We start from the raw sequence: 72,089 nt of genomic DNA on the forward strand, positions 1-72,089 counted from the left end.
CTGTAAAAGAAACAATGGTAAAGCATTGTGGTGTATATGTGCCACAAACTCTGTAACTAGTATTTGCAGATGATAAAATGGAGTGCTTTCCTCCATGCTGTTTAGTACCCACTTACTGAATAGCTTTTGTTTTGTTTTGTTTTGTTTTGTTTGGTTGTTTTGTTTTCCGGCTTACACAGTATTTGTTTCTCTTCAAAGACATTCTTTGTATTCACAGGACTATATTCATTACCTACAAATAAAAATCTAACAATCCTTTCACAGGTTAAAAGAAATAATCAGGTTAGATCAAGGAGTCTAAGTGTTATTTATATGATTTGGCTTTCCTTCTAAATGTTGTGGTTTTTTTTTTTACTACTCAGCAATTTTTTTGTTTCCACAGAGCAACTGAAACTCTGTGCTGCATTTCCTCCGACCACCTCTACTGCGAGACTCCTCTCAGTGTATCTGATGAAGCTACTGTGTAATACTATAAACTGATATGAGTTATTAACCAACCAATTAACCATACAAAGCTATTCAGCCTTCCATCTTTTCTCCAACACTATCTGCTTCCATCTGTTTCTCCTTCCATGCTTTCTGTAGATATTTTTGCTGGTGCAAATTACCATAAAGATAATTTTTAAAAATTAGTGAGAAAAGAAGGGAGAGAGAAAGAAGGGATTTTTAGAAAAATCCTATACTGAGTACACCAATGGGAAAAAAAAAAAAAAAAAAAAAAAAAGGTAGCTTGCCTGTTGCTTGCCTGAGAGGCTTTTATCCAACTCATTTTCTCACTGCAGGGAGAAAGGGAAATTGGCAAGCCCTTTTCTGGCAAGTTGATGCAGCCTGACTGCCCTGAATCTCAGTTCTTCTTCTTCCTCCTCCAGGCTGCCTGCCAGATTGTCTCTGCCTTTTCTGAGGAGGCTGGGAATACAGAAAGCTAGGGGAGGTTTGGGATTGGGAGCTCCCATTCACCTTTACCTGCCAGCTTAAGAAAAAAATTACAAAGTTTATTAAAATTAGCAAGAGAAAAAAAGATCTGGCAGAATAAAAGCTAATTGTTTTTAAAGTGTCTGAGGCTCTTCTATGACTTCAAAAAACAGTATGCAGATTTACCTGCAGTATAGAAAGTACCTGCCTTCTGTGCTTTAGGTTAAAAATACTCCAAAATGTTGGCGTCTTGGGACTACAGTATGCTTTCCTTAAGTAAAAAGGAGGAAATACTTGCAAAGGTAAATAAAAAGGCATTTAATAATATTTTGGTATAAATTCAAATGATAAATTAAAAAATCAGTATCCTGACTTTACTGCCAGGTCCCATGTTTTTCACAGAGAAGCAATGAATAACAACATGTTCTGGTTTGGAGAGAAGAATAAAAGAACAATGCTTTTTTGAACTGTTCCCTAAAGTCATATCTTAATACTTCCTCATGCTTTGTCTATCATGTCAGGGTTATGAGCATGTATTTGTTTGAACTTTTATTTATTCTAGTAATAAAGATAGCTACCTCACATATGGTTTGTTTTCCCATTTGCCAATACAACTCCCCAAAGTAATTTCTGTGTGGCTGTTCTGAATGACTTAATGAATTTAACAAATGTACAAAAAACAAATGGAAACTTTAGGAAATGGTTGCTGGCTAACCAAGCCTCACTTACTCTTCTGATTTCCAACAAATGAGATGTGGAAAGTTCCTAGAGGCAGACCAGATTACGTAAAAGAATACAGAGTCTGACACAGCAAATGTGGAAGGTTAGTAGTTTTTTCAAGTGAGATTGGATGGAAGAAAGTGGTGGTAGTCAGAGGCTTAAGTCACTGCTGGGATGAATGAAGAAACCAGTCATTTAGCACTCAGATGAAATCTGGAAAGTAGCAGTTCCACCTGGCTCATCCCTGTGTGCTGTCCCCTATTTGATTTTTCAGGTCGTGAGAAGATTCCCTAGACCAGACTTCTGATATTAGCTGTGCAAATGGACAGTGAATTTAAGCACCAGTAAAACATGCACTATATTATAATTTAAAATACCTTTTTCTTGCCATTGTCTTCAGACTGTGAAGCTTCATTAGTGTGCTTGAATACATGTACGCTTTGTATCACGCTTGCTCCTTAATTTGATGCCTGTTACTATTCAAACTGTAATCCTCTAGAACTGAATGACAGAGACTGGCTGGTGAGATAGCTGTTGCTCTGAGCTCCTTATGATTATTCTTATTTGCTTGACCTCATAGCCCATATGCAATGATGCTTGGCATGGCACCAGAGTCTTTGTGCATACTGACCTAAGGGAACCTTTCCAGTTTCAGCGCTGGCTGTACACGATCTGCTCTGTCCAGCTTTCACTTCCCAGTGAGGTTATATTGGCCCACTGTGGAAACAGCTGTTTCAGCTGCTATCTGTCACTCCTTTCCCCTGAGGTTTCTATCAAGTCCACTAAAAAAAAAAAAATGGAATAACTTAGCTTACGTCTTCCTTGCTTGATTCCTGAGGTTAATCCCCATGTTCTGATGCTCCCAAGATCCCATGTCCATTTGTCATTCATAAAAACTCTTATGCAGAATTTCTCTTTTGAAGCTCTTTTAAGCAGAGTTCAACTACAACTGACAAATGTCAATACGTTGCCAACCTTATAGTAAGTATACCAGGAATCAGATTTAAAAGAACTTTTAAGGTCTTAACCTATGCAACTTTATATGATTTGTGACCAGCTCCTAGGGAACTGATAACAAACCCAATTACTGTCGCTCACCAAACATGAGCTGAGCTATCCTTCATATCTGTTATATGCTCTCAGCTTGCAACAGATGTGAAGTAACATGGTTTATCTGAACTCTTTTACTATGGGCTAAGCTGTATTTTGTATTTTGAATGAATAGCGTGTATATACACCCTTAGTTCTGTTCATGCCGTATTTTGATTGCAAGTGTGATCATCTAACAGAATAATTATTTGCCACCATGTTAATGAATGGAAAGGGGAGGGAACTCCTGAGTAAGACTTCCCTTGCTCTGAGAAAGAGAAAGCCCTCAGTCAACTCTGCTACATGAGACTCTTGGGGACTGCTGGGCAGCACTTGCCCATCTCTCTGCTCACCGTGTTTCAAGTCTCTTTAGGATGACTGAAAATCCCTGGAGGGAGAGGGAGACTTCCCTGTAAAGGCACTGAGCCTTTTTGTGTACAATAGGGAAGCGAGTACAAGGAGTGCATCAGAGAAGAGTCCTGACACATTTCTTGTCAGCCTGCAGCTCCACCACAAATGTTGCTGAGTGTACTGGAGCTCAGATTTATGGCTCTATCCTGAAATTTATTTTTTTCTGCCAACAATGGCATGATGAGTGATGGAAGAATATTATTTTTATTCCCATGTAAGAATTATTTCTTTCTGTGCATGCACTTTATATTATTATTATTATTATTGGGCTTTCATGAGACATACTATATTATTGCAGAGGATATAACACATAAAATGTATGTTCATTTATATATAAATATAATATATATATAAACAAATCATGATTACATAAAATATAATCTAGAATGAGGATGTTAAGCTCTCCTGTCTGGTCACTGCAGTCTTGGCTTATATAAGCCATACTATTTCATATAGAGTTTGCTCAAGGCCAATGCAGAAAGAAATTCTTCTCCATTCATCTGCTGTCTAGACAGGCATACTTTTAAAGCTGTACAAGCTGTTGCTGGGTTTCCCTGATAATGACTGCATCAACTTTGTTCCAAAAGAACTGCAGTGAACTTCAGTGACATTTATTGCAAGCACAACACCATTCCAAACATCTTCTGAAATTTAAATGAAACACATCACTGATCATCTGTAAGATGATTAAAAAAATGCTAGGCAAACATTTATCTTTAAGCAAGATCTAGCATATGATGAAAATAACATTACCAAAAAGAGGCAAAATAAAGCTTGCATGAAGCTTAAAAAAAGTGTTTTGCTGAGTTGTGAACTTCACACCAGCAAACCCAGCATGTTTCCTTCTGATCTACAGATTTTTCTACGTAACACTCACTTTGAAACTAATATAATGCATATTCAGGTAACATCCACTGTTTAAAGAAAAACCCAACTATTTCTTATCCAAAGCTTAAGTGACAATTTGAAGACATGTAAATCTGTGTGTACTTATGAGAAGTCAGGTAAAAGCAATGAGATTCTAACCCATGCTCACCCCTATTGGCACCTACCATAGAGGTACAGGATTTTAAACACCACGGTTTTAATCTATTCATACAAAAATACCAAATTAAACCTCAGGTATGCACAGCTATGCAAAAAGAAATCATCTTTATTTTGGTTTATCTGACTTTTTTAACCCTACCTGAAGAAAAAAAAAAATAATTGTTAGCAGCAGTCCTGAAAACACTTAGACAAATAAAAATATTTTTAGTAATTAACATATATGAGAAGTCCACAGTAAAGTTAAGAAATGTAATTTACTTTCTTGATCTTAAGTATTTTGTTTGATCAGTCTCTTATTATTTATTTTGCCCCACCTAAACAAACAAACAAACAAACAAACATCCGTTACACAATTTAAGCCCGATATATAACTCCTATTTATTTTTATAGAAAGGGTTTGGCATTCTTTGTTTCTCTATCATCAAGAGTGAATGCCCTCTAAGTTTTCTGAATAAGTATACCACACATCCAACTCCCAGTGACAATAAGATTGTCAATAAAGTTTTTCCTTATGTATGTCCATTTGACTGTAAACTGAATCCAATAAACATTGTGGTTTTCCTTTAGCTTTAGTGGGCAAGAATTTAAACAGGTATTCCAAGAGTTACTGTGGTAATTGTTTTAGGTACCACCGGTTTCTAAGAATAACTTCTTAACTTTTTTTTTTTTTTCATGAAAAGGAATCTCCCTATGTGCAGTCAATGTAATAGTAGTGATATTTTTGTAATGCTCAGCTTTACACAGAATCACTACAGGCAGATTTGAATTAGCAGATACATTTTTGAATGAGATACCAATCTGACTCATCATTCATAATAGCATACAACCAGGAAATTCATAGATTCAGTTACTCAGTGTGATTCGACTCAGCAGCTCATGGAATTTGCCTAGCAAATTTCATAAACACACTTTTCACACACAGCATTTTTGATACACTCCGTGTAGACTACTTTTTTTTTTTTTTTTTAACCTATATGATGTTCTATTTCAACCTCTTGTATGCCAGTGGAGCTACACAGAAAGTAAACTTCATAATGGAAATGATTCCAGAGGGAGAAATCTTAAGAGCTTCACAGCATTCTAAGCCTTTGATTAGCATGAATGTTAGCCCTTCCTTAGGGTGGTTTAAATGAACTGTTTATTTATACAATTCACTGTTCACTGGGATATCTTCACAAGATCCTCTATGAATGTGGTCATGTGCTGTAATTTGCTACTTATCAGCCTGCTCCCAACAGTGATACTAAAATTCTGCTTCAGCTTGACAAAAAGTTCGCACCATCATCTACAGAGATGTGGATAAACCTGAGAAGGGCTACCCCATGATTATACTGCACAACTAGAGCACAGGTTGAATTTGATTTAAGGAGGGAAGTCCAAAATCTTCATCAAAAAATTACAAAACCTCTCTGCTTTGCGCAGAGGATATATATGTTCAAGGCGCTAAATTACCACAGAGCAATGGCCAAAGCAAGACACTTTGCAGATGTGAGTGTTCTACTGGAGGTAGCTCTCTATGCTTTAATTACCTCAGGCTTCAAACCGTAACAAAAAGAACCAGGAGGTTTCTCCTCCAGAAGAGTTATGTCACATTTGAAATGACTCATTCTGGCTGCAGCAAGTAACACGCTCTACCCCTCAACTGCTAGCACTATAAAGCATTACAAGACAAGAAGACAACTTTCACAAGAATTTTTAAACCAGAAATAGCATGAATCCAAACAGATCTGCAAAAATATATATATATATACAAATACGGTTCAAGTTCCATCTGCCTTTATACCAATAGTAATCCATGCACACTGGGGAGCTGGGAGGGGTAGCTGCAGGTTGTCTTTAATTTAAATGTACAGCACCACCTACTGTTAGCATGTATCATTTATACATGGGTACTGCTTTCATGTATTCTATATCATTTCATTTTTTTAGCTGATCTTTCGTGGAAGCTTGTTTTGTCTATAGATACCCTGGTAGTACCACTAAGGCTAGGATGATATATCTGAATGAAGCCGAAATATTTTTTGCCAAACAAAATTTGTTTTGATTTAGACAGGATAGGAATGAAGGCAGTGAATGAACTCATGTAATATGTCTATGAAATATTTAATTTGATCTTGAAAATGATCAGAAATACTGATGTTTTCCTGATGGATAAAATAAATAAATAAATAAATAAATGAAAGAAAAGAGAAAACAGTCCCAAGCTTAGATGAGAACTCACTAAAAGGAGTTTTTTCAACATGAATTTTATAGAGAGTAACAGGGTATTTCTAGTGAAATTTGTCTAATGTTCTCTTAAAAATAATATTTGTAAATATTTTTTCTTACAATTAATACCCGTGATATCTTACTATAGCACAATGTCTGACACTTCCAAATTATACCACTCCATTAAAATTGTCATTTAAAATATATTATTTTCTGATGCAAATTAAATTAATATTCATAAACATTCTTTAATGTTAAATACCTACTATGTAACGGGAATAAAAGTTCACTGATACATTTTAAGTTAGTGTTCTTGAAGTGTTGGGCTGTTATTTGAGTTGTGAGCTCTACACAGCAGGAACATCTTTTTATTACGTTTGCTTGGTGACTTCCGTCATGGGACCCTGTCCTGGCCTCAGCTGCCTGCCAGGAAACAAAAGTAAAACCAATAATTTTCAAAAAGTGTTCAGCCCTAGCAACCCAACTTCCCTAAAACTTCTGAATCAATTCTCCAGGTCAGTTCATAAACCCAGACAAGTAAACCTAAACAAATCACAACCTTCCCCCTACCATAATGAAGTGTACTGAGAAACCTCTTCGCTTTCCAACCTGTCAGAGAAACAATCCAACAGCCAGGTTATGCACTGATAAAATGATGCTGGCCAAGTAACTTCTCTGGATTAACATCAGATTTTATTATTTTTTGTTCTTCAAGCTTCTTTCTAGAACTTCAGGTAGCTAAGAAAAGTTCATTCTCTTTGTCAGGTTCTCACAGGAAGGAATTAAACTGAATGAAGCCATGATGTAGTATCTGATAAACCAAATCAAGTCCTGAAAATTTCCACTGAAAGGCATATTTATTTTACTGATTATTGATGTATTTTAGTTGAATCTTTTTTAGTGCCCTCCCATTTTCCTAGTCACTTAAGATTACTACCATCATGACTATCAGGAAATATAATAAAACCCCACTGGAGCTGCAAGAACTGTTTTCTTAGCGTGTGTGCTCACTGTGAGAAAGAATTGGCAGGATATGAGCTGACCTGTGCCAACCCCATTATTAATTCTTCAGGTAGTGTTGGTAGCTTCAGGCTACTGAAAAATAATTTACTTAGAAAAGTGGTAGGGACTTTTATAAAACTTTACAAGGTGAACAGCCATTTTTAGCTCTAAATACAGACAGTGGCTTCCAGGGATTAAAGAGCAAAAATCTCGAAGCAGCAATTTATTACCTAGTGCTTTGCTAGAGTATATCTTGTGGAATTATATTTATTACTATGCAAGCTTTAAATTTGATTGTTAGGAAACTGCTAATATTTCTTGCCTGCTTTACTAAGTATCCAGATGTTGCCCTCCCCGTGAATTGAGGGCTGCACTAGCAAACTTATCAAACTTTGCCACCCAAATGGAATTGCACAACCTGTGGAGACACTGTGAAGTGATGGCACTGATGCACCTTTGACAATTAACAGGAGGAAAATAACAAAAACAAACAAAACCCCCTTCTAACAAAGAAATAAAGCAAACCAACTATCTAGGCAGTGGAAGAAAATGTGACTTTTTAGGCAATTGGTTCTCCCACAAGAATTTGTGACAGCAATGAAAACAGTTTGGTAGGAATTTTATAAAAGACACTTGAAAGAAGGAAAGATGAGACATTCCAATAGCCATATGCTTGGAAGTGTAAAGCAAAGGTTTTTAAAGTACTGAGTCCTGGAGTATTACAGCAGTGATCACTGTTTTTCGCAAGCCATAGAATACTTTTACATTTGAATCTCTAAATATTTGAATATCTTAGAAATAATATAACTGTGAATTAGTTGCACATAAATATGCACCGAAACTGATAACAACAATTAGCTACCAGAATTAATCAGAGGGAATCCAGGTAAAGTTCAGTGAATATTTTTGACTACATAACATAATGGAAAGCGTATTTAAATGATATCAGATATTGTTTTAGATGCTCAGAATGAAGTCTTTCAGCTTTTCAACTCAAAAAGTTTTTTTTGTTGTTTTTTTTTTAAGATAACTTCACAGTGGAACATAGCATTTGCTTTCCTATTGACACAAAATTCATATTTCATACTAATGTTAACCCCAAGTAACTTTTTCCTGGAATTTCTATAGTGCAGATAACAAATCAAATTATATTTTTCAAGCATCAAAGAGCCATGACATAGACAAAAAACTGGAGGGGGGTGGGAGGGAGCAGCAGCAACGTATTTTCTAAGATTTTTGGCTTATTTTCCAGTGAAAATTATATTTAAAAAAATTTGGAAGCCCCTCTAAAACTTGGATGGCAATCCAAAAGGAAACTCCAAACTTTCCAGGAATAATTTTCACTTTCACTTGAAAACAAACAAGAAAAACAAACCACTTTCTTTGTATAAAAAAGAACCTTTTTAAAAGACATAGGTCAGGATTCAGCCTCCCTGGTTAACTCCCTCTACTTGTATAATTGGTTCTTCTCCCACTACTGTGTTGCTAATTAAATCTCAGTAGTAACAAACTCCTCAGCATGGATTCTTAGTGTAGCTGGTTTCATTTACCAGATTCTTTTTGTGCTTGTTTGTCATTTCCAACTCTGGAGGTTTCCCCAGTTTTGATCTTTTGTTTCTTTTACTATCTGATAGAAGAGAGAAAAAATATCTGCACATTCTATACTTAATACTGCAGATTCTTATAACCAGCTCTGCCTCATATAAAAACACACTCTTTTTAGCACAGAAGATTAACCCCGTAGCCACCTTCATGCTAAAGACAATTTCAGTATCTACATCCCAATGAAGGAAAAGTATTATAAGAAAAGGTTTGTGCACTAGGGCAACAGCAATAGAACTTCTTTTAGATTATAAGATCTTAAAACATCTTATAGAATCCTAACATATCCTGAGTTGGAAGGGACCCAAGAGGATCACAGAGTCCCACTCCTGGCTCCACACAGGACCACACAAAATCAGACTCTCTGTCTGAGAACACTGTCCAAATGCTTCTTGAACTCCAGCAGGCTCAGTGCTATGATCACAGACACAGACACAGATTTCTAGGTTGGAAGAGACCTCAAGATCATTGAGTCCAACCTCCGACCTAACACTAAGTACTCCACTAAACCATATCACCACCCTGGGGAGCCTGTTCAAGTGCCCAACCACCCTCTTGGTGAAGAACCTTTTCCTGATACCCAACTTGAACCTCCCCGATGTAGTTTCATGCCATTCCCTCAGGTTCTGTTGCTGTCCCCAGAAAGCAGAGCTCAGCGCCGGCCCCTCTGCTCCCCTTGTGAGGAAGCTGCAGGCCGCCATGAGGCCTCCCCTCAGCCTGCTCTGCTCTGGGCTGAACAAACCAAGGGACCTCAGCCACTCCTTGTACATCTTCCCATCCAGACCCTTCACCATCTTTGTAGCCCTCCTCTGGACACTCTCTAATAGTTTTATGATCTTCTTAGATTGGTGCCCCAAACTGCACACAGTGCTCAAGGTGAGGCTGCACCAGTGCAGAGCAGACTGGGACAATCCCTTCCTTCTTCTGGCTGGCAGTGCTGTGCCTGATGCACCCCAGGACACAGCTGGCCCTTTGGGCTGCCAGGGCACACTGCTGGCTCACATCCAACTTGCCGTTAACCACAACCCCCAGATCCCTTTATACAGGGCTGCTCTCCAGCCTCTCGTCCCCCAGTCTGTACTATGTATAGCCAGGGTTGCCCCTCCCCGGGTGCAGGATCTGCCACTTGCTCTTGTTAACCTTCATATGGTTGGTGATTGCCCAGCCCTCTAAACTGTTGAGAGCTCTCTGCAAGGCCCCTCTACCCTCGGGGGAGTCAACAGCTCCTCCTAATTGAGTGCCATCAGCAAACTGACTTAGTACACCTTCAAATCGTGCATCCAAGTCATTTCTGAAAACACTGAAGAGAACTGGCCCTAAAATGGATCCCTGGGGAATCCCCCCTAGTGACTGGCTGCCAGCCAGTCTGCCATCATTTCTTCTAGCAAATGTGATGCCCATCTACAAGAAGGGTCGGAGGGTAGACCCGGGGAACTATAGGCCTGTTAGTTTGACGTCAGTGCCAGGGAAGCTCATGGAGCAGATTATCTTGAGGGTCATCACGCGGCACTTGCAGGGCAACCAGGCGATCAGGCCCAGTCAGCATGGGTTTATGAAGGGCAGGTCCTGCTTGACAAACCTGATCTCCTTCTATGACAAAGTGACACGCTTAGTGGATGAGGGAAAGGCTGTGGATGTGGTCTACCTTGACTTCAGTAAGGCTTTTGACACCGTTTCCCACAACATTCTCCTCAAAAAACTGGCTGCTCGTGGCTTGGACTGGCGTATGCTTCGTTGGGTTAAAAACTGGCTGGATAGCCAGACCCAAAGAGTTGTGGTGAATGGAGTCAAATCCAGTTGGAGGCCGGTCACTAGTGGAGTCCCCCAGGGCTCAGTACTGGGGCCAGTTCTCTTCAATATCTTTATCGATGATCTGGATGAGGGAATCGAGTGCACCCTCAGTAAGTTTGCAGACGACACCAAGTTAGGTGCGTGTGTCGATCTGCTCGAGGGTAGGAAAGCTCTGCAGGAGGATCTGGATAGGCTGGAGCGATGGGCTGAGGTCAACTGTATGCAGTTCAACAAGGCCAAGTGCCGGGTCCTGCACCTGGGGCGTAACAACCCCAAGCAGCGCTACAGGCTGGTAGATGAGTGGTTGGAAAGCTGCCTGGCCGAGAAGGACCTGGGAGTACTGGTTGATAGTCAGTTGAATATGAGCCAGCAGTGTGCTCAGGTGGCCAAGAAGGCCAACAGCATCCTGGCTTGCATAAGAAGCAGCGTGGCCAGCAGGTCTAGGGAAGTGATTGTCCTCCTGTACTTGGCTCTGGTGAGGCAGCACCTCGAGTACTGTGTTCAGTTTTGGGCCCCTCGCTACAAGAAGGACATGGAGGTGCTCGAGAGGGTCCAGAGAAGGGCAATGAAGCTGGTGAGGGGTCTGGAGAACAAGTCTTATGAGGAGCGGCTGAGGGAGCTGGGGTTGTTCAGCCTGGAGAAGAGGAGGCTCAGGGGAGACCTTATCACTCTCCACAGTTACCTTAAAGGAGGCTGTAGAGAGGCGGGGGTTGGTCTATTCTCCCACGCGCCCAGTGACAGGACAAGGGGGAATGGGCTAAAGTTGCACCAGGGGAGGTTTAGGTTGGATATTAGGAGGAACTTCTTTACTGAAAGGGTTGTTAGGCATTGGAATGGGCTGCCCAGGGAAGTGGTTGAGTCACCATCCCTGGAGGTCTTTAAGAGACGTTTAGATTTAGAGCTTAGTGATATGGTTTAGTGGAGGACTTGTTAGTATTAGGTAAGAGGTTGGACTGGGTGATCTTGGAGGTCTCTTCCAACCTAGACAATTCTGTGATTCTGTGATTCTCCGTTTTAGATTTCTACAAATTTGCATCTACAGAAAGACAACTGTCATAAAGATAATGCAGCAGAATATGGAGATGTGTCACCATCAGCTTTTTACCAGCCAACAGTATCTGGGATTGTAGGGCTGTATATGGAAAAGTGTTGCCAGCTTGCCAAGGGAGATGGAAGTGACGCTTCCTCTCTGCTCAGCACTGGTAAGACCAGACCTGAAGTGCTGGGTCCAGTTCTGGGGGTCCCAGTACAGGGACATGAACATACTGGAGATAGTCCAGCCAGCATGCACAAGATAATAAACGAAATGGAGCATCTTTCATCTCAGGAAAGGATGAGAGAGAGAGGACTGTTCACTCTGGAGAAGAAAAGGCTCAGGGGAGAACTTATCAATGCATATAAATACCTGACTGGAAGGAATGAGTAAGAGGGAACCAGGCTCTTCTCAGTGAGGCCGTGGGACAGGACAAGGAGTGATGGGTACAAACTAAAAAGCACAAAATTCCATCTGAACACAAGAAAATACTTTATTGTTATTATTATTATTTATTTTTTATTATTTTGAGGGTGGTCAGACACTGGAACAGGTTGCCCAGAGAGTTGTAGAGTCTTCTGTGGAGATATTCAAAACACGACTGGACCAGATTCTGGGCAACCTGCTCTATCCAACCATGCTTGAGCAGAGCAGCTAGACTAGATATTCTCAAGAGGTTCCTTCTTACCTAATTGATTCTGTGGTTCTGAGAAGTATAAGCCACTCCAGAACTAAGGCAAGTCCTCCATGAAAATTATCTGAAGCACTTGTTTATGAAGTATGTACGAGAAACAGTGCCAGAGGATTAAAATAGATGCTTCCAGAACTATGAAACCTATGAAAGCTGTACATTTTAATAAATACTAAGTATTCCTCAAGAAATCCTTCAGATCCTATGTATTACTGAAAAGCAAAAGAAAGCCTATCTTCTGAAACATACACAATAATGAAAAACTAAATTGCAAGACAATTTTTAAGCAATTTTTTTTTAAATACTCAAGCAATTCACAGTAGTCAGGAATCTCATTGTAGAAATTTCTGAAGCATTATCACCACAATTGTAAGAGACAACAGCATGGAACAAATGTCTGAGTTATTATCTAGAAAGAAATAAAAGCAGCAGAAACCTGATTATGTCAGGTGTATAGCTAAATGTCTTGCATACATTTCTGGATAGATTCGTTATCTCTAATCACATCTTTGTTGGTGTTCTGGGAAATGTGATTCCTGGTCTTTTTCAAAAGACACATTCTTCCCTCATCATTCTGAGCATGTATACACCCACCATGAATAAATATAAATTGTACTACAAATGAAGCTTCAAAAACAGGACCTTCATAACATCAAGAGGAACAAGTGACGGTGACTTGTTGGCAAATAAATTTCAAAACATACAACTAGATTGCAAGAGTTCTTGTAAACTTGTCAATATTACTTTTTTTGTTGTTGCTGTTTAACTCAGCAATTCTACCAGTCTTTGAACATTAACAACTGCTCAGAACAACTGCACTTTATCAATCACTTTTTGCTAGACAAGCAAACTTCTGAAAATAATCATTCTTGGTGGTTGCTTATTGGTTCCATCCAACTTAAATTCTGAGAAAGGGTATATACATGAAACAAACATTCCCATACAACAATTAACTTTTATTCTCTTGTTTCTTTTTCTTTCCTTTTTTTTTTCTTTTTTACTTTCTTCTATTCTTTGAAATTCTTTAAAATTTTCAGACATCATCTCTGTGTATAGTTCAGCAAAAAGAAGCCTAAATTATTGTAGATTAATCTAGATGCTGCTGTAATGTTGCAACAATATTCTCGTTTTGTAGACTACCCCACACACAAATTCTTTCAAAAAAAAATATATATATATTTTTTAGTTTAACAAATTGCTGGTGAAGCCAAGTAGCCATATTCTACGTAACTTGTTTGCAATTTCTATTTGGAATTTAGGCTATTTGAAGCAGGGTCTTTTGTCTTTTTTTCATATTTGTACATAGCAAATATCTATACATACATAATTCAAAACCTAAAGTTGTGCAACCATCTAAACCATAACTTTCAAGAAACATGAAATATTTTTTTCATGCAAATAAATTGCATTTCAGAGAGTTCTGTTTAAAATTCCTTTTTAATATGAACCTTTAGAGAATGTTTAAAGATGTATTTTCAAAGATTTTTCTGTCCTCTGTTGACTTTTAAACAAACTAAATATTTAATCGAGATACCAAGGGAGAAAGCCACCTGGGCCATGTAGGCCATTACATTTCATGAAATGTTAAGCACCAATACATAAGTAGGAAATAAAAATAAGTTTTATTTCTGCCATGGTATATAAACACTTTTTTTTTTTTTTTTTTTACATATGGAAGGGTTTCTAAACTAAACTTACTTTTCAAAAACCTGAATGCCAAGACAGTGGAAAATTAAGAAGCACTGTGTCACTGATCCAGTTTGTATATCTGTAAACTATCCTACGCATTAAAGACCAATTTATTCTTATCAGGTCAGCCTCAAAACTAGCTATAAAATGATGCAATCTGTTTAGACTGAATGATTCTTAGAAAGCAATAGAGGGTTGAGGTGTTTTTGAAAGTAGATAATGTCTAATAAAGTGTAAGCCGTAAGGAAATACTTCCATTGAACCTACTTGTCAATCAAATATAGTAAAAAAAAAAAAAATCTTGACACTCCTGGTAGCCACTAAAAATCCTCCCTAAGCTTTAGTATATGAGGGATGAAATAACTCTAGATGGGCTTTGTCCTCTCTTACAAAATATTGAAGGAGCCTGTATATACAATCAGAATGTTTGCATACCTCAAAGTAAGACTCGTACGTAGAGGAAGACACAACGAATACTAAGAAAACCTATCCAACACCAACCTTTCCAGTCTCCAGAATAATGAACGCTCTGTCTGACTGACATAAACTGTTACATCATTAATAATTTAATTAGTCCACTTTCTTTTTGGACAACTGTATCTTGGGCTGCATCAAAAGAAGCATAGCCAACAGGTCGAGGGAGGTGATTCTCCCCCCCCCCTGCTCTGCTCTCGTGAGACCCCACCTGGAACCCTGCGCTCAGCTCTGGGGCCCCCAGCGCAAGGACATGGACATACTAGAATGTGTCCAGAGGAGGACCACAAAGATAATCAGAGGGCTGGAGAACCTCTCTGATGAAGACAGGCTGAGGGAGTTGGGGTTGATCAGCCTGGAGAAGAGAAAGCTCCAGGGAGACCTTATAGCAGCCTTCCGGCCTACAGGAAAGCTGGGGAGGCACTCTTTGTTAGGGAGTGGAGTGACAGGACAAGGGAGAATGGCTTTAAACAAAAAGAGGGTAGGTTTACATTAGATATAAGGAAGAAATTCTTCACTATGAGGATGGTGAGGCACTAGAACACATTGCCCAGAGAAGCTGTGGATGCCCCATTCCTTGAAGTGTTCAAGGCCAGGCTGGATGGGGCTTTGGGCAATCTGGTCTGGTGGAAGGTGTTCCTGCCCATGGAAAGGGGTTGGAAAGATATGGTCTTTAAGGTCTCTTCCAACCCAAACTATTCTATGATTCTATGATTCCATAGGCTGAAGTTCTGAAAAATGTTATAGACACCTGCCTTGTTTTTCCTCTTGCTATCATCTTTTTATTTCTTTCCAGAATATTAAATCACTGGAATTTGTATACTGCAACTCTATTTTCCACTGGTAAATATTCCAAGACCTATAGGTGCTTTGCATGCGTAATAAAGAGATATTGATCTATATAATTAGGCTAAAATTGTTGTCATCCAGATATAATGTGCACAGGTTCTTCCCCAACTCTGTTATGAAGTGAAACATAAACTTCAAATCATTTAATATTGCAACATTTACAACTGCACTTTGAAATCAATAATACTGGCAAACTCATTTGTTAATCAATATTCTCACTACTATTTCAGCAATATTCCAGTACTATCTAGGTACAGAGTATAAAATCTCAACTACTGCTGTTTCAAAACATATTTAAGAGAAACACAAACACCTCTTTGTTATGCTCTGAAATTAATCTAAACACAGTTTTATTTTAATCTACTTTAGCATAAATTGTTGTTCTAACATGTGCCTCATCTAACAACACTGATATTAAGTTTTGCCATCAATCTACTGTTTTCAGCAGAACATATTTACATCGTATCTACATATTGATTTAACAAAACTATATCATGAAAACATCAAGAGCCAAACATTTAAAATTTCTTTTTCTTTTAAACAAAGAAAAAAAAGTTATTTCATATAGCATTTATAGAGTTACATTGTTAACGTTGTCTCAGTAAGACTGAGATGACACAATTTGACGAAAATCAAAACTAACATACCTGAGGGAAAAAAAATACATGGGTGCATCTACTTGAAATAAGGGAAGGCAGAAATCACAAAGAAAGAGAAACTTTTATAAAAGAGATGTTCATGGAAAAAGAAAAGTACGCCAAATATTGGATAGTTCATGAAACAAATTACAAAGATCTTTACACAAACGTTTGCTAATTTTTCAAAGACTGCTGAGGAGGAGTTGGGGGAGGGTTGTTTAAAAGTTGACTCAATAGAGAGCATTAAAACAAAACTGAAGTAAGCATTTCATAAAATATTCACACTAGACCTTGGCAGCTTTACTCATGACCCAGTATGATACCCTGACCAGGTGTACCTATGTCTATATATACCTTCATATAAAATCATGTTTTTTCAAGTGTCTGCCACAGTGATTTTTCTTTAACTGGAATGTTGCATTCAGAGAAAATTCTCAGCTTTATTCTTAGTCCAAGTTCTGTCAACATATAAGATTTAGTTTAGAAATTTGTACTACAAGAAACGGTTCTCCTTCATCTCTTTCGTCATACAGCTTTTTAATTAGATCCCAAGTTAATAAACATACTTAATCTCTCGCTCAGCATTCCTGAGGCTGATAATGGCCATGTTATACTGAGATTAAAGTGTCTCAAAAGTTTTTAAGTCTTCAGGCTGGAAAGCCTTTGGCAATGCCTTAGAAACATGGACTGCTTCCTGATTCTATTTCCCTTTTTTCATTATTTGATTTTCTTCAGTTTATAAAATATGCAAACTAAATACGTTCCCTCAGTACATGAACAATGAAAACAACACAGTCGGTAATAGCAGTTTTTGAATGCTGACACAAAGCCAATTTACAGGACTTGGCTAACAAAAACAGACATTTCAAAGAACAATTACTTCAAACTTCTTTTCTTACCTCCTCTGACACGACACTGTGAAATACTATATGGTGCTGATAAGCATCCCAGAAGGACAGAAGAATCAAGCTTAACCAACTAAGGAGGAATGAACTGCAGACAGAACAACCTTATATTTAAGTTTTCCTTACTTCTGATTTCCACTGAAAACTGTCTGCTGATTTCCCATACAAAAACACTAAGTAGTGTTAAGAAAAAGAGAGGCTCCCAGATGAGTTACATTCAATGGCTTTAACTTAGATCAGTTTACATTATTTTATAAACTTCTAAAAAAAATCTGTAGACATAAAGTAAACAACTTTACGTGGGCATCACACAACCAGAAAAGCTTAAGAAGCTGTTTGGGAACAATTAAAAAAAAACTGCTCATATTTTTGTCATGGAGGTTGATGGGCAGCAGTAGAAAAAAGCCTGATTGCACTTATTTGAGGAGCATCGTAGAAGCTGTCAGCATATGCTGGTGGTCTGTAGCAATATACTTCTTGATACTGAATTACAGATGACAGGAAGGGTGGATGATGGACCTCAGGGTGAAGGTGAGAGGCTTGCTCTTCTTTATGAAAGAAGGGAGCCAGTGAATGGATGAACAGGGAAGAATAATGTTATGCCTTTTAAATGCTTATAAAATTCTATGGTGTCAGCACTGTCAATGGATAGACATGAAGCAACATTTTGTCTAGGCTGAAGATAAACTTGTAGAAGTGACTGATGTATAAACTTATGTCCTAGTGTGTTAGGCTTAGCCTATTTTCTCCAGTAAACAAGAATTACAGTCAGGTTCTCAGTTTTCATTTTACTGTTTTCTTTTGTAATTATCATTTTTTTTGATAAAAAAAAAAAAAAACTCTCTCAAGCAATAATAGCTTTAAGGATCAATCCTCTAAATTCCTGCCATCTCTGACATTTTTTGTAGAGATGTCTCAGTTTTCTGCTCTACTATCTTGACAAGCTTTTCAGCAATCTCTTCCTTGGATCACTCAACAGGATGATTCCAGAATGGTCATTCCCTGAAGATCAGATTTTAGAAGAAGAGGAACTGCTACAGTAGCTGTGACACTGCAACAGATCTTAGAAAGATCTGTAGCAGGAGAACAGAAAAACACAGAGATCTTCCCCCAAAACCTATCCAAGTAAGTGGCTGGTTTACCTGCCTAGACATTCTAAAATTAGGAAAATGGAACATTTGCTCAGTGAACAGGTACTAGGGAAGACCTCAACACAACTAGGGATCAGCCAGATCTCCTAAGCTCCACAAGGTAAGGGGATGCAGGATTGCAGGAAACAGGATTCACTAAATTGAAGTCAGCTTAATCGATAAAAGCAGTAAAACTTCAAGTGGCAAACAGAACAAATTAGAAGAGAAAACCGTCCATGAGTGAAATTTTATACATAACTGTCCTTCGTTGTCTTTTAAACTTTATCATTATGAACCATTCAAAAGAGAGAGAAAGACTGCTAGCTAACAGACATATTGGAAGTTGAAAACTGAGAGGCAGATTTTCCTGCCTTTTCTTTAGGTGTCATTTTGCCATATAGTAATTAAATATATTCACCATAGAAAAGTTAATTCACATTAGAATATAGACACGAGGTAGATTTTCCAGCCTGTTTTATAAAAGACTTCTAATTAATTTAAAAATATAAAAATAGCAGCTAGTTACACCTGGCTTTTTACAACCTGGCTTATCTTATACGGTGGATGTTAAATAGGAGTACAATACATACTACAAATATATCAGAGCCACTCAATGAATTGTTATGTCACAATGCCAGAAATTATCTTGTTGAAGCTACACTTAAAAGCAAAGTACATAATTTGGCTGTGGAACATATGACTGGCAAATATTAGATTACACCAGTGAATCATCATAAAGGATGCGTTTTCTCATTGACTCCTTATAAAACTGTATATGAAAGTTTTACAGAGACGAAGATCTCTGAGACAATATGTAGAACTGTATACAAAAATATTCCTTAAATCTATCCAAGTGAGATCTTAAAATAACACGGCATAATAATCTGTTGGTGCTTAGTAAACTACCTGATTTATATGATAGAATTAGTTTTGTGTTTTGATTTCAGAAAAAAAAAATCTTACTTTTAAAATCCTATATACAATGATGCCAGTCCTTTGCTATTGCCACATCTGATTCTTGTATAGAACAAATATTTAAACCTTCATACATCTAAACCTAGGTTACACGCATTTAGTTACCCAGAGAAGATATTTGACAGCTTCTTCCTATCTCTGATATACCTGGTCATTCTAGTTAGAGATTATTTGTGCCTATGTACGAGTATTTGTCTCTCCTGGAGGCTACAGCTGCAGTTATGTCCAAGGACAGAAATGTAAACACGTAAAGTTAGGTATGAAAAACAACAATTAATTGTACATAATATGTATTTAGGGCAATAGCAATAATTTATAATATTGATAATTCTTGATAACCTTATTCACAGAAAAATCTGCATAGGTTCCCACATTTCAAGCTTTAAGAAAGTGGAAAGCCAGGCTACTGTTCACAAAACTTCAATTGGATGAAAAGTTACAGAGCCAATCACTTCTCTTCTGTGACACTATGTATATTTTCACATGAAGAATATTATTCAGTATGAATTACTGACCTTGGAAAATTCTTTGTAAATTTATATTACCATCAGTATTATCTTCTAAACATAAGTAAGAGTTAATTTCTATGAAAGCTTTAGCAGTCATTCAGCACAGCACTCACTATGCCAGTCAAGTTTTTATGTCAATAAATTCTTTCAGATATCGTATATTCACATTCAAGGAATAACTAGAAGTGGTATATAACCTTTGTGTGTGAATATAAACCTGGAACCTTTCCAAAAAAAATCAAGAATGGTAACTATTGTAACTACAAACTTAAAAAGTACAGTAGGTAGGGATAATCAGTCTAGAAGTAAGCAAACACACAGCATCCATTAAAATTCTTTCTGAAAATATTTGTGTGAGGACAGACAAGCAAGATGCTTGTAGTCTGAGATCATGGGAATTATATGAGAAGAAACATACTGAAATTGCTTCTTCAAAAGCGATTTGTTTTCACAGAGGCTACTTCCATTACCATTGTTTCTTTCAGGCTCTGCTTTGTTTCAAATTAGCCTGACTTGATCTGCTAGCTTTAGAATTTAATGTACAGCATTATCTACTAGTGTCATAGCAACCATCATGTTAGAAAAAAAAACATACATAGTATTTAAAAATTATTCTGTGAAAACAAAGACAGTTTCAGAAGTGTACTTTTAATATATTTGACACAGGAAGCATAATATCCTTATATCATAAAAAAGCAATGTAACAAGTGTTTATAATGAAGTAAATAGTACTTACAGTCACCACCACCACCACCACCCCCCTTTTTTTTTTTTTTTAAGGAAATAATGTGTTTGCATAAATATGAAAGTAAGGGTTGAGAACTGATAGATAACATTGTATTTGATTTTGAAGCTTGCATTACAAGTAAACAATTGTTGTGCACTACTTATGACAGAGTGGCTGACTTTTTTATGTTACACTGCTTTATGCCTTGTCATGACATATCACATTCCATGTCTGACAAATAAGATAAAATATTATGCCAGCACAGCAGCCATAGAGCATCTTAACCTGAGGGCATCAATTGCAATGTAAATCCATTGAAATGATAAGCACAATTACAATGAAAACATCTAGAATGCACCAAAAAGTAATGACATATTATTTCCTTGGCTACTTCTGTAATAACAAAAAATATTGGTAAACATAATTACTATTATATTTTTATTTTAATGGCTTTATATTTCCCCTTGTAATCCAAATATTATTCAATCATGTTTGTAATTATAACCAAATTATGACATGAGATGTCACTGACCGTCTCGTACCGTGGAGCCTAAAGATGAGCACAATACTCCAGCTCTGGTCTTATAAATGCCAGAAGGGACGAGTTGCTTCCGTTAACTTTCTGAATACTCTCGTGGTAAAAGAGCCCAAGATGCACCTGCACTCCTTCATTGCAAAGGCACGCTGCCTTTTGTTTTCTTTTTCTTTTTTTTTTCCCCTTAAACTATATTGTGTGTTTGTGGTGGAGAAAGCCCAACTAAACAGCCTGCATCACCTCTAATCTGTGATCTGTTTAGATGAAACATGATAATGCTTACGGTAGTATAATTCCTGCAGGACTACCTTCCTCTCCCAGAGCAGCTCCTGCTCCAACACACAGGGGTGTTAGCGTTTCTGTTCTATACTGCTCACACTCTGATGCTGTCTAGTTTCAGACCATTTGTAACACTTGCTACGAAAGCACCAGAACGAGGTCAACAATAAATGGTGCACAAATTTCATGGGGTATTTACAACAAAACAGCAAAAATGAAGTTCTCTGAGATTCTGCCCTGCTACTCATCACTGTAACGCACTTCTCCCAGAACATACATAGGGTATCCACTTAGTAAAATGGCCTGTGCACAATGGGCATTGATGACTTATCCAAATGAAAGCATAGGTTTGGCTCATAAATCCACTGCAACAGCCATCAACTGAGAGAGTCATGAATGACAGAGACATTTTGGGGCTGTACTTGTGTCACTAGTATGGGTTGCTATAGGAAAGCATCTGGTAAGTTAGCGATCATGTGATGATTGACATATTCACAGGAGTGGGAATGAGAAAGTATGACACAAGGGCTTCTCTCAGGACATCACAGAACAGTCTACAGAGAAAGATCAGGCAGAGAAAAGCTAATGGTATTGAAAAAGAATCAGAAAAGAGTCTGCTGCACCGGGAGTTGCTAAAGGAAGGACCTAGCTGATGTATATAACTGTTTTACCAAATGTTATTGAGGGAAAACAGAAGAGAAGATCCACACTCTAAAAACAAAGCTCTACCAAAGCAGGGAACGTTGAATTTTCTAAGATGTAGGGAGAACTTTTTCATAGCACCTGAACTACAAAAACACCATTCTGTAGATGTTTGCTCACAAAATCTCCTTCATACTCTCCAGTGCTGCTTCACCTGCCTGCTCTTCTATCATGTTCCCTACATAACCACCTTCGTCTTCACTTCTCCCAATTTGCTTATCAGTTTCTAAGATAAACAAATGTAAAAACAAACAAACAAAAACCTATGGTGATATAATAATTGCAGTATCTGCTATCACTCTGCTATCTCACTTTACATCTGCCTTACCTATTTAAAGTTTATTTTTTTCTTTTAGAAGGGAAGGGACCCCATCTAGCAAAAAAAAAAAAAAATACTTTTAGAATTTTAATTTTATTTTGGAAAATGGGTATGCTTACATGTAGATTAATTTTTTTTTTAATTCACTGGACAAAAGCATATTTTGTTTGCAAAATTGGCTATATGATATATGGTTTATGGGGTGAATTTGATTAATTACTATAGTTTATGTACTTATAATTCAACCAGGAAAAGTAAATTCTTTTGTTTCAATAGCTTTTTTCTCAGTAGTTTTGAAAGTATGTATTTCCAAGTAAGCAGAAAGCACAAATTGGTTATTATGTTTATAGATTTAAAAATAAAATATTATTTTTGTCAATTTGTATGCCCTAAAGTGACAGCTCAGCATCCTTTGATCCATGCACCCTTGCTCTGAAATACGGTTTCCATTCTGAAGTGACATATTCACTATCTGAGAAGATTACAGAACACCTATTTAAGTATTCCCCACTGATTCCTTACAAAATCTTATTCTAGGATTTTCCAGTATTCATGTGTCATAAAAGACACCTGACAATCTAGCCACTGAGAATGAGAGTAGTTAGGAAAGATTTTCCATGCACATCTGCATGATTATTTAGAAATCCTACATTGAGAAGAATTTTTTAAATAATCTTACAAAGTTTAAATTAGAAAGGGTATTTAAAAGGAATATGCTATTATTGAAGTTTCCGGAATGACCACTGCTAGTTATTTTTGTTTCTCTGAATATTCACAAGCATTCACAGTATATTTAAAATTTAAATTGTCTTGTTGAAATGATCACAAATTATACTGCAAGTTGCATCTCTATTATGCCTGACAAATAATCTTTATTGTGATCAAGAAGGCAATTCATGTTTTTAGAAGAGCAGGTTCTGCAGAAACTGAATCTTTCTTGCACTTCAACAGTAAAAAGGAAAACAAACCTAAAGAAATGCAAAAATTCCTAACTTGTGCATGGCCTGATCCTGCCAGCCACTGGCCAGTACACCAGTAATTTTCATAGTTTGTAGGTTATGACCTTGGGATGATTTTCACACAACTTTCACAGAAAGATACTTATGTGATAAAAAAGTGGGTTTGTTGTTACATACATTGCTTCTAGGCAGTATAAAGTCTAAGTAACGTGAGTGCAGCTTTGCTAATTGTTGGAAATGTCTTAATTCAATTGCATGGAAAATTAACAGCTGAAAACCAAAGATACATCTTGTAGTCACTCAGAAATTATGTCCTCCACTCTGCTAAATTGGCAAAGAAAATTCATCAGTCACTTTACCTAGCATACTCACCTAGTCTGAGGAAGGAAAACATCACATGATTTTAACTGTTGTCAAATTGCACCAAATTTCAGAAGACAAATATTATGATTTGCAGATAAAGTAGAGGGATTGACACTACTGAGAACAGGAGAACATTGAAAGACCAGTGAATATTGTACCGTTGCACAACTACTTTTGTATGCTATAGGCATGCTGTAGAATCATGTCTTAGAATTTGTGATCACTGCCCATTTCATGCAAAATGTGAGATTCTCTCTGGCAGATGTGGATATGCAATATCTCATGTGGACTGTAGGGCAGAGATGACATATTTTTATGAACTGTCTGAAATTCCTACCAGTTCAAAATGTAAGCCTTTTCAAATAATAATAATCGCTGAATGCTTACAGATGCAAAATTTAAACAATTTTCTTCATTGTTTGCCAAAAGGATAGCCATAAATTGAGTACTAATACCTAAATAGGAGGGCCATCACAGTTCAACATCAATATTTTTTAGTAGAGGCACAATGAAGATTACCTCATGGCTCTGTACACTGAGGCCTCTTGTTAATAACAGCTGAAGTCAGTCACTGTGTCTACAGTAGGCCCGTTTCTTCTTTTTCTTTACACTCTTTTCACACCATTCCAGGCAGGCCACACACATCTTGACAGTGATGGCTGAAGAGGTTTTTAGTTAGAGCTATGAATATGCCAGGGTTGACCTTTCTTTAGCTCAAAAAACATCCTGAAGAAGGCAAAGTTTGCTTTTACAGAAATCATCTTGATAGTCAATCATCACACTATGAACAGAACCATATATTTGGGTGAATAATTGCCAAATTGCCAACCGAACTTCAGGGCTTCAGGTTCCTCTCCAGGAACTCAGTCTCACTGAGTGATGTTCAGTGCATGACAGTGTGAGATACTCTACATTAACAAAACTTCATGCTATTGAACTGAGATAATTTCAGATGTGGGCATACAAAATACACGGCTGAACTTCCTCTGTGACAGATTCTAAGACATTGTTTTAAAAAAGTTTTTAAAATTTTAAACTACCCTAGCTAGAACTTCTGAAATTTATGTTTGTATTTACGGAACTCAGAAGAGAGTTCTGCTTATTCTTTCCTGAATGCCTTCTCGTCCAACTTCCATGAATGTGGGCTAACATTAGAGCCTTCTGTCAACAATAACACATTTCTGCTCTAGAAGTCAGAAGCCAAGACGAGTTGTGAATGCTTCAGATAACTAATTATTTAATCATTCAGGGTCTCCTAGGGAGAAATTCTGGCTAATGTCAAGATCTGTCTTTTAAATACCTTTTCTGATGTGCCTTGAATACAATTATAACACAACTATACCCAACCCGATTAGTTCCAGGCGCATGCAGTGCTATAGCGGTGCCATAGTACACAGACCATGTGCCAAAAGCAGCAATAAAATCACACCACAATGTCACCTACAATAACAGTATACTGGGTGGCATTAGAAGTGCACAAAAGGCAAAACTCTGAACAATGCCAAACCTCTCTGTGTACTCGTTGTAAGGCCTTATACGTTACAGTTTTACTTCAAAAGTCCCAGAGGCACAAGGACTGCATCACAGATTCACTTGTGAGGTAAAAATATGTCATATGCCTTGATATTAAAAACATCATCCTAATACTTGAATGAAAGTGGACACATGAATTTATTCTCTCATATTGCACCTTTATTTGTAGTTTCTTTTTTTTTATACACATATCCTCCAGCTCATTGTTCAACTTACACTGTATCAGCTCTCCTATACTTGATCCTGACTTTCTCCAATATTTCAATCCATTTTCTGCTGCTTACGATTTTTTTAAGCTTCATACATGAAGGATGAAACTTCCCATGCTAGATATTTACCTCATCTTAGTAAAATACTGAAGTATTAATAAAGTAGCAACTAAAGGAACTATTGCCCTAATTACAAGAATGAAATGCAACTTACACTCTTTTGTTGTTTTTGTTTTGCTTTTCTCAAGTGATTCACTGAAGCTCAAGTAGCCTGAAATGTAGTGCACAGTTGTCAGTCTGTCGGGGATGCACCCTTTGCCATTCCTGTGGAAAACAGCACCCAAGCGGAGCACCTCTGCATTACAGCCTTGCCAAGGCTCTGTCTCTGCAGCCTGCCTGTGTAGAGCAGGATTCACTTCACCTTCCTTCTCAGCACACAAGTTAGAGATGCCTCTGAGAAGCTGTTGCTGCAGCAGCCAGCAGGCAGGTAAGGCGGCAGAGGCACGTGCCGCGAGTCTCCCCCATCCCTCCCTCTCTCTGCAGTGTGTTCCTGCCTTTCTAATACCAGTACAGGTGCCGCACAGGCTGAGGCAACTCAGCCAGACACAAGCTTTTTTAGCTGTGTGTATTTACAGTAAATGCAGGAATGTCTGTATAAGCAAAAACTGTATGAACCTATTCAGACAGAGTGGGAGTACAAAAGAGGGTCTCTGACTTAGAGCTGCCATGGGATTACACTCTCTCTTCCCATGTTTATTGTGTTTCCTCCATTTGAAAACCAATCTGAGCAGGATGAAGAGGGAAGCAAAAATGAATAGAGTAGGACCTAAGAGTTAATGAACTCAGACCATAATTATTAGTACTAAACACAAAAAGAGCAGACTGTAAACTAAAAGTAAACATCTGTGAGCATCATCATTCACCACACTTCTATACCAGTATCTGTGAACCCCTAAGAACCCCTCAGTTCTGACACTGAGCTGTTTTCAGATGTGTACTTATCTATAGAACAGCAAAAATGACTATTTCTAGAATAATAAGAAAAAAAATCACAAAATTAAGGATTATAAGATTTTAGAAGACTGGAATTAAAATTCCTTGTCAACTGTTGATTTGCTACTTTTCTTAGGATTTAGCAGTCATTTCTCAGCAGACATTTTTATGTCTCTCTCCATACATAGAATGGGCTTCCTTCAAGGAACAAAGCAACAAGGAACAGCACACACAGATATTTATGAACAGTCAGAAGACTCTGAATGAAACACAGAACAGAAAATGCCCTACAGCTATGGGCAACTGCACTTTGTACTGGAAAAATAGGTGCTGTCTGTTCTTTCAAAATTTCTGCATGACAGTATGCAACCTTTTTTTCCCCTGCCAATATTTTATGTAGCAGGTCATCATTTACATTTTGCATTTCTTTAAATAACCAAAATAAGAATTTATTGACAGAGCTTGCCAAGTATCCATGGCTATCACTGAGGTGACTCAAAGCTATTAAATGGTATTCAAAATGCTAAATTACCTGAAAAAAAAAAAAAAAAAAGAAGAGAGAGAGAGAGATGCTTTTGGCATTTTAGATTAAAGCTCAAAATCACAGGATGTTTTGAATGATTTTCACCTTGTCTTGTGCCTCATTTCACTGTCTGTCAAATCAAGATAATAACTCTTCCCTCTCCTGAAGAGGAATTTTCAAGATGAATAAAGGTTTGTGAAGAAAAGCCCAACCTGTAATTCCATAGGCAGTTCAATATAGAGATGATATAAGGTAAAATATGGCGTGGCAGTAGAGAATGAATGATGGCATAAAACCAAATTGAGTTCCAAATACATCTTAGAACGTGCTGTGTTCTTTCTGCTGAGTCAGTCATGATTCCAGTAGAAAAAACAGTACTGTAGATTCTTCTGCACATGTATTCCTATGACAGAAACCACATAACCTGAAACAATTTCTGATACACTAAAACTTCTGAATATTTGAATTATGTATGCTAATACTTGATAACCTATGCATGTATGAGCTTGTTACATTTTGTAAATGATACACCTTTGTGTTGGACTTTCCTTCCTTCTTTCCTTCCTTCCTTCCTTCCTTCCTTCCTTCCAAATGATCTGTTCCCTGTCCCAAAAAGTTTCATTGTTTTTTTTGGAGCCTGAATCCATTTTTATCAATAATATTCTGGTAGGATGCTCTCAAAAATAAAGGTAACAACCTGGTTGCAAAAGACTTTTTGAGGTTAAAATAGTTGTATTGCATATATATGCCACAGCATTACTGAAATCAGGTAATTTACAGATGCTTTTTTTTTTCCATGCGCATCATTAAGATCCCTTATCAACATGTTACCTGTTTTCAACTCTCTGGCCTATGGTTTGATATTATTTCTTTCTACATTTCTTCTCACCCTACAGATTTTTTTATTTTTTATTTATTTTATCAGCTGCAGAACATTTCCATATGTTAATTCAAAGCCTATATTTTAAACTCCTGATTTACTTTTCATGTTTTTAATCTGGTCCAGAAGTGGCTTGTAATTTTACAGGTGGGTTATGTTACAAATCATATATCTTAAAATGCTCCAAAACCATTGTAGTTTCATTAATAGTTTAAAATTCTCATTGCATTGTCAACCAGATTCATGAGTTTGAAAAAAAGGAGAGTTAAATCTTGTCTGTCCTGTCTGACTGAACACAAACCCTGATGTGAGTGGGAATTGAATAAGCAGCAGAATTGTGTGTTCTCTGCTGCTTAAAAAATACTTAGTATTGGATGCTACCTGCAGCTGGGCACAGGAGCAGATGTTTTAATTCTGGAGCACTTTTTTGCACATTCTATTTTCATTCAGGCAAGAAGGAAAAGTCAACAGCTCAATACTTAGTAACAGCAATGGAAAGGATCATGTTAGTTTATAGTATCAACACCAGCAGTCACTAGACAGTCTCTAATTCTATGTTCTCTACATTTATTAGTCTTAGAAAACAAATAAAACATCAATCTCTAGCTCTTATCCAGAAAAGATTTAACACATCCATAACTTTTAGCATGCGCATACTGCTACTGCATTCAATCTGAGTGCTGAACACATGTCTCCAAAAGCATCTGCATGAACAGACGCTTACATAATTTGACAGAGTTCTTGCATGCAAAACATCACATAAATTGTGTGAATTTCTTCAGGGAATCTGCTGAGATCATTAGCAGAGTTAACATAGCTATGTGATTTGCAAATGTCAAAAAAGCTTTAAAAATTAACTTTCTTTTGCATTTCCTATGTTTACTTTATGTTCATCTATTAGGTATTCTAAGACAAGGGCAGGGAGGAAATACTGCATTTAGAAAACACAGCGAAACCAGGAAGTGTTATCATTTTCACTGATATCACATGAAAAGAAAATTGTTTGTTTCATGCTGGGCTTCAGGAGAAAGAAACAAATAAATATGCATGTGTAAGCAAAAGTGTTTATGCTACCAACAACTGCAACAGACCTTCAAAAAGGTTTCATTTTTAAGTTCCTTGTCTTGGTCTACTTTTATTTTCTCCAAATATACACTTATGCAGTGAAATGCAGTATAGATCATTCCTGAAACAATATTTTAAAGTTTAAAGCCAAATACTTTAGTAAGGTTATTCCTTTCCCTTCTTATGGAACAGTGCCTCTTCATCTTCCCTCCCTGAACACTGAGAACCATTCTAAAATGGCTTGGGTTTTAAATTTCAAGTGTAGTATGTAATTTGCTCCTTCTATAAGATTACTGCATTGAATTGTCTAGTAAGAATGTTGTTCTTGGCACAATAAGCAAGCCAAACACAGCGATTGACCTGATAATCTGGTGAAAATGGGAGAACTTCTGAAGGAAGGTTTTGAAGGAAAAACCAAGAAAGTCTATTTCTTTTTCTTATTTTTTATTTTGTAATCCTCTCACTTGAATTGCAACAGGATTAGAAGAAAATCAGGCTGGAAGAAGCATGTCAGGCTTGCAGACTCAGAGCTGGCTTTACCACTTCCTTTGTAGCATCATCATGTGAGGCTGTCCAGAAAGAGCATCAAATGTCAGTGCATCAGGGTATGCTCACAACACCAGCTCAGGTGTAAACAACAGCAGAAGGCACAAGAAGGCAGCAAATCAGTTCTGAACTAGAGAGGATTTAGGAAGCAATTCATGCTGCCAGTCATCCCCAGCTGCAATCCCACACTTGGTGAGCCTCCCTCCCGGTAGCTCCCATGCACTCCAGCATTGGGACGCAGCCGTGGAGCCACTGGCAGCCGTTTGGGTTCTGCAACCATCCCACCCCTTCCACACCCTGCGGGTCCAAATGGCAGGGAAAAACAGGTCTGTGACAGAGTGTTCACCCATTAAAAGCATTTATTTTGATTTATGTAACGTAGCACTGAAACGAAGTTCCAGTAAACACAGAGCTGGGCTTTTGAGGGAACCATGTCACAGGAAGGCCCAGTGGGCGGGCTGCCAGTGTTATGGATCCAGCCTTTGAAAATGCTCTCTCTTCTCAACTCTGAACACTATGATTTCGGTCAGTCTCTAAACAAAGCGCACCTGCCTGCTTAAAATCCACACCAACAAAAAGATATTAACACTAAAGACTGTTTGTGTGAGGAGTATGAAAGGAGAAAGCACGTTTTGAGTGGGAGAAGGCGATTAGTTAGATGGCTCAGTCAGTCAACTTCAGCGAAGATCTGGAATTAAAACCAGAGACATGAAAAAAAAAAAAAAGGCTGAAAGATAAAGGATATGTTTGTCTGGAACAATAAATCATAGAATGGTTGGAAGGGACCTTAAAGATCATCTAGTTCCAACCCCCTCCCATGGGTAGGGACACCTCCCACCAGACCAGGTTCCCCAAAGCCCCATCCAGACTGGCCTTGAACACTTCCAGGGATGGGGCATCCACAGCTTCTCTGGGCAACCTGTGCCAGTGCCTCACCACCCTCTGAGTGAAGCATTTCCTCCTAACCTCTAATCTAAATCTTCCCTCTTTTAGTTTAAAACCATTCCCCCTTGTCCTGTCACTATCTGACTGAGCAAAAAGTCGCTCTCCATCTTTTTCATAAGCCCACTTTCAGTACTGAAAAGCTGCAATAAGGTCACACTGGAGCCTTCTCTTCTGTAGGCTGAACAGCCCCAGGTCTCTCAGCCTTTCTTCATAAGAGAGGTGTTCCAGCCCTCTGAACAAATAAATAGTTATTTAGAAACACATCTGAATCACCAAAAATCTTCTTAACCTTATTTTCCCATCATTTAACTACATGTAATTCACTAAACAAAATTTGTGCCTGAATCTCCGAGATTGATCTTCTCCTGGAAATGCCAGCTATTTCTTCTGAGGAAGACAGAACCCCTGCGTAATATCCTCTAATTCCTATTACAGTAGATTTTTGTAGCTGATGAATGGGTAGCAGTAAGGAAGCTAACTTGGGTTGCAGAGTTAATGATCAACTCACTTATATTCTTTTCAGGATGAGTTTTTCTCTTCAGTAGAGTTGCACTGCCATAAAACCATTGCATTATATGGAAGGTTACACTCCTTTATTCATTCTGTGCGCAGCTCATGTTTGCCTATTCTGCTCTCAGAAACCTTGAAGACTATTTTTAAGCAAAAGACAAGGAATGAATCTGAAATACATCACTTTTAATATTCCAGTAAGCCATTTCTGTTTGAACTTTTCTATTTAGCTCTAAAGTATTAAAATACCTTTGCACATCATCATCAATTAATCTCCAGTATAAACAGTTCAGAGGTTTTACACATGTCCACACACATGCTTCATAGTACAATAACTGTTATGCAGTTTTTGAAAAATGAATTACCTAGACCTATACTTGGGAGAAAGAAATTTGGAGTTTGTGTGCCTTTACTATCAATTGCTGAAAGAAGAGCTACAGTTTTTGTTGTTGTTGTTGTTTGTTTGTTTGTTTGTTTATGAAGAAATGAATGGTCTCTGATTACACCTCTTCTCACATGAGTTCTCAAAAGTAAACTCCTAAGTCTTACAACCTGTTTATAGGTAATAGCTAATTTACCATAATGGACATCAACTGAATGTGAAATATTGGCTCCTTTCATTGCCCTTTATCCTCTGCTATCCTCTGAGCAACACCATTTCCCTTATTAAAAAAAAAAAAAATTAATTTACAGAAGGCTGCATTTTTAATGGATATTTATATTTTGTTGGTAGATTTAGAGGATGAACTGAAAAGTTGGTCTTTGATAATTTGGCAGCAGGTTTCTTTTTCTTTTCTTTTTTTTTTTTTTGGCAACAGTCTATTCAATACACTATTTTACAATTCAGCTAACTTATTAATTAGATTTTATAAGATTTCCCCAAATACTTTAAAGGGCAGCTTCTAAAGGAAAGTTTTAAAGATTAAATTTTATAGTTAGGGTGAATCCTACCAAAATGTTTTAGAATTTACGACTGAGAAAGTAGAAAAATAGAGAAAGAAATTTTGACTCTAAGGCTTCTTAAATCAGTGGGAGCATAAAGCCAATATGGCTACCAAATATGGCTACCAAAAATGAATATGGCTACCAAAAAGAATCAGTTTCTGGCCTATACAAAATTAACTGGTGGTCTAGCTTTTCTAGATCAGACATACAAAATCAGAGTAATATTCCTTCTAGTACAAACAGAACAAAATGATACAGTAACTACAATATATGCAATAAATAAATAAGAAAACAACCAGAAAAGGGTTCTGAACAAATCAGACATGTAAAAACAGATCCCTAAGCTATGTCTACAGGCGTGCACAAGATGTGTTGCCTCCTATGAGTACCAACCATAGTGCAGAGGTGTCACTGTAATCCCCTTTAGGAGGTCACTTTTGCTTGAGCAGATTTTCACACATTATTTGTTGACTAATTCACATGATACCACAGCTAGGACTAATGAACTATTAGACCACGCATTAATATGGTAGCCCCTGCTAATGATGTCCAGTGAATCCTTGCTGTTTTCCTTTAAAAAAAAAAAAGAAAAACAACAACAAAAAACAACTTTCCTTATGTGCATATATGTGACTCGTGCTGAGTCAAACCTTAATGAGATAACCATGAGTTCCTGAGGTTAAACAAACCACCCTGTTGTATCAGATGCTGAGGGTTCTAAGACTGTGCTCCTCTGGTGTGCAGCAGATATATCAGCATTAAAGATAGTTTAGAGAAATGCTCACATTGGAAGTGGATGCCATCTGTGATATGAAAATAAGAATTACAACAGTTCTATTGCTTGGCTTTTTTATTAAAAAAAAAGAAAAGAAAAGAAAAAAAAAAGAGCACAGATATTGAGAGGCTTCTGATGGCAATATCCTCTTTAAACTAAAGTTGCTGCAAGGGTGGAACTTTAATCCATCCCCCTCCTCCCAGTTTGATGCTGGCGTCAGCAACAGATGCCCAGAGAAAGGTCATGAGTCAGAGGGAAAGCAACTGAAGAGCAACACAAAGGAATTACAGGCACTCCAGACAGTAAGTTAGCTTCACTGAAAAGGAAGGAGAGGGACAGGTGATGCTGTAGTGGAGCTCTGCTCCTGGCTACCTGACCAGAAAGACCAAGCAGATGAGACGCTGTAGAGAAACACAGAAGTAGCCTCATGTTCACAAACCCTGGTCCTCATGAGGAATTTTAACCACCCCAGTATCACCTGGAGGGACAACACAGCAGGGCATAGGCAATCCAGGAGATCCCTGAAATGCAGTGATGATAACTTCCTTCTCCAAGTGATAGAGGAGCCAACGAGGAGAGGTGCTGTGCTGGACCTCATTCTCAACAACAACGAGGGGCTGGTGGGGAATGCAAAGCTCAAGGGCAGCCTTGGCTGCAGTGACCATGAAATGGTGAAGTTCAGGATCCTGAGGGCAGTGAGAAGGGCACACAGAAAGCTCGTTATCCTGAAATTTGGGAGAGCAGACCTTGGCCTCTTCAGGGATCTGCCTTGTAGAGTATCATGGGACAAAGCCCTGGGAGGAAGAGGGGCCCAAGAAAGATGGCTAATATTCAAGGATCACCTTCTCCAAGCTCGGGGTGATGCATCCCAACAAAGATGAAGTTGGGCAAAAACATTAGGAGGCCTCCATGGAAGAATAAGGAGCTCCTGGACAAATTCAAGCAGAAAAAAGGAAGTCTACAGAGGGTGGAAACAAGGACAGGTAGACTGGGAGACAGAGAGAGAAACCATCTGAGCAGCCCGGGATCAGGTTAGGAAAGCTAAAGCCCTGGTAGAATTGCATTCGTCCAGGGACAGCAAGGGCAACAAAAAAGGCTTCTCTAGGTAGATCCATGATAAAAGGAAAAGTAAAAGGAAGCTATGCTAAGACACATGGAAAATAAGGTGCTGTTGTGACCAGTGCTGTTTAACATCTTTGTTGGTAACATGAACAGTGAAACTGAGGACATCCTCAGCAATTCTGTGGATGACACCGAGCTGTATGGTGCAGTCAACACACTGGAGGGAAGGGATGCCATCTGGAGAGACCTGGACAGGCTTGAGAGGTGGGCCTGTGTGAACCTGATAAGGTTCAACAAGACCAAGTGCAAGGTCCTGCACCCGGGTCAGGGCAATTCCAAGCACACACACAGGCTGGGTGGAGAATGGATTGAGAGCAGCCCTGAGGAGAAGGACCTGGGGGCAGTGGTTGATGAGAAGCTCAGCATGAGCCAGCACTGTGCGCTTGCAGCCCAGAAAGCCAACTGTACCCAGGGCTGCACCAAAAGCAGCATGGCCAGCAGGGTGAGGGAGGTGATTCTCCACCTCTGCTCTGCTCTTGTGAAGCCCCACCTGGAGACCTGTGCTCAGCTCTCCCCAGCCCAAGAAGGACATGGACCTTTTGCAGCGAGTCCAGAGGAGGGCCACGAAAATAATCAGAGGGCTGGAGAACCTCTCTGATGAAGACAGGCTGAGGGAGTTGGGGTTGATCAGCCTGGAGAAGAGAAAGCTCCAGGGAGACCTTATAGCAGCCTTCCGGCCTACAGGAAAGCTGGGGAGGCACTCTTTGTTAGGGAGTGGAGTGACAGGACAAGGGAGAATGGCTTTAAACAAAAAGAGGGTAGGTTTACATTAGATATAAGGAAGAAATTCTTCACTATGAGGATGGTGAGGCACTAGAACACATTGCCCAGAGAAGCGGTAGATGCCCCATCCCTGGAGGTGTCAAGGCCAGTCTGGATGGGGCTTTGGGGAACCTGGTCTGGTGGAAGGTGTCCCTGCCCATGGTAGGGGGGTTGGAATGAGATGGGCTTTAAGGTCCTTTCCAGCCTAAACCATTCTGTGACATATCAGCTGCAAGTAAACAAGCCTGCGTTCTGTAGCATGAGCAAGGCACCTTTAGAGAGACCTCTATAACATGCATGTCTTTTTAACTTCTAAATGTTAAATGTCATTTCCGGTGCAGGGTACCACCTTAGTGTCAGCAGTGGGGTGTATTGTGTCCCTGGCCAACAATCTCTAAACAGCAGAAAGATGTCTGCTGGAGATGGCCTCAGAGTGCTTCACTGCTAACATACAGTGAGCGATGTGGCACTACGCATCTATCATTTGTCTTCTCTATGTGTGGTAGGCCCACGGGTAGCAGTTCCTATAGGTTATATTCAACTTACAGCAGCTTGTCTAGCATCAACCTGAAAAATTAGGTTCCTCAACCTGAAACAGTGAGAATGTGTCTTCATCTGGAACATGAGTAATGACAGCAGCTGCAGCACAGGTCACAGCAGGAGCAAGAACAGCAAAGGGTAATATGTTGTCACAACTATCATATGAGTGATAAAAAGATTACTGGTGTGCCTAGGGCTCAGCTTTGTTTTAATGCATGGTGTGTTCACAACCTAGAGAAATGTTTATATTTTGCACATGCTGGAAGGGTTTATGGGAGACTAAGTACAGAAGTGTCTGAGATGCGTTCCTCTGACAGCATTGCCCCACTACAGTGCTATTCAGCATGGATTCAGGCAGTCTGCTTTAGGAACAGCCAGCTCTGGATGCTAGCTGCAGAGGCCAGGGGAACATAACACTTCATTAGACAGGACCGTCAGAGCAACAGCATAGTCTAACTGCCTTTTATAACATTTGGAAAAGACAAAGTCTCTCCAAAAAAAGAATTTTTAGAAGGAAACTGCATAATTTGACTGCTAACAGTAGTAAATTAGAAACAATTTGCTTTGACATATACAGCTAGTTTTATATCTGATGTCATACATTCAAAATGAAGTTAAATAACAAAAGAGTCCTCACACATCGAGGCTATTCCCACCTCTAATTCCATAATGGAAAAGCCTTTCATGTGCCTTGGCCATCTATAGGAAAATTTTCCTCTGCTGTTCCTTTCTACTGGCAATACAAAATGCTTTGTGTTGTTCCCTCTGATAAAGAACAGAAACACTGTGTTTATCATGTAAGCAGTTTTGAAAGAGCTGCCATAATCCAAGGGGGCCTCTAGCTTACAAAGGCTTTTTTTGTTCAGTACAGCACTCTCACCCTGGGCAGTTCACAAGCAGTGGCCCATTAGGGCTGCATAATGTACACAGATCTTCAGGCACAAGAAGCAAGAGCAGTCTAAGGTACTGAGTTCTTAGCTTTGTTCTTCTGGTCTTCAGTGCCAAATCAAGTCTGATGCAACTACTGGCTTTTCTGACAAAAATCTGAGTCAGAAGTGACATAATGCTACAATATCATATTTAGATATAGCACTTTCAGATCAACATTACACTTCCCTGGTGCTTCATTTCATCTGAAAATAGTCAAGTTATAGACAGCAATGCCAAGAATACTAAGGACACAAGAAAACAGTGAAGTCACAGAATTTGTGAATGTGTATGGAGTAAGTCATGCTTTAACTTCATATTACATACATTACATACATACCTTATATATTACCGATCATGAGATTTTTCACTTATATCTTCAGATATTTTTTTTAATTAAAAAAGAAATGCAGAGTTTCTAGCAAAAACATTTTATGAAGTATTCAGCCATAGTACAGCAGAACACTTATCTACAGAATACCTCATCCTGATCATGAAATAAATAGAAACTATACAAAAGTGATTATATAATGCAAAATGACAAACCAACACGTCAACATTGGTTTTTCACCAACTACCACTATCTCTAATGTTAGCTTTTAGTATTGTCTATTGAAAGAATATTTTATTATTTTTCATCCACTCAGTCAGCTGCCAATACACTGCAGTTTCCTGAGTTATGACAAGTCATTTGTCACCCCACAGGGCAAAATGTTATTTGAAATAAATGACAATACTCAGATGAATTCGAAAAGAAATCATTTTCCCATTTTGGAAATGGAAAGCTGGAAAGCTGTTCAGTCTTAAAATAAATAAATAAATAAATAAATAAAAGGTCCTTAGGTTCTTCATAATTTTCCAACACAAAACGGCAAAAAAGAAAGATCTCTAAAAGCAATCTTTGAAGAAGCACACTGAAGAAATCAGCACGCTTCCCTGAGGGAAGATGCATGAGTCTGTAATACCCCCACAGGCCTTGGCCAACCTAACTACATAGCCTCTCTTGAACACTCCCACCTCTGTCCAAACTCAAGGCCTGTGAATGTAGTTTCCTACCAAAACAGGTGTTGGGAGGTAAACAAAAAAACACAAGTTGTTTGGGGAGGTTTCTGCAGTGTGTGCCTGTTGCCAAGCAGTCAGAATATATCCCACATAACGAATACACAGATATACTCATTAGGCAATAAGAGAAAGGATTGCTGTCTCTCTCCCCCCTTTTTGGTGAAATCTTGGGAGATTTTATCATACACCTATTTTCATTCAAAATAGTGCTGATAGGAAAGTGGATCCATTTACAAATAAATCATTTCAATTTAACACGCATCCTACAGGAAAATCAGTGCTATGTGCAATTCCCTTTACTCTTCTCCCTAATGACTGAAGTGAAAAACAAGCATCTCATACATTTCAAAATTCTCTGTAATGTAAACTCTGAAATATTTCAAGGCTTTGTTCAATTGTTTTTGGCAACTTTAATTAATGTTTTTTCTTAAATCTTCTTCAAGCAACGTCTTGTCCTCTGTGTTTTGAAGGTTCAACAGCTGAGACTGACAGCCAATGTTTTCCAAGAGGGTACTCCACAAGGGACTATCCAGTTTCAAAATGGCTGCTACCTCACATCTTCTTAACATGACTCTAATTTGGACTGCTGGCAGTATAAGAAACCTGAGTCTTTTCTATCTTTTTTTTTTTTTTCCTTCAGTGGAAATAAGAGGCAGAGATTTTTTAGTAGCTGTCAGTTTATTTCAGTGCTATTGAGAACAATGAGATGCAGCAACCATTTTGGACAGGAACTGTTGCACATTTCTTGAAATAAAAGATTCAGATAATTCCTCTAAAGACAGATAAATTTAAGGTTGCAAACATCTATCAGCCCAATACAATATAATTCAGAATAGTTGTTTTCAGCAGTTCTCCTGTGCACCCAACTCTTCTGAATACTTTTATCCCCCTGAATAGTCTAACACTTAGAAATAGAGCCAAGTATGCATGCATATAACTTGTTTAACATATATGATGTCAATAAGGAAAAGGAATATGCAGTGTGTTTATGAGAGATGATGTGGATGTAGAAGAAAAATGAGGTACTGGCAGGAAAGAGGAAAAGAGATAGTAAAGGACACACTGCAGCTACTCTAGCACTATTGTGGCAAAACAAAAGAACTGTGAATAATAGGTTAGCTGTGATGACTATAATCTGTCCAACCTCTGCTATTTCGTGTTGTAAAACAGAAAAACAGTTAATGGTGGATCTGTCCATAAAGTTGACACATAAGTTAATCATTTAGGATCAATGGACTAGGTTTCCGCTGCCTGCAAGTAAGCTACACTGTAGCTCAGTAGGTCACTGTAGCTCAATAGGTTTGCTGAGGACAGGAGATCTGGAATTACTGAACACTTGAACAGCTCAAGTTATTTCTATTAGCAAGATTCATCTACAGTATCACTTCTGTCTTTCTGCAGAAACCTCCACAGTTACTTTTTTGGTGAGAGACTTTTTAAAAATCCAAAGTTACTTCCATATGAATTTCTTAAGAATGTTGAAATACATCTCAAGAGAAAAACAAACAAACAAACAAACAAACAAATAATTTTATGTATTCCTATGCCATCTAAAAGATCCTACCTAGACTGGAGTTAAATTTTAAGCAATGTACAACCATACAACAAGACGCAACCAGTAAAATGAAAATTTCTTAATTTAAACTAACAAGAAAAAATGAAGAAAAGTGGTATTATTCCCATTTTGCAAAGTGAGCAAAGACTCCAAGTACTGGTTGACACCAGTAGATACCAAACGCCTGGTTTTCCCAGTTAACACAGTAGTCTGTGACAGCAGGAAACAGAGGTAAAATAGAAATCAAAATCTTCTGATTCCCAGTATACTGCCTTAACCAAAAAATAAGATTCCTCCCCTCAGAAATGGATTTTTGGTTTCATTATATAAAAGAAATGACTCCCCAAGGCTATACCTTTATTGCATAAAATATAAAAAATACAAATCAAATTATTTCATGTATTATAAATACTTTTTCACTGCTTATGCCCTTTAACATCCTGTTTCCATAATGATTAACTTTCATTAATTTTAACAAATGCAAATATAATCACATGAAATGCATAATATTGGAAAATGTATAGAAATATTTTATATTACCCATTATTTATTCATAGATTCTCTTGAAATTAGAACAGATGTTTTAATTAAGAATGAATATGAAATAAATTAAATTATAATTTTAATACAAGTTTCTAGTGATAGAAGCTGAGCTATATTTATCTGTCCAGCACTACTCCCTAGTTGTTTCTCAAGATTGTCATATATAGATCTTTCTGCTTTGCGGTCATTCTCTTCCAGGAAAAGGTCTTACAATAATATTTTTTTTCTAGCTGGAAAAAAAAAAAAATTACTAATAGACAAAGGATTTCCTCCATTCATTGCTTTTTCACTAACTCTGGTTACTTTATTACAAGTTCATTTCTACAGGCAATAAACATTGTTTTCTTTTTCCTTTGAAAAGAAAACAAACAACACTAATGCTGCCCATTACTCTCCACATACGTTAACAGGAAAATCTGTTTTAAAGTATTATTGGGTAAGAGTTTTCCTTTTGTTAAAAATGAACTTTTTATTATAATTTTACTGAGGAATCTAAACAGAATTTTCACTGCTTTTCCTTTTTGTTTGGTCAACCCACTGCAAGCATGATCATTAGAAAGTATGTCGGATATTTTGGTAGCTCCTACACTAAAGGGGTTTTCCTTTAATGTCAATCTGTTGCACGGTGTTATCTGCTTTAATTTCCTTTGTTAATGAAACGGGGATTCCAGTCATAATGATTGGTATGATTGTCTGATGTAGGGTAATAATTCATGCAGAATTATTGCATGATCTTTGTATTTCGTTTATAGTGCTGCAATAAAATGCAAAATGACAAAGAAGGCAACTAGAGTTTTACTCTTTGATAAAACGCCAAAAGAAATTCATTTGCCAATGAAAGAAAAGAGATTAATAGAAGAATAAAGCTTCAAATGGAGACACTGAATACAAATGAAACCCCAAATTATTGTTGATGCATAGATATCACTTGCTCTCACTTCCTTTATTCAGGGAAAGAAGGGAAAATATCTATCTAGGGAAAGTGCTAAAAGGAAGTCACATCATAGATGGTGAGTGTTAACTGTTACATGTTCTGTATCTCCCAACAATTACTGTTTATTTCACTGCTAAATCCACCATAAGTCCTACTCATGAAAAACAGTCTATTTAAACACTTTACAGACTGGCAGAAAGGGGAGGGGATACACTTTGTAGCAGAGATCAACCATTTTTATGACTTTTTAAATTACTTTTTCCCAGTAGAAGTTCCTCGACCTGTGGATTTATTAGAAAGCTGTCCTGACTACGTCAGACTTAAAGGAAAGCTACATCAGCAAATGTGAAGTGCCCACGTTTATTATGTGAGATGTTCCAAAACCAAGCACAAGCCCTTTCATCTACCACAATATATATCTGGAAACAGTTTTTCCTCTTCTACAACCTTTGTTATTTACTTGTATTTGTTTTTACTTATTTGCTTTTTTTTTTTTTTTTTTTTGCAGTTTTCACTAACTTTACCACGTTCATAACAGCTGTTATATTTTGTTACCATAAGCAAAGCTCCTTCACGATTTGTTAATAAACTTAGATGATGCAAGTGTAGTTATGGATTTAAGTATAACAGTTATGCTCAAGGATGCACGAAGTGTTTGTGTATCTCCTAGCTGACATCTTCCAGAGGTTAAAATCTTTCACATTAAACATGGATAGAACAGGAACCTATTTTCTTTCCTTTGATTACTATTTCCAGTAAATGCTCTTTGGAATTTTAAATTAGTGGCTGGTTCTTGTATTGTTTGCCAGGATTTGAGAAGTGCTTTGCTTATGCTGTCTTCTCATCCTTCTGTTAAATCAAGCTTTAATCCTATCAGCTTCAGCTGCTTAATGTTTCTTAAACATGGGATTTTCTGATTAACTTTGCTATTAAGAATTTGATTCACGGGATGACAGATTCTCTTTTGCATTCCTACTGCACATCTCTTTGCAGTTGAGAGAAAGGTAGCCCTGTTTTACAGTCCTGGTTGTATATCTCTTGTCTGGGGAATGGGGAAGAGGGCCCACAGGACATAAAAGAAGGTACATTGTTTTGCTTACATAGGAGAAAGGTGTACAAGATGTACTAGATCTTGTCTTAGGAAAAAATGGAGAATAAAGTGGACCATCCCAACTACCTATGGATGGCATGTTGATGGAACATGCCACTCTATTCTTCCTATTTTACCACTGTGACTAATGGTAGAGGTAGTGCCTCCATCACCATTTCATTGCTCCTCAAATGCTGCATTTTTTCCCCACTGAGCCAGTGGAACTGTGTATGAGAAAAGATGACAGCTAGAAGGCATCTCAATAGTTAGGAAGGATTCGTCTTTTCCTTCCTTTCTGCCATCTTTGCAGCTTCCTTCAGGGTTGTCTGACTGCAGGGGGATGTTGTCTACTTCCAGCATCTGGATTTCATCCCATGACATCTTGGAGATCATGATATGGACATGGGATATTTTTCATTCTTCCTCGCAGATTGTTCTTCTTGGGAAAACTTAGGACTGGACTCTTGAAATTGGCTGAGTACTTAAGACTCCACTATTTGTACTTTGTTACCAAACAATTTGTTGTTTTACTCAACTAGAGATAGGCAAATTGCAAAAAAAAAAAAAAATCTTAATTATTCTTTAGTAGTTTGAAAAGTCTGAATCAGCCCCACTACACAGAATTTTACTTTTCCCCATTATATTATATTAGGATTTGATTAATTGTTTTTCTGCCTGGTCTGAAGACATAAGCAGTGAAAATTGGCTTTCCATCTGCTTCCTAATTATTTTCATATCAAATATCTAGGTTCAGGAGAGCATTCACAAAACTGCTAATACGGTCCTGCATGATCTCATTACAGATACCAGAGCTTTTCATAAGTATCAAAATATATTATATTGAGTCATTAAATTCCTAAACTTGAATTTCACAAGTTGAACTGGAAATGGAAAATATTTGCCTTAATGACCTAATGTTAATCTCTCATACTGTTTTTTGTAAATGTATAAACAGATCAGTGAAAATCATGGATAACTGGAGAAAAGAATGTAACTCGTGTCTAAAATATGGCTTACTGCATAAAACATAACCTTAGCTACTGCAAAGTATTTCTGGATAGTAGTAAAAGCAAGCATTAAATTCAATTAACAGCACAAATCTACTTCTTAAACTGTAGGACTGGAACTATTTCCTTTAATGGGATTGAGGGAGTACTTGCGTGATGGAGATTCTATTTCCACACTACTATTGACCTGACAAGGTACCGAGCACATCCAGTTTCTCCTCTGTGCCTCAGTTTGCCAACATGTAAAACAGAAATCCTTTTGAATTCTTGGCAAAATACTATGTCTACTGTCTAGAAAGAACCAACAGAATTGGATAAAATCACGATCAAGTTGTAGTTTCAAAATTCTCATCCACTTTGCTGATACCACAGCATCCATTTCAGCTGTACACTTGCAGAGTTTTGTCAATAATTAAAGCAAATGCATTTATTGTATTTCAGGCCTCACTTCGGTTTCTAGCAATACAAAAATGTTTTATTACTTGTATTTCTCTATAACTATTCTTAATTAATCATGAGTGTTGTAATCTATGAAAAGCTTTAAGTAGTGTAAATGCATAAAATCATATTTTCTATGTGCATTAACAAATTAGCATATCATGTTTACCTGGCTAGGTTTTGGGAGGGTAAGGGTGGGGCAGCACCACAGGGGTGGCTTCTGTGAGAAGAGAAAAAACACTGCCCCATGTCAGATAAAGCCAGTTCCAGCTGGCTCCAAAATAGACCCACTGCTGGCCAAAGCTGAGCCCATCAGTGAAGCTGGTGGTGCCTCTCAGATAACATTTTTAAAAGGGCAAAAATACACTGCACAGCAACTGTGAAATAGTAGTGACAAAAATATGAGAAACAAGCCTGTAGACAACAAGTGAAGGATGTGTGTCAGGAGGTGCTCCAGGTACCAGAGCAGAAGTTCCCCTGTAGCTGTCCCCCTGCAGCCCATGGGTCCCACATGGGGCAGATCTCCATACTGCAGCCCGTGGAGGAGCCCCCGGTGGAGCAGGTGGAGGTGGCCTGGAGGAGGCTGCGGCCCATGGAGAGCCCCCGCAGGAGCAGGCCCCGGGCCGGAGCTGCAGCCCGTGGAGAGGAGCCCACGCAGGAGCAGGGGGTCTGGGGGGAGCTGCCACCCGTGGGGGACCTGTGCTGGAGCAGTTTGCTCCTGACAAACGGACCCCGTGGTACAGAGCCATGTGGGAGCAGTTCTTGAAGAGCTGCTGCCTGTGGGAAGCCCACACTGGAGCAGGGCAGAGTGAGGAGGAAGGAGTGACAGGGAGGAGCTCTTAGGGACTGACCCCAGCGTTTATTCCCCATCTTCTCCTGGGCCACTGAGGAGGAAGAGGTGGCTACTCTATTTTCAATTGGTGATAAATTTCCAAGTCAAGTCTGTTTTCCCTCTGATAATTGGTTGAGCAACCTCCCTTTTCTTAACTTTTTTTTTTCATGAGTTTTTCCATTGCATCCTTTACCCCCACCTTGCTGTGGAGGGGGAGAGAACAGCTTGATGGGCAAGAAATTTTCATATCTTTCCATCTGAGAAAGTCATCTACTCTTAGGTAGGTGGTGGAGTCACCATCCCTGGAGGTCTTTAAAAGACGTTTAGATGTAGAGCTTAGCGATATGGTTTAGTGGAGTACTTAGTGTTAGGTCGGAGGTTGGACTCGATGATCTTGAGGTCTCTTCCAACCTAGAAATCTGTGTCTGTGTCTGTGTCTTACATGTTCTGGGAATTATTAGGTTGTTGGTAGTAGAGGTGTAGAAAGTAAACTTTCTGCTTTTTTGTGGTTGCATTTTAGACAAGTTAAGAAACAATTATTAGGTAGAGATGGGTAGGAGGACATACCTACAGTTACTACCTGCAACAAAACTTACATTAGATTTTATTTGAAAAAACAGAGTCTTTGAGGAAGAAAGATTTTAACCTAAATGGAGTGAAGTAGCTTGTTAAAAATAGTGAAGCTGCATTAATTATTGGAGTCACTGGCCCACACAGAAAACATTTCTTAATTTACTATGTACTTTACCGCTTCTTTGAAAACTATCAGCAAGTGTACACTAAAACTAGTTTAATTAAAATGGATTGAAATGAAATAAAACTCTAGAATGATTAAATTGATTACCATTACTATAAAATTAATAGGTCAGTGGACTGAATCATTTAATCACTAAAGATTTAGTGTTTTTTTTTTACATCTCACCTTAAACGCAATAGCATAGTGCTTACAAAGATTTAACAGAAACACCTAAACATCCAGCTCCTTGGAAATAAGATAGAAAATAGTTTTCTAATACTTCCACTGCTTATTACTACCTACAGCATTTGTCTTCTGTTGAAAGGCATTCCTTTTGAGGTAAGGGCTGGTAGCATAAATTCAAAAATGCCCCTGCTACCTAAAAGTTCACATGCTATTTGAACAAGGAGCCTTCTTTCCTCAAGAGACCAAGTTAAAAATTCACAATACTTCATCTTTTTGAGAAGATACCTTGGGATGCATTAAATTATCATCAGTGAGATAGAGCATCTCAAGTGAGAACAGAGTAGGGGCTTACAATAGCAACAGGCTCTCTCAGAAAACTAGTCTGGTTGATGCAAAAATTGTGAATCGCATCAGGTTGTACAGTCTGTGCAGGAAGAAAAATGCTTCAGAATAGGTTTTTGACCTTCACATTCATTGAATGTGTCTCACTGTTTGGAAAACAGACTGAGGTTCAACAAAAATTAGACAGTTTGTGTTCTGAATAGAATCACTGTATCCTAAAGCCCTCTAGGTGGAGAAATTTTGTCTTGAAAATTTTAAAGATATACAGCCTGTGCTAGTAAGACTTTTTACTAGCCTGCTATCAAAATAAGATAACTGAAGATTTTTACCTATTAACAGATATCTTAACTGATATCAAGAAGCCAGCAGTAATACTTAACTATAAATGCTCTACATTCTCTCATCAGTATGAAAGTTTCCTTCCTACATCAAGGAAGAAAAGTAGAATTAAGCATGTTTGTATGCAAACTTACTTAGAAATGAGGGCTTTTTGTATTTTATTTTTTTTCTCAGCTGCAACTAAGAAGCCTTTGAGTCTCGCCAAACCATACAACATAAAAAACTGACTAGCAATTAAGTGTATGAATCAGACTTATAAGCAAGAGTCTTCTGAGAAAAAGGAGCAAGAAATATTTTGTTCAATTACACACTACAGTCAAAGCTCAAAACATCGGCCAGCATAGATCAGACATAAGCAAAAGATTCTGTAGTACTTAAGACTGATTGTACTAAATATCACAGAAATGGCATGAAACTGGCCCTTTTTTTGTTGTTAGACTAATTATCAGATTGACATCAATACTTGATACTACCACATTCATTTGAATCCTAAACAGCTGTTCAATTTTTGTCTCTATGAAGGCAGTATTAAAGCAGTGTGAAGGTATCAAGACAGACATCTGTTCAGCTGTACATATACTTATCTAGGAGACTTGCTAATTTTTGTTTCTAAATAAATCTTCATTTAAGGATGACAAAATGCTTTTTCAAATGCAAACCGAACAAAAGCCTCTACAAGGTATACAAGGACTATATGAATTCCATAGAGAAAATCAGAGACATGAATTAGCCCAGGCTCAAGGAGCTGCTGCCCAGATCAATGGTTTGTAATTCTCCTGCTTGAGCCGAGATGCCCCAGACAAGTCCATGACCTTCACTCAGAAACATTTTTCCCAATCATGAGAGAACTCAGTGCCTTCACCTGCTCACTCTACAGCCTAATGCTGTTTTGTAACTAACTTCTTCTGTAACTGAAGTACAGCTGCTATAGAAGAACACGTTATAAGAAAGTAAACAGAAAGACACTAAGTTAACTAATCTTCCTTAAAACCCTTCATTTTAGAAATGCGTAACATTTATCTAATTTATATTAATATACTCATATAAATACATCGATATAGTTCTGAGGGAAAATGGGGCTTTGGGGAAAAACATTCCATCATCCATCACTTTTTTGGATACTAACATGATAAACTAGGGTAGCTGGCACAGAAATTACACAAAGCATCAGTTCAAAAGTGGAATTATGCGAACAAGATAGGTAGAGATTTGCAGATAGTTTCCCTTATAACAAACATTTAAAAAAAAAAAAAGATGCAGATTTTAATATAAATTTTACACTAAAAATAATCACCAATTAATCTCTGAATAAGTTGTTCATGACAAATACCAGTAACACAGTGTAGTGAAATAAAACAGCTGACTAAACAATAAGCTTAACCTTTACCACTGTAATTAAAAATAAACATTGTAATCAGGGCCTCCTGATTTTTAGACCAGATGGTCATTTTTTGAGAAATAATGAATATCACACAGCACATGTAAAAAATTAAATGACTGATAGTAAATCAATGGTAACACAGGTATAAGAAGCCCAGATTTTTCATGCTATTTTTGGATGTAAAGTAGGAGACTGCCCCAGCTGTTGGAATTTATTTAAGCTTGTTACTTACAAAATGAGGCATATGCTTCTTAAAAATAATTAGAATTGGCATTAGCAATATTTTTCATCACTGCTGCTCTTGAATTATTTTGATCCTGACAAAGATTCAGGTCACAAATCACAACTTAGACTTGCTTAGAAAGAATCACCTAAGCCTGGCAAAATAAAAATAGTGTTTACAGTATTTAGAGAAACTGCACACACTTCTTGGACCATCAGGGTCAAAGACAAAGTCTTGAACAAGCAGCCCTTACTTGGTGAAAGCATGGGTAACTTCCATATACCTACTTTGGATATAAAAGTATATTTATAATTTCAGAATTGGACACTGTGGTTATATCTTAGGGTATTTAAATTCTTTAGCAAAAGTGCTTCAGTTTCTCTAAACAGCTAAGCAAGTTCACATTTCATAACTAGTAACATTAATTAAGATTTTTTTGTGTGTGTGTGGTCCATCAACCAAGTGTAATTGTGATTTATTTGTTTACCATAAATATTCAGCTATGCTACTGATTCAGGATTTGCTTAAGTTTTGGGAAAAACTGCACACCATTACTCTACTCCCTTCTCCGACCTTAAAGCTGTACTTACATCAGGAAGAGCATATAGGAAGCATTGTGCTAATAAAAATAAATCTTGCATTTAGCACGGCTAATATTATAGTCAACATATTGGGTAGCACTAGCAGCTGATCTAACTGAGAAGAGGAATACTTCGGAAGGGAATGCCTACCTCTGAGGGAAACAGGAATTCAGACCAAAGATCTGGTGATTTCAAGTAACCTCTTCTGCCATTTCTGCCTCTCAATATCAAGGGACAACAATGCAACCGTACTTTGATCATCTGCTCTACAATCAGGTCTGTCTTCTGAAAGATAGATGCAGACTGCAGATAGAAAATGAAAAGCACACTGAAACCCAGGCTACAGCAACACAGACATGAGACAGCCATTAACTGCATTCTACTGGCTGTTTTTTCATAGAAAAGAAAAAGAGAGAAAGCAAAAGAGTCACATGGTTTATGAGGTAATTTCTGAAAGAGGGCATTAAAGAAACAAAAAAGGAAAAATGCCTATGGCTTCTGATGGGGAAAAATCACTTAAACTTATCTGGGAGTAGAAGGAATGCATATAAAGAAATGTAGCAGATGGAGAGCAGAATAACATCTTGAGTTAATTTATTTTTGAAGTACACAATGAGCTTTATGATATAATTGAATTAAAGAGTCAGAGGATGAAAAACTTTCTTGTTCTGCATATCGTTCTCATGAAAATAACCATAGCAAGTTGTTTGAGATTTTTAGGGGAAAAAAAAAATCAATCTTTAAATTTTTTACTTAATGGAATTAACATAAACCTGTTGGTTGATGAATGTGTCTATGTATAGCAGCAACATGGGCAGCCACCAGGTGTCTAGACTGCTTCATTATTCAGGCATCACCAAAATATGATGCCTGTCACGCAGATATACCAGTAGTGCCATCCAGCAACTGTTGAGAGATATTTCTTCTGCTTCTTATTATAGGAGCTCTAGAAGCTCCTCTTCAAAACATATACCAGAATACGCCTATGCTGCAGTGCCCTCTAAGAGCTACAGTCTTACACAGATAAACTGGTTTCAGCATTAACTCAGCATCCTTAAAATTAATATCCATCTGTAAACAAAATAAGACATTTTCATCTCTGGATGCATACAAAAACAATCCATGTTTCATCAATCCAGTGGCTAATTTCCATTGCTTCAGAAAGTGTCAAGAGCATCCATTAAAGAAAACAATTCACCCTGCCAGAGAGGTGCTTTCCTTTTACTTGCTATGCAGGTAAATGGGTCACCCACCAGATCATGGTGCACAGACAACACCCACACCTCCTAACCACATATAGCTAGAAGACAGGCTTCTGAATAATTTGCAAAATGGTTAAATAGCTGGATTTTCAGAAGCTAAGCATTTCCTTCAATCAGCTTAAACCTTGCTTTTCAAATTGATCTTTTGGGAGAAAGGATAATGTCAGTGCTTGTTTGGATCAATATTTCAATCAATCATTTTTCATAATCCCAATCACTCATTTTTATCTTTTTTAATTTCCTTAGTGAAAAAATTTGCAGCAATAACCAAGATGCACTCTATGTATAGGGTGGTCTTTTGTGTGCTGCTTTCATATCCATAGCATTTGGGACACTGTAGTCTCAAAACATTTTTCCACTATTTAAGATCTTCTTTTTTATGCAACATCTTTAAGGCAACAAAAAACGAAACGATTTAAGTGCTTAACAGGGTTAAGACCCAAGCAAGATCCAATTCTACTGCATTAAGCAGTGTACAAATCTCAAAACAGTACTTATCATCCATGAAGATGAACTTACAGTTGTAAAGGTGCAGAAAAGGTTAATAGAAAAAAATAATATAATGTACACTATACTACATAATTTATAGAATAATGAAAAACCATATTAGTGCCACACTAGGCTACGACTGTGTTTGGACACTAACAGAAGGAGAGAAAAGCAGACAAAAAGAAGATATCCGCCACATGGTCTGAGGCTGAGTTCAGATAGTCCAAGAGCAGAGCTTTGCAAATAGCACTATCATGCCTTCTCCCTTATATCGCCAACTTTAGACTCATGCAAATTACAAAAGGCTGCACAGAGCTGACTGAAGACAAAATGGATCATTTCTAAACACCTAAAGCATACCTTGGGCAGGGGAAAAGAATATTACTTCTATACTTTATGAACTGCAGAAACTCTGGTAGGACAAACCACCCTACCTCTATCAAACATATCTAAGAAGAAAACACAATTTCCTCCCTTTCAGTTTTGTTCTGAATTGAACTATTACTATTAGTATTTTCAAGAATGGAGCACATCCTTTAAGAATTTTGTATTAGCTTATTTAACAGTGCTAGAACAGCCCAGATCCTGAGACAGGTGAAGCTTTTGCACAACGACAAGTTTTCTATCAGCATGGTCAATATCGGTCTTTAGAACCACTAAAGGCAGTTAACACTGGGACACTGTGCCACTATGGTTTTATACGGCACGTGTGTAACAGCTACAGGTACTCTGTGACAGGTAGGAGGTTCAACACACTAGGATAATGTTTGAGTTAAGACACTAAATTATATTCAAGCTCTTTCACCGTCAATGGCTATTTGCTATGGGAAAAGTTCAGAGCTGAGATATGCAAAAGTATGTCTGGAAGAACAGTTAAATTTTACTGAACTTAATCAGTGCTTTTAAAATCCATTACAGATTTTATCCTTCTTCTCTAGAATAGGAATAAAGGCAAATGCAGAAAGTTTTTGTATCTATACCAAAAAGCTCTTGAGAAACTTAATGCCAATGCCCATACCTCGATCCATATATTTATTTTTTTTTACTCCCAACTCAGGTCTATTTCACTTTATTAGGACCATCCCACCATCCTTTCCCCCTCCTGCTGGGGGCCACTGCTGCCCTGAGATGGCACAGAATGACGTTTCTGGACCTCTTGTTTCCCATCCCTCATATCAGGGTCAAAAGACACCACCGTTTCAGGCACAGGCTCCTCAGGAGAGTGCACAGAGAGGATGTCCTGGTAACACTTCCCACCCTTCTAACTACTAGTAAGGCTGAATTTCATCACTTCCCAAGAACAAGTGTAACTATATTCTTTTCAGTGATAAATATGATAACGATCCATAAACATATATACATAACTGATGATAGTTGAGACTTGGTCCTGATTTTATGCAAGGTTCCCTCCCCCCATGCAAATCACAATTTTAAGCTACTTAGAGATGATATACAGTCCAGTAAAGTGGATTGTCGCAATGGGATTTCATTAAGCATTCCTCCTCAGAAGAGGAAAAAAAAAATTATTTTTATTTCTGACAGTCCTTTAATGCATTTGCCTATTCAGCTATCAGTTATAGTAAATGAATGATATGCTCCAGGCCAGATCATCCAAAAGCATAAAGATTTGCATACAGCACTGACATCTTAAAACTGAAGCAAAACAAAGACCAAATGTGGAAAAGGAGCACATCTACCTTCTCGGCCAGTTAGTTTCTGATAACCTCAGAATCTGTCTAGCTAAGAAGTCACAGAAGAGCTCATTGTTTTGTAAGCTGTGCTACAGCACATTATGCTATGGCTTGGCATCCTCAAGAGCAGATGACTGGAGTTAGGCTAGTTCTTTCACCACCACCACCCCGTTGGTTTTTTGTTTGTTTTTTTTTTTGTTGTTGTTGGTTTTTTTGTTTGCGTTTGTTTTTGTTTTTGTTTGTTGTTGTTGTTTTTTTAAGATATTGTGCAGTATCAGGTATGCAGCAGAATCAACTGTAACCTATTCAGCATATCTTCTGGTGACAGGTGACTTGTCACTACATGCTTCACCTTCCTTCCCTTGTTACAGGCTGGCAGCTTCAGCACACTTTTCATTGTGCAGGTGCTTTCTTTTGGCAGACTTGTTCAGATAATAGAGCAATCCAATCAAAACATCACTGAGAACCCTTGACAGAACATTTGCTGCTTTAGAAACATTTGCACTCACCATATGGCAAGGGCAGCTTAGGCTATGAAACTGTGATCATTTTTGTTTTTACTCAGTGAGGGCATCTGAGATTTATGATGGCCAAAATTCATTAAGTGTTGACAAAGCCATCCAAATTTTTAAAGCAATTTGTAGGATAGTTCCAGAACTGAGTAAAGGAGCAGCATTTGGTTTTCATTGCCTTTTATACAAAGACATATCTGTTCCTGCAGTCATTCTGTACATTACAGCCACCAACCCATATTAAAGGGAAGCAGCAGCTTTCCATAGAAACAAACAATATAACAGCTTGCAATACGGCCAGACTGTTTGCATTTTTTTATTCAGTGTTTTAAGGAACTTACTTAGCAGAACATGAAAAAGAATGACATGACAGGCATGATAATCAGATCACTTTTTATATTTTAAAGACAGTGAAGTCTTTAAACATACCATGCTCTAGTTTGCTTTTAACAGAGAAGAGGTTAATTTGTGTTTACTGGAATTTTTAGAATCGGAGTATATTCAACAACATGGAAAACTGTGGATAACATTTATCTTACACCTCTCAATGCTGGTATAAGCTCTCACCATAAACAGCTGCAAAATATGCATTCAAATTATCAAAAAATAATTAAAAAGCCTTAACAGATTGCTTAATAGTATACCTGTGTGTCAGATTTCATGGCAGTAGCATTTTTTACATGGCCACATTGCAAAGGCAACAGTAGCTTTCATTCCCATTGGCTCTTCATCAAGAGGAGCTTCTGAAAAATACCTTTAGTCCCCTCCTAAGGATACCAAGTTACTCCCTAGTCAGACATTCAATCCAAAGTTTTAGTTCAGTGGAAGAGATTCCATTAGAAAGGAAAGTGATCCCACATAATGATGAAAAACTTTATTTAAGGGCAAACATCCCATATTTCCAGGTATTTTTTTGTTTGTTTGTGGGTTTATTTTTGGTTAGTTGGCTTTTTTTGTTTTTATTTTTTGGGGGGTGGGGTGGTGGTGAAGCAACTGTTCAGGTGAGTGTAGGAGCAAGTATACTTCCCACACAAGATAGCATTCTGTCCATTGCATACTTTCTTCACCTGTTTACTTTTGTATTATACAGTTAATGTGTTATACATTAATCATTCACTTTTACTTATGTTTAAGATTCACATTATTCTGTACACTGATGTGTTAATTAAACATTTTCTGTTGGTGACAGCCTCACCCTCCTCAGCATTAATTCCAACAATTAATCTGATGCCTGAAGAATAATCATCATAAGCAAACAGACATGAGTTTCATCATTTAAAAAAACAATTGCACAAGACCTCATTTATTCTAATAAGTAAAAGTGCAAATCCATGTTCTATACACTTATCTTTCCTGAGGGATTCAAAGACTAAAGCTCACCTATTCTAAAGACTACTTCAAAAGAGTATGGACACCAAAGACCATTTCTTGTTTCTACTGACTTGAGTAATTTTTGATCCTCTCATCCAGTTTCTATCTAGCCCATCCCATAACATGAGAAGTTTATGACATTAGAAATAAGCAAGCAGAGTATCCTGTTCCAAAAGCTTCTATAAACCAAAAGGAAAAGGAGATTGAACACAAGGTCCTGGAAAATGCAGTGGGAGCAACGCCTATTGTGGCTGATCTGAGCCAACAGTTGTGCCCCTCTACCTGGCTGCAAAAGTACATGGGACGCCTACGCCTGTCCTCAGCAGGCTGTATGGACAGCCTATCTACAGGCTGGAACAGAAGCTAGTCTGACTGGAATTCAGAAGCTAACAACAGTTGTTTCTCCACTAACAGAGAAAGAAGGCAGGCATATAAACCCTTCCTACCACTTGTGCTGGGCTCTGCCTGTCTGCAGGGAATCAACCACCTTACTGTCCTCAGGGACTATCAGAGTACTCCTAAGTGGCACAGTGCAGAACCACCTCACTGAAAGGCTACGGACAATTGTAGTAGAAAGCACAAGCCTTGGGGACAGACTAACAAAAAGTACCATACCAATATTTTAATTAGTGGTTGGTATTTAAGTGACAAAAGTCATCAAAAACTAGGACTCTGGAAAGGGAAATACTCTACTACAGGCAAGTAATTTTAATGAATGGCAGCATAGCTCCATAAAGCTAGGAGACACAAAGAGTCACAACAATGCAGTAGTCAGCCTAGACCTTCCACCTTTCTGTGAATGAGCTCATAGGTCAGACTACATGCAGGACATGTAGGATTAGATAATGAAAGGTGGGCTACATCTGTTGAAACTCATCCCTGAGCCAGAATCCTTATACGCCACTACTGTCTTCCTGCCACACATACCAAAAAAAAAAAAAAAAAAAAAAAAGCCTTCTGTTATCTGCATTTTATGAACTACAGAGTTTTAACTTGCTAGACAATTAGGTCTGGGAAAACCAAATTAGAGACAGACCATAACACTAAAAAAAAAAAAACACATTCTATTTATGCATCTACTGGGAACATTTCATAGATTTTTATCTACACAAACTATCACAAAAGAGTATTTGTAAGTTCCAAATTGTTATTTCAAAAATTCCCTTTCTCTAGATATTCTACAATGCAAAGAGGTCCATAAGAGCTTTTCATCTTTGCAAGGGGAAAAGTTTTATAGCAACATATACAAGCAGAGCTTATATTAGTTTGTTATGCTACATAGTCATTTCCTGTTTACTTTCATATACACGCTTATTCAAGTGTTTTGAGGCATTTCTTAAAATATTGCTGTGCTAACTGAACACATCTAAATACATGTGCAATTGCAGATCAATTCAGCAATATGAGATTTTTCTTATGTAGTAGTATGAAAACACAACAGTAACCTTCAGAAACCCAAGACAACACCAAAAAACAGAAGTATCTACCTGAAAGAGATGAGATATACATCTAATCAAATGTATATAAGATGTGGAAGGGGAAAGTTACCTTATATTTTCAATACAAATTAACCTATTCTATTCTATAACATGAAGAAGTTTGTGTACCAAATGAGGTTTTAAAGGAGTTCAGTTTTGCAAATCAAGCTTCCTAATGGAGACTATGACCAACACAACCATTTCCACATCATGTTGTTCATGTTAAGGCATCTTACTTCTTCTCATACTATTTTTCTAGAGTACTTGGACTTGCCCACAATAGCTATCATGTGTGCTATAAAAATAACTACTATTATTAATTACCTTTGTTACCATTCATTGTATCAGATCCATGCAATATTTAGATGTGATGAAAATTGTGAAATGGTTTTTATTTTTGTCATAAATACCTTAAATCTCATGTTAAAGATAATTTAATGCTTGAAGCACTCAGCAGACTTAGAATTCTACATTTAATCTTTTTTCAATGATCTTTAACATCAGCAAACATTTTTAAACTGCAAAGTGAATTCCAGGTACCCAAGGTACCTAGTACCCTAGATACAAGCAGGTATAAGTGCTATAATTGAATATATATGTTCTTGTGGACTACTCCAACTGCAAGATGAAATGCATGAACTTATGTACTTTGATTAAGAGGACCATTATTCCCTTACAGTGCTTTGATTGAAGTACATTAACAGACTACACCTTTAAGAAAGTGCAGTCATGCATAATGCAGTGAAGATTAATGTCTATGGAGGAATGGAAGTTCTGTGTTTTCCCTAGGGGAGGTATCATTTCATTACAGTCACAGCTCAAGTTATATGATCATCATATAGAACATGAGTTCATAATTTAGCATACATTAGGAAGAAAGGGTTATGCATAGTCAGCTTCAAACCCTTGAAGTAAGGGAGAGACAGTTAAGCTTCTGCAGAGCAATACACAGGTGTCCTGCCTGTGTGAGATTCCTTTTTTCAATTACCTATTTGAAGGGCTTTTTGCTAACCATCCATTTTAGAAGGGACACAGGCTGCTAGCTTTAGGTTCCTGAAGTTAGATCATTAGAATTTGATGAGTGAACACTCCCACAGTCTCTGATATCCAAACCAACTTTTCAAGTTTAAGGATATTAATCCTTATTAACTTCACTCACCACCATTAACTCTATTCAAGTGGAAGAAAGTTCTGTGGCTTACTTTCCTCTCTCACCACTTTCTTCTGAATAAAGATGACATGCTTTGGTTCAGTCCTGCAATGTTTAGAATTTTATCTGAACAGTTAATTCTGTACATTAGAGGAACCCATGGTCACCTGTAAAATACAATTCCAGATGCAAGTGATTTTAGGAATCCCCAGACATTATGGCCCTCTGGAACCCAAGCACTACTGAAATTTAATGGAAATTACATTTGACTTAATAATCTCTGTTCCTGAGTATTTGTAAACTAATGTTACGGTGCCCTAGGTTTACCTCCATAATTCAGCCTAAACATTGGGAAGCACTCCAGCATATAAATCAGGCTTTGTTCATGCTGCTTCTGAAGTGGTAATATTACGTTTCTGCATTTGCTCTGCTAAGGAGCATATGAAGTAATTGAGCTGCCTAGATGACTGACCTCTGGATCTACCTAGATCAAATCTAAGTCTACGTTATCTATCTAAACACATAGGCCAGGTTTACCCTGATGCATCCAAATCCTGTCAGACATAACTGCACATAGACCGATTTGAGTAGTCATTTATAGGAGGAGCAGTAAATGCTCACACAAAGAAAGTTTACAATAAGTCTTTATCCCAGAATAAGTTACTGAAAACAAACATTGCTACAAAATTGCAATACAATTAGGAAGTATATGAAAGTCTCATCTAGATCTCCTAAACCCACTATGAAGCACTTATAATTGAGAACTACAGCAACCAAAGGATATCTAAAAGCTCCACTTAAAATCAAAATCAGTTAGACCAGGAAAATATATGCAGCTAGAATAAGTACTATGAGAATGTGAGGGCAGGCTGAAAGCTAAGAACAAGTAATGAATTTCTCATAAAAGCTATCTTTCGAGTATTCCTCCCCACCCCCTTTTTTTCATTTTAGAAGCAATTCCTGCCTGGTCATGAATATTCAAAGACAAATTTTACGCTGCTTTGGATTTCACCCTCTGTCAAAACATCTCCATTGGTTCAGATCCTGGTTAAACACGAAGTGTTATGACTACAAGAATCGAACCACTACATGTATGCTCAGTTTCACAAAAAGCGTTTGAAGAAAGCGTGACGTTCTTGAAAGCGGAAATATAGCAGAAGTTAAACACATCTACTCATGGCATAAACAGTATGCTTTTCTAGTAGACTGATAATATTATGCATTTTTTTTTGCCTTTATTCATATTCTCCTCCTCCCAAAGGATTCTGAATATTTTTAACTTAAATTGTTTGTCTTGAGACAAATCAATTTAATACTGATATAGAAAAGCTGAGCTGAATTATTAAGCCCAATTATTATGTCCTGTTTTCTCAGATGGAAACAAATCTATACCTGCATACCAATTTATAATTGCAAGAGCAAACTGTTTCATTTAGAAGTTTATTTATATAGAGATCTCAAAATAGAATGGATGCTTTATGTTTTTACCGTTCCACATTGATTTTTCCAATCTTGCAAGAAGAATCACTCAGAGGAGTGTCAGACAATTTCTTGAAGAGAGAAGTGCCAATATTTGAGATGCAGATGATTGGGCCACAGTGTTTATTTTTAATTAGAACTGGAAATTTTGCCTCCAACTGTTTGCGAGGGGATCTGTACACTTAAAGGACAGTTTATTACAGTGCCAGAGCAGTGTTGTCTCAGCTGCTTTTACACTGACTAGCTGTGCTATCATGGGATGTCAGGTGTCTCTTGAATTGTGCACGTACTTTGTGTGCACTTTCCACCTATTAGATGTTAATTAAAACAAGGTCTTTCTTAATATACTTATAGTAACATTTCAGAGATAGGTATGTAGTTGACAAAGCAAAGAAGTGTGATGAAGTGTTGTCAAATTCTACTCCCCTGATCGCATGGATTGTCAAGGTAAGGTAAGCATCGTTTTTAAAGACTATCACTATGACAATAAATTGAGTAAGTACATTCTAAGGAAGGCCTGGAATGCAAGTCCACATCTGGAACCTGTTCTCAGCTCTTGTTCAGCACTCTGTCAAGCTATCTGTCGGTGAACTTCCTACTTGCAAAATACTTTTTTCCTTCCAAAAACTGTCTAACCTATTTGAATAGTAAGATATTTGAAGCAGGATGTAACTTTTAGTTTCCTTATGTTTCACAGTCAGCACATATTAGTCTACGTCAATTCAGAACACTACCAAATAGAGAAAAACTGCAGGAATTTTCATGAAGTGATAAGCCTTCAAGAGATGTCTACAAATTAATTGTGAAGTTGACTGTATTTAGCTTCTTTACAGCAATTCTGGATTATAACTAAGGAAAAAGCAGTGAATCCTTTGCCTGAATCTTCAGACAAAGTAGGAATATAAATTTGAAAACATTTCTTTACAAGAGTAAACAGAAAAATCTTTCCTTACAGTTTGTTGTGATTTGGATGCACACTAATTTTTGTCCCAGTTAACCAATATCCAACAAACAAGCAGTTGAGGAGAAGAAACACAGAGAGTATTAGTTTCTGCCTACATGAAAACCAAAGGAACATACTTCTAGTCTTACTTCAACTATCCTGGAATTCGTACTTTATCATGGTTTCTCCTTATTTAAGGTAGTTTATAGTTACTTTTTTTTTTTTTAATATATCCTTCTGAATCTTCTTAGAATTGTATTAACAATATGATCTAAAACTGTAAAACCAACACAGTGAATATTAACAGTTGGAAATAACCCATTTTCAAGGCAAAGCAGATGCAATTCATTAACATGAGAAGGTCACCATAACAGTCTGCTAGACAGAAATAAATTTCCAGTAAAACTTATTTGAAAAAGGCAGCTTTGTATAGAACAAAACTGTCACTTGAAGCATCAATGAGTTCATACTAATTGCCAGTGTCATAACAAATATTTTTAAATCTACTGTTTTCCCTCTTTATTCCAGCTCAAGAACTTGATTGGCAGATCAACCACACGCCAGCTCTCAGCTTTACACTGATACTTAACTAAGCATACAAGATGCTTTCTGCCCATGCTCCCCCTGCCCCAGATCTCATCTACACTATTTCTATGCCTGTAAATTAGGTATAAGTACGCTTTTAAAACTACAGTGTTTATACTAGGTTTAGCTAATTTCAATTACTGTACAAATCATCTAAAGCTAATCCAAACTATGTTGCATGAAGGAACTATGCAAGGAAACTCAAAGCTTTAAAGCATGATCACACTCAGACAGGACATAGTCAACGTATCTGACTCACATTATACCTGCCTCACTTACAGTACATTGTAGCTTTGTTTTATTTATGGATGTTAAGTGTGTTAATCTTATTTGTATCAGAAAAAGAATGTTTGAAGTGCCACTAAAAGCCTGTTTAGGAAGCAAATCCTGGGAAGTTCTGAATTGGACTGCTGTCTGAAATTATATATTGAGGTAAAAGAAGGTTGATTTGGCAGAGTTACCTCCAATAGTTACCTTGCTTTGTGCAAAATCTAAGGATTATTACAACAATGCATAGATTTTAGGTATATCAACTCTTGTCACCCAAGTTTAATTTTTTTTTTCTAGGCTTAAGTCATGTGATTAGGTATTTTTTGTGGCAAAGCAGCATTAAGCCTTAGATACACGGAACAAAAAAAGCTGAAGTGTAAAATATCAGTTCACGAAAATGAAGTAGGATATACTGTAAATATTAAGAGAAAAATCAAACACCATGTAAGCTTACTTCTACACTCCATTGCCATGCCTACACCTCTTAGCTCCTTGAGAAAAAGAGAGTCCATTAGTTCACAGTATTAAGACTTGTGCAAATTAAGCTTAAACTGTACCCTGAGTACACTTATGAAAATTCAGATTGAGAGATGAAGTTACCATCTCATATTCTCTTACTGATATTCCAGAACTCTTTCTATCCATTCTTGAAGCATTTGACATCCTAGCATTGACAAACAATCAGACAAGTATTTTTAAATGCATTTACTATTTTATTTTAATTTTAAGATAAAGCTTACACATTTTACAGTGAAATTTGATGCTGTTACCCTGTCACTCTCAAGCAAACTACAAAAACATGTTAGGTTAAATACAAAAATATCCAAGTTCTATAATCTCATGATCACCTGCTTACCCTGTCCACATCTGTGAGCATGAAAAGGCTTCCAAGCAATAGTATTTTTAATTCATAAATATTCATAACACTATGCCCATGCATAAATACCAAACAAACCTGAACCAAAGAATTTTTCAGCAAGTAATATGTCACTGTAAAAGTTAACAAAAAGAATCTGTACATGATTGTTTGGAGAGCAGATTACTCTTATTCTAACAGGTACTTACTGGACATTTTCCACAACAAATTTATTTCTTTTAGAGATACATAATAGGAGTTTTTATTATTATTATTATTATTATTTTAGCATTGCTTTGATTTATTTTTTTCTCATTGTTTTAGTGACACCCCCATCCCCCCAATAATTATCAATCTCCACCATGTAATTTCCATTGGAAAGACAGTCTACCTAGTTACAAAAGCCTGAGGGTTTCACCCTCATGTATGTCATGAATGTCAGAAAAATGAAAAGCTGCATAACTAGGTTCATTTCTCTAACTGAAAAATTATTTACATTACTATATACTTAAATTAACAGCTTTAAGCTACAGAAGTATTACAGCTCTTAAAAATGACCTGATTAGAAATGTCTGTAGTTGTTATACAGAGGTTGTTACAGATTCTATCATCTTTTTCCCTCCAAATCCAATAGCAGTACCAGAAACCCTTCTTATTCGAAATGTTTGAGAAGTTATCTATACTGTAATGTTGGATTAGCCAGATGAGATCAAATTATGAGATAACAGTTTAAAGTGCAGAAGCATTCCCTGAAGCAGCTTTCATTTAAGATTAAATGTCATCATTTCCATAGTTCATTAACTCTAATTCAACAGGGAATAACTTGTTAGCTGCACCAGGTTTCCAGTATCATTTGTTGTTTCTTGATGAGATCTTGTTTACTTCAGAAACTAAACAGTTGTATTTTAGCAAGGAATATTAAATATAGTATTAAAAAATAATATTTGTCTCTTATGCCTAATAAAGCTGTAAATTCCAATATTTGAACTTGATTCATGCATACCTCTTTAATTAGCCAGTTAAGAAAGCCATTTATTCAGCCAAGTCATTTTTGAACATCAAAAAAGTAATTAATATTGCAATAGATTAAAAATTATGATCAGGCTGACACACTGGGGAATTTTTATTTTTTTATTAATATGAGATTAAGTCATGTACTAGCTTCATCATTTCCTAATGCTGTAACAGTTAGCTAAGTTTGACTATTGAAGTATGTGGTATCTGCACTCAAGCAAACACTCAGTATTGATGACAGAACTACCTGTCCCTACAAAGTCATAATGCAGTCAAATTCTAAGCATACGATTTTTAAAGGCTCTTCAAATATCAAATCGCTCAAATGGTACCTCAGTGAAATCTGGTTATGCAACTGTTTCAAAGAATCTGTCATGACTTGCAACTACAATTGACTGCTAAGGAGTACAATATTATTGAAATTACTTATTACAAGAACACATTTGCTGTTTCTCCAACTTCTAGAAATGGGGTAAAAGATTGTGTTTATCCCTATCCATACCACCAGCCCTTTTTCAGGACTAAAAAAAAAAAAAAGAAAACTAAAAAAGAAATGCAGAGATCTACGATACTAACCAGCTTAATTTTGTACCATGTTTAAATGCTCCGCATTTGCCACTTCACTGCTGACTGCTGTTTGACTGCTGTAACTGAGAATACATGAATTTAGATCTAAACTATTTCTCCCTCAGGTTCTTTCAAAAAATTCCTGGAGGGAAGACCCAAAAGTCTTAAAGAATTACATACATAATTAATATTTCTTACCTTTCCCACCCCCACCACAGTTGTAGAAACTGAACTCCCTGAATTTTTATTCATGCTCAAATCAGAAGGGCTAGAAAAATAGTATTAAGTTCCTCCATTGTTACTGTTTAAGTCTAAAACTATAGGTAGGCTGTTATCAGTAACTACCTAACAGAAAACTGGTGTGATGTACCATACTCACCATACTCTATACCAAAATGCGTTTTAGAGTTTCCCACCAATAACACTCTGTCCTCCCAGTCACCACACACATTTTACATATGCCTAAAATTGTTTTAACTCACCAAGGCCTGGCAAGGGTTGGATATTTACTGGAAATCAGTTCTGTCGTTACATACATCTGAAAATAATTGAAGTTTTTAACAAAACCAAATTTGAGAGCATACTCTTTACAATCCCCATGCAAAGTGGCAATTAGAAAACTCACAACAGAAATCGAGAAACAAGTTCGGTCCCTGCTTCTGGCACTCATATTCCATAGGTGCATGGTGTTTACTTGGATCTTGCCAAATTCTTCAGTAATGGGGAGAAACAAAGTTTAACACAGTATCATCTGTGTGAAGCCTAAGCGGGATATTAAATTGTGTGCCAAATGTGTTCAAAAAGCATGCATCTGGGTAGATACTGGCTGCCATTAGCTACTAGATTTGGCAATGTGTTGTCCTTAAAAAAAAAAAAAAAAAGGCAATGAAATTATTTTTCAGATTTGCCTTATAAGTCAGGAAGCAGCAACTTACTTTAAAAGGCATAGCCTGATATGCGGCATGGGATGAATGAAGGTGTTTAAAAACTCACATGAGGTGGTTAATAATTTTAAAAAGTAATTAACAGCAGAAATGAAATCTCAAAGTAGGTCTAGCCTAAGGATTATTAACCATCTGAGGTTAATCAGGAGGCATCAGCATCTACCATTTCTTAAATCATCTCCCAAGAAATGATCTGGACCTTAGCCTATATTAATCTTCCAATTAATTAAGCAATAGAGATTCAGCTTTCAGCCTCATTACAAAAGTCACACCTTGCTACAGTTCGATAATAACAGCATTCTCTAATGTCAGGAGGCAAATAAACCTCCACGGGAGCATATAATTCTGTATCGTACTACCTGCACTATGCAAGCTGCAGAGCATCTGCAGTCAGCAACATTTTCATTGATTTCAGCGTATTCACAGTGTCAGCCCCTATGCCCCTATTATCAGCAAAACCTCATCAAACACTAACTGTGACATGCTCCTGAAGCTTCCCTGGCCCAACCAAAGAGAGATAGAAGCCTCTTAAACCTAGATTTTACTACTTAAATTACACAGTGAGGACCCAGTTTCTCAGGGAAAAAAAAAAAAAAAAGGGATTGCTATGAATACTCTTGCTTTCTGTCTGCATCAACATGAACATATTTCTATGAACACTGTCCTACCCTCATCTGAATCACAATTCCACATTTAGGTAGTTCTAAACAAAAGTGAATCTGGCATTAGAGAAGAGAGTAAACAAGCTAATAAGTCTGTGACAGAGGATAACTGAAAGAAACAATGGTTCAACTGTCCAGCAACTTAGAAAAGCTATCTTTTAACAAAGTTCAGAAATATATAAGAAAAATGACTAGTGGACTATCTTGAATTATGCTATAAGTTTTTCCACAGGATATATTTCCCAAAGATTTTATATTTAAAAAACAGAATAGGATGGATGCTTCAATAGTATAGTAATAATAGAAGTTTTGTTAAAACAAGAACTTCAGTATCCTCTAAACTTCTAGATTAAAGCTGACAAATTCAAAATCAGTGACTACATTTCTCTTTACACATTTTCTTACTCTGAAAAACATACCACCAGCTTATGGCACATTGTCACAGGATGCCAGAATAAGTCACCATTTTCACAGAACTCCAACAAAAATGAATAAATATCAAAAGGAACAAAATGCTGCTGTTAATTCAAAGAATATTAGAAGAACTGTTATATCTGATGATTCAGAAAGCATTGACCACATTCTAGCTAATTGCAATTATAAGCTGTTTAATCCTTTGTTGAACACTGCTGGAGTTGAAATCATCCACAGGTGAACCCCATACTGAACTGAGAAACGCAATTCTTATGTTTTTATGCATTTTAGATACGATTTCACTAGACTTCACTAGAACAGGGGAAAAATGACTGTCAAAAAGGAAAGTGTTCCACGTACAAAAAGAGACAGAATTGCACTGATCATTTTCAAATACAGTGTACACTTCAAGTCTTTTAGTTATATCTACTTACTCAGAAATTTTGTAGGTGTCGTAACCCTTTCTGAGGGAAACTAACACAGCTTTAAAGAAGGGTAAAAACCTCCCTCTTTTGGTGGTTGCTCAGAACACTTTAGGGGGATATATGTTCCATTGGAACTTACACTCCATATAAATCGGGGCAATAAAAACACTTATGACATAATAATATTTATCCTATTAGATAAATCTTAGTTCATTATGAGTAAGATGGAAGTGGTACACAAATTAATTTAGGGTAGTTGATACGCAACTTGTGAGTAAGACAACAAATATCTGGAAGTTATTTTCTTCCAGTAAACACAAACAGATAATTTTGTCACAGGCAATGAATCTCAAGCAGGGATTTGAACTGGTAAATCATCATAGAATGGATTGGGCTGGAAGGGACCTGAAAGACCATTTAGTTCCAACTCCTTGCCATGGGCAGGGACACCTCCCACCAGATCAGGTTGCTTAAAGCCCCATCCGACCCAGCACTGAACACTTCCAGGGATGTGGCTTCTCTGGACAACCTATTCCAGTGCCTCACCACCCTCTGAGTGAAGAGCTTCTTCTGAATATCTAATCTGGATCCACCCTCTTTTAGTTTAAAGTCATTACTCCTTGTGCTATCAGTACATTCCCTGATGGAGAGTCCCTCCCCAGCTTTCCTGTAGGCCCCCTTTAGGTACTAGAAGGCCACTATAAGGTCTCCCCAGTGCCTTCTCTCCTCCAGGCTGAACAACCCCAACTCCCTCAGCCTGTTTTCATAGGAGAGATGCTACAGCCCTCTGATCACCTTTGTGGCCCTCCTCTAGACCTGCTCTAGCAGGTCCATGTCCTTGTGCTGGGGGCTCCAAAGCTGAACACAGGACTCCACGTGGGGTCTCACGAGAGCAGAGCAGAGGGGGAGAATCAACCCCCTCACCCTGCTGGCCATGCTTCTCTTGATGCAGCCCGGGGTACTGTTGGCTTTCTGAGCTGCAAGCGCATCTTGCCAGCTCATGAAGCAACATGCATCAAAAGCTTTAGTACTGCCACTTAAATATTTCCATCTCTGGTTTCTTTTTCAGGCTGCACAAGTTTTTCAAACTTTGTTGAAAATACTCATCTGACAGTTGTTTTGTACATCTTTATAGAAGGGATACTTTCTTTTCTGGATTTATTACTTTCAGTCACAAGCCTTACACACTGTAGCTGAACATTGGAAAATAGTAGTTCTCAGGAACTCAAGTTGTTTTATCATCTTAGACAGCAGGTATCACTGACATGAAGCAACTCCTTTCTCGAAACAAGCTTCAAAGCTGTGCTTGAAGAGCATTTAACAACTAGAGCTTCTCAGGGGAACGTATTAAATCATAGTTTAACGCTCATATTCTTCTTACTTATGTAGGGCTTCAAAATAGTGGTTCTGCTTTTACAATTTGACATTTCAACCACAACAAGGGTAACAGAGAAGGGGTTCATAGTGAAAGTAATGGTACAACTGAGCAGCTTCCTTTGTAATCCCCAAAGTGTTGGAAAACCCTGACTATGGATGGGCAATTTTATGAATGAAGCTGACAGCACTTTGAATCATGCTTATCATTTATCCTGTTCAGCTCTGGTTGTGTTTCTGGAATTTCTGATGTTTTGAAACCATGTCTTCAAGAACCAAACTCATCAGTTAAGAAGGGGAGTAGAATGCATACTAGAAAAAAATACACTTATGATCGCGTACGTTGGTTTTTGGCCATCCACAGAGTCTGTGGAAAGGCAGGAAGCATTCTACTTTTTTCTTGAGCAAAGTCAGTACATTTGTCTTTGAAGCTTAGCCTTTGTGAGTAGACACGTTACACACAAAAGTCAGTAAGAGCCCACAAAGAATACCACACATGTACAGAGTCATTAATGTTAGTATAAATAATCTAGCTATCAAAACTCAATTGTGTTAACATGATGTACATTTTGCATACATTTAGATATGTTACACAAATCTTAGAATAAAGGAAGATGAAGCAAATCAAGCCCACTTCTATGAAATGCTTAGGACTTATTCCAAAGGAGTATGTAATTACCAATGTGTTTTATCATATTTTACTTAAGAAAAATCACTGGGACTGATCTCTACTGGAATACCTTTGTTGCCTGCAAAGCACAAGTGCTCTTTCTTCAAAATGAAGGACTCAATGAAATGAAGGAGATTGATTCTATTGCAACAAGCTTATAATTATTTTCTGTTTACTTAGTATGATCCTGGAGCTGGAGAATAAGTTAATTAGAACTTTTCCAAATAATGACAGGTTCCACACATTGCCTGGAATATAAACGTTACCAGTGTAAGTAAGAATGTTGGGCTTGCAAGCTGAACTCAACTTGTAGTAGCGTTATTCCCCACAAGTAAAGCAGGTAAATGGGAATATAAATCTGTTGTTAGTTGTTTGTTTTTTTCAGCTAATGAAGCACACAGCAATTTCTCTTTATAGCTAGCTCTAGAAATATAACGTATCCTGGGACAAACTCAGTAAAAGAAAATACGTTTTCCGCTAAACTGTCTACAAGCTGAATTCAGAAAGAAAGAACAAATGAAGCAACACCCATTTCAAGTGAAAAGGTTTTCCTCAAAAAGACTGTACATTATCCTGAGCAACAGTTTCTTCGAAGAGCAAGAAATGAACTGGATAATCTGATTACCAATTATAAATAAGGACTGGTAACAGAATACACCTTGTGACAAATCATCATCTGCTATAGAAACTTATTCATGTTGTGCACATTCCAGGTCACTTTCTTCAAATCAGCAGGACTGAGGCTATTGCTGACAGTGAACAGTTTCCAGACAAGAAAACTGAAGGCCTGAGTTAAAGGCAGAATAAAAATTCCTGAACTGACAAACATTTAACTGTGTAAAGTAGAGAGATGCTAGTGTGTCAAACCAGGGTTAACCAAATGAATTACTATTCAGTATGAATGTTCATGCTAATTTCATGGTCAAGGAGGAAATGAAAGTAAAGGGAAGAAAGAAAGCAAACAAAAAGCTTCAATTTACTTGCATTTAATTTCAAAGGGAAATTTTCTAACATGCTACTAAGGGAAAGCCTTTCTAATGCATGCATCCCAAGATAAAAAGCATGTGCAAGACTGAAGAATTGTGAATGCTACCTTGTTACAGACCAAAAGTGACCTTAGAGTAGCGACACCATCTGTAAAGCTTTCCCTAATCAAGGCTGTGACATACGAAGCACACTGCTAAGAACCCTAGCACCTCAACATACTTTCCACTGTGTCCAATGGACAAGTTGCATGTCTCAGCTGATATTGCCACATGTGGATCGAGATCATGCCCATCTCATCCAGGAAGGCATTCTGGCAAGCAGCTGCATTGCTCAGTTGAACCACCGTAGTGTTCACAGAGCAAGTCAAGAAAATCACAAGATCAACTGCAGGCCTTTTTAAAAAACCTGCAGACCTACTAGCCCTGGCTTTCTCATGCATCACAAAATAAAGGCAGGCCCTTGGCTTGGCACAACAGCATCATGTGTATTGTTCCCTATACTGTGCCATACAGATACAATTACACCTACCTTCCCATCAGAACAACTCGTTGCTTGAAGAGAAACTACAAGCTATAATAGCTAACTAAGGGACAAAGGGAAAGAAAGGTATCTCATATACTGCTTTAGTATAGTTTTTGGTATTTCTGCCAAAAGCCTTTGGCCTATATATTTTTCCTTTTTACTTTCCAGTCAAGTATAGGAGCTTGAGGCTGAAGCAACAGCCAGAGAAGATAACTAACTAGGGAAAAGGAAGGAAAGATGCAGCATTTGATACCTTTGGCAGAAGTACAGGAAGACAACAAATGAAGACTCTTTTCTATCTAAAGCTAAGGTCTGACATACTTATTCCTCATTTACCAGGGAATTAGAGTTTAAAGATACTTTGCATGATCAATTAGCTATTCCCCTGCCTTAAGGCATAATTCCACCTGCAGCATCTTAGACCTGCTTATCCCCTTGTTTCTCCACAGTTGGAAGCTACATCCCCTAGCAATTTATTCCAGTGCTTCCCTATCTATGCATTTTGAAAATTTTCAAAAGCATTTAACCTCAATCTTCCTTACTCTTTCATGAATTCATTATTTTTCAGCTTATCATGGATGAAAAGGATTATTCTGACCTTCTTTGCAACAGTTTTACATATTTAAGATTCTTCTTAGACACGATAACATGAATTAAAATCATATTTTTCTTGTAAGCTACATTTTGTAGACTTATGATCATTCTTATTATCCCCTCTGAGCTTTCTCCAAGTGTGCAGTGCAAAGCTCAGAACTGGACAGAAGCCAAGACCTTGCTAGTACTGAGTAGAAAAGGATTACTTTAAAAGGCCTTAAAGACTTGTAAACTTGCAGAATATAATATTTCCTTTTCTCCCCCTAAACAGCAGGATTTGACTGGGTTATGGTTCAGCTAAGGATCCACTACTGTTTTTTTTTTTGGAATAGCTGCCCCCTAAAAATTTGTTCCACATTCTGTACTTGGGAAATTTTGTTTTTTAATTCCTCCTTTATTCTATTTCCCCTCAAAAAAGTTATCATCCCACCTTTTTTTTTTTTTTTTGTAACCACAATTTAGCAAGAACATTTCCTATTCTCAAATGCATAGTCTAATTTCCATGACATTAATTTTTTCTTGTTTTTCACACCCAGATCACCAGCAAAACACAAGTTAGATGCAAAGTATCAAAGATTGCAAAAGTGGTTTTGCCTTAATGCTCAACTATTGCAGGCTACAGTTCTGAATAGGTTCAATGAAACCTTTCAGTTACCAAAAAATCTCCCCAAACATTTTTTTTTTTTGAAAGCATTAACCTGCCATGCATGAAAAAGTTTGGTCTTTCAGAGATGACTGGCAGACTAAGACATCACATGCTGATAACATCCAGTTACTATTTTTGAGAGACAGTTCACAGCCTCATGACACTGCACTCTTCAGTTGCAGTTCCAGTCTCAGCAACAGCACTAGCATTCAATCTTCCTTTTTACCTTTTTAGCAAATTAACATGAATTACTATGGAGAAAATGGAGTGAAGTTATACAGGTCAAAAAATGACAAGTCCACTAGTCACCCCAGGAAATAAGATTATCATAGGAATCATGAGCTTACGTTTAAAACGTAATCACTTTTAAGACCAGTTAATTATGACTACATAGATTGAAAGATTAGTCTATTGTGCTTATTTTTACTTAAAAAGACATAAGAATATTCTTTGATTGGATAAATATCAGAAAACCTGTGGATTTAGTTGCAGGGTTTTTAATACTTATTCGTATGTTGCTAGTTATGTTAATGATCCATCCAGAACAAGCAATAAGTACCTGTGTCACAACTTGAAGTTGTCACTCTTACTTGAAAATTTACTCTTGGTGAGTATTATAGATTAAAATACTTGTGAACTTTTTTTTTTAACCACTATAGCTCAAGAGCTCAGTAATTGAGGAATAGACTAAAATCAAAGCTTTTCTTTCATATTCAAATCTGAAGACACTGTCCATATTCATTTGATCATTATCTAGCCATGCCTTATAAACGTACGTGGGATACATATATTAATATGTATACACAACACAACCAGAGATCATCCTTTTTGCATACTTTGTGGCAAAGATGCTGTTGAACTTGAACACAAGTTCAGTATCTTAAACAAGCTCTATGCTTAATAAGGATATATAGTTTCCACAGTTGTATAAAGATTACGCCTCCAGTATTTTGAGTAACATTTTACATTAGTATCAAGAGTCATCCAAATAAAACCTGTCCTAAAAAGAAAGCTAAAACTAGAAGATACAAACTAAATTAAATAAATCCTGGAGTAAAACAGTAAAATTAAAACCTCTTTTCACTTTATCCCCAAGATAAAGACAGGATGTTTTACTGTGAAGTGACGAGCACCAGTAAAATTTTTATACTTATCCCATTTTGCTATCTTGATTTTTATTTTTTTTTAATCTTTTTGTATGTGTTCTGCATTTAAAGATATTTGATCACACAAATGTCCATCTTACAAAGGACGTGTCTTGTTTCTTCTTTTCGGCAACACAACTAGAAGTTCAAATGCACGGTAAGTTATATCGTGTGTTAGACACTTATGTTCAAAGGAATTTGAGTTAGCATATTCAGAATGTTACACCACACAGTCAATTTTTAACTTAAATGACTGAAGGAGTCTTTTCTGATTGATACCAGTAACAACTTATTTTCATGGAAGATCTTAAACTTCTGTGACTTAAAGCTCCAGTATCAAAATGAGGCAAGCACTATTCAGAACATTTCTTTCTTTTGGCAACGCTGCCCAGAGCAGGGGGGTTGAAACTAGATGTTCTTTAAGGTCCTTTTCAACCCAGGCCATTCTATGATCTCTGTGGGTTTCTTTGCCTTACTGACTGAAACGGCAAGAGGTATAAAAGGCATCACCTTCACTAGTGAGAAGAGCATCTGAACACTCTTCTTTTCCAAAGTCAAATACATTAACACCCTATAACCTCTCAGACCTGCTCATGTCCACATTGGCTGAGTGTGGCCGTGCTTCATGAAAGCATCATTTCTGTCTTAAATAGCTGTTTAGTTCTCTGATACAGAAATTTCACAATGCCTGGAAAAGACTTCTCTAGGATTCCTGAGCTCCTAGAAAGCAAGGTGACAGTTTTACAACATGGACTCCCCCAGCAGTGAGGTACAACAAGGCATAGATCACAGGCTGGACCAGCTATGTAAAATCAAAGATCTTATGACAAGCACTCAAGGAAACAAAAGTAGGAAGACGCTGACCTGCACCATATCGATCTTCACATTACCAAGGAAGTTAGTTAACAGAAGCATGGCATAATTTAGCTACCTTCACCAAACACCTCTTCCAGCATGTACAAGACAAGTTCCTTGCAGATACTTTGGAAGACCAAATGGATGGCAGATACATACCTTCCATATCATCACTTAATTTTTCAAACAAGAACAGCTTGTTACAAAGGCCTTCAAGAAATTCAGCTTGAACGAAGAAATTTTATATGCAGAAGAATGGCTAGATAGGGAGACCACTCACTGAAAAAAAAATAAAAAAAAGATGCTGAAGTGTAACGGCATAACTCTTCCTCGTTGTTTGTTTTTGTTCCAATTAATAGCCTTGACCCTTGACTTTTTTCCTTTCTCCATTTTGTGATGCCAGAAACAGTCAGATCTGCTTGAGAAATTATATCTAGATAAGTGACTCTTTGGTATGTTTTGCAAAAGATCTCTTGAACAGGTCTGATTTTCCTCAATTCCCCATGAGTTTCATTTACATTACCTACTATGAAATAAGACAGTTACCATAGGAAGATCTAAAAGACAGGTCATTATCAGGCAATTTCAATTTAGAAACAGTACCTTCTTGCAAAGGTTACATTTAAACAAAACATGAAGAACCAGCATCAATTCTAGAGTGAAATTCAACCATACACTACGAATGGGAGTAGGGGGAGGGATGTGCAAAATGCACGTGCAACAGGACAGGACATCATACCAGGAAAAGCTGACAAAGTATTGAGGTGGTTTAGTAGTTTACTCAAGTTGGTAATTCACTCCTTCCAGTTTCTCCTACTACCTTTTTTTTTTTTTTTGTGGTAAATTTGTATCCATGTTCAGTTTAGAGGGGCAGAAACTGCCCCATAAAATTGGCCAACAGTACAGCTTCCCAGCATTTAAAGACATGGTGTTTATTATACACAAATTTAGCTACCTGAAGAAAAACAATAGCGGCTTTGTAACCATTTCAGAACTTTTACAAGTTGATCCCAGTAGACAGAGATGACTGCACATCTTCCCATGATGATTTCAAATCAAATGTATGATTGCCTTTGTATCCCAGAGCCCTGAGTGCTTGACCCAAGTGCCAGCAAGCATGTTTTATTTTCTATTAATTTGTTCAACCTGTCTAGATCTATTTGTGTCACCTCATCAGACTGGTGCCACCAAATGCTTTGACGCTGACTGTTTCTTCTTGTTGTTGTACAGCAGCTTTACGTGGACAGGAAAAGCATGCAAGACTTGATAGAAACAAGATTAGTTTACTTCAAAGCATAATTCAGTAAGAATAACAGAAAATGTTCAAGTCCAGAAACAGTCCAGAACATCAATGTAACACCATGATTTTGGTTAAGCATTCAACATGATCTGAACATGCACTGAACAAGTCAGGAATTTGAGTGTCTGGGAAGCACACACCTGGATTTTTTATTCTCTTGGCTCAGCAGTTATAACTTCCAGATGGACTACTTGCACAGGAAGTTCAGCTATGTTTTCACTGTATGCCACTGAAAACCCACCATAAAAAGATTCATTTTACATTAAGCTATTTATAAATGCCTCCTAAACATTATTCAATTTAAAGACTGCATTCCTGACTTAATTACCAAAACCTGTTATTCACAGCAAATAAAAGAAATGGAAGATGCAAGGAGACCAAGGAAAAAACTAGGAGAGAATTACAGGTTGTGGGAGCTCTATTTGCTGGGGGTCTTCCTGCTTTCACATATGACCTACCTATCACTGAACATACAAATAACATAGAAGAATAATGCTCAGTACTGCTATTACTCACATGGAATGGCAATATAAATATCATATCCTCATACACAGATATAGCTTTCAGATTACTTAAAATATAGAATTTTACGGAGATAGATTGCACATGTACTAGACCCAACAGAACATATGTATTTACGTGCAAACTTTATGATGTCCTCAGGAAATTTTCCAGCCATTTAAGAGCTAAGCTGACCCCTGACAGACATTACCATAGAAGCAAGTCTGGCTAAGGACATGATTCTGTGCTATGTAACTTCAGTAGTACTGAGCCAATTCTATTTCTGCTGGCTTCTCAGCT

The sequence above is a fragment of the Cygnus atratus genome, chromosome 2 (genome assembly GCF_013377495.2).
Source record: "Cygnus atratus isolate AKBS03 ecotype Queensland, Australia chromosome 2, CAtr_DNAZoo_HiC_assembly, whole genome shotgun sequence".
NCBI classification, from domain to species: Eukaryota; Metazoa; Chordata; class Aves; order Anseriformes; family Anatidae; genus Cygnus; species Cygnus atratus.